The sequence below is a fragment of the Cavia porcellus genome, unplaced genomic scaffold (assembly GCF_034190915.1).
Source record: "Cavia porcellus strain 051 isolate PalLab524CR breed Dunkin Hartley unplaced genomic scaffold, mCavPor4.1 scaffold_1, whole genome shotgun sequence".
Classification (NCBI taxonomy): domain Eukaryota; kingdom Metazoa; phylum Chordata; class Mammalia; order Rodentia; family Caviidae; genus Cavia; species Cavia porcellus.
Window position 1 is genome coordinate 151,258,507 of NW_026947484.1, and position 72,089 is coordinate 151,330,595.

General features: G+C 34.2%; 1 non-coding gene across 1 annotated transcript; it reads left to right on the plus strand.

Annotated features, from left to right (window-relative positions):
- The first annotated feature begins 36,889 nt into the window (after positions 1-36,889).
- Positions 36,890-37,026, plus strand: LOC111754329 (small nucleolar RNA SNORA2/SNORA34 family). Its single transcript, XR_002789032.2, has one exon. It is a non-coding gene; the product is annotated as a small nucleolar RNA SNORA2/SNORA34 family (small nucleolar RNA).
- Positions 37,027-72,089: the final 35,063 nt, after the last annotated feature.

Genomic DNA, 72,089 nt, shown 5'->3' on the forward strand with positions numbered 1-72,089 from the left:
GTTAATTACAGGTTACAAGGTCAAAAGTGTTCTTAGAAGAACCCTGTTGCTGATTCCTATTTAAGCATTTATGGCAAATCATCAAATGCATGCTTATGTACATATATTTGCAAATTTATCTTTATGCATGAGAAAGGGCTACTTTTAAATGGTTGGTGGACAACAGAATCACCCCCCCCACTGTTGTTTTGGAAGTGAATCTGTGCTAAACTTTGCAATCCTGCCTCAGTTTCCCTCTAAGAGTGCTGGGATTATAGCTATGTGATACCACACTGGTCCAGACCATAGAATATTTATGGTAAATTGCATATGATAGTAAGTGTGACTGAAAGATTTGAACCATCTCTTCTTTTATCTTTTATTCATTGACTAGAGGAAGAGAACTTTGCCCAAATTAGATAGGGTGGAAAGGTTATTCTCTAATTACAGTGGCAAGGGAAAACAGTTTACTTACAAATATATTCTTCTCAAGACAATTAGGACATTGAATGAGATAAATAATATAAAGACCATTAATAAATTAAATAATGTAAACGATATAAAAGGCAGAGGCTTGATTTTTTCATTTGCAAGATAATGTGCACATACATAATAGGAAATATCTATGATATCCATTGGAAACCGAGTCAGATCTATGGACCTGCAAACGAAACTTTTCTAAGCCAAGATTAGGATCCTTGCCTGTAGTCCATATTTTTAACCTTATCATTAGTAGAGAGAAGAACTTGTTTTCTGCTTTTCTAATAATGTGTGCATAATCATTCAGTTTAATTGAAACAGTTCTATGATGTCTGATTGCATAAAAATCCAACCTATAGAAGTGAGATAAAATTATGAAAAAATAAAACATAATGCTCAGATAAGCTATGTTGTTTGTGCATGGAGGCACTTTTGGGAACATCAATCATTGCTTGTGATATTTGCTTAATTTTTATAAACATTATGCTTCAGTAATGCTCTCTGCTCAAATAGTTATTTCTTCAAAAAACATTTATCCTTAGGTAAGTAACTTGTTTGTACCAATCTCTTGGTGAACTCAATCAAATATACTGTATCGCATCAGGAAAAGGGAAACACATGAGTAGTAAAAAGGTTTACTTCTTTTAAAAATAAATGTTTCATGCCACATTGCAGAGGTTTGGCCAAAAATGTTTACTGTCAACCCTTGGCAATAATTCCTTAAGAAGAGATGTAGTCATGATTCAATTTGTTGTAAAACATGATTTCTCTTTACAGCAGTGTTTTTAGGTAGTAAAAAAAAAAAAAAAAAAATTGTTCCCTAAACCTAAAACCTTTGACCCACTCATTAAAGCAGAATAGGTAATGTCATGATTAGCATGCTCATAGATATAATGAAATCCATATTCACTTAGCCAAGGAATATTTCTCAGAAAATAAATTATCAAGCTGTTTCAAATTTCTCATTACTTGATTCATCCTGACTGTTCCTATGATAATACTTTAAAAGTCATGAAAGAAAAGCTGATTTATTCATGCTTTATTTCAAGGTGTTTCTCTAGTGCTAGAATCTTGATTTTAAATCGGTTTTTATAATTATATTTGTAATTGTCCTCACTTTGCCATAGTTGGCACTGACTACTTCCCTTTTGAACCAAGCCAGATTAAAAAATTGACACATGCGGTGTAAGAATATAAAGGGTCATGCTTAATTTCAAACCACGAGCTGTCAAAAGTCTTGTGCTCTCCTGGCCCAGTCATTTATACTTGATAAGTAAACCCACTTGAGGAATGTTTATATGCCCTGATGCTTTTGGACACATTCACTGACAGAACACATTCTTTGAAGAAATATATCAAAACTGTTTATCTCCCTGAGTGTTACCCTAAACCCTGTCAGTGCTAATGATATCAGGACATGGATTAAATAAATCCTTTTGAGAGTGACTATGGGTAATTCTGCATTCAAATCACAACTATAGGAATTTTTAGTTGCAGAAGTGGGCAACAGATACATCAATATGCACAGCAGTTAGCTTGTACGAAAAGCTTTAATAGAGAACTGCTCTTTAATAGAGGATTTTCTGTCACTCTGTGCTTGATATATGACACAGGCAGGAGAAAAGTACACTGGTCACCAACTGAATATATGAGGGCTGTTGTGTAAAATAAAGCAGAAAAATCAGCGCATTTAATTTTGAGTAAAGAATGCATAATACAGTTCTCTAAGAAGTGTGACTTGTGTGTCCCTCCCAGTTTCTGTCTTAATAAGCCACACACGAAGATGCTGATTATTTACCTTTCTATTAAAAGATTAAACCATTAATGTGTCCACGGAGGTGAATTCTGTGAATTCCATTTTTAAAGAAACATATTTTTCAACCTGGCTATTTTCTATACTGTTATATCTTAGTGTAAATTATTTTAAAAAATGAAATAATCCTCAGGATAGTTGATGAGTGGTTGCATGAGTAGATCAAGAGAAGTAGAAATGATATAAAAGACTTTAAAATATGTATCTTGGATGTAAGTGGAGAAATGTACCCAGCATTACAAGTGCAACTGTGAAATGCTGTTTCCCTCTCTTCCCAACAGTATCTATCAATATTTATAAAATGGACAGGAAAATCTCTCTACAGATAGCTGTCTAACAGCCCATTAAACCAGAGCTGCTCCATTTGCGATCACTGACTCTTTGAAACTGATGTGGCCTAGACTGTGGAGACCTTCAGTGGAGAAAGTTCAAAAGCAAACAGTATTTTTTATTTATTTATCTGCGCATTTTGCTATTCATGCTATTCCGAATGAGGTTCTGTGCAGAAGAAAAGAAATTTTAACAAAAAGTAGGTTTCTTTTTGATTACCGGCTTCAGCCCACACCACACTGGTTTTAGACAGTTAGGTTGAGAAGCCGCAGTTCATAGTGTGGGTTTACCTGGAGACTCTCTGATTCTCACTAGAGTTTAAATGTTTTACCTGAAATGTAAAGAAGTATTCTGTGTTGTTGAACTGAAAATCAGTAAACAAAGCCAGCTCTATTGGGTAAAAGTCAAATAGAAACACATGTAAAATATTTAAAAATATACATTTTAGTTGCGTAAATAATTCTGTTAAAATACAAAAACAGTATTTCAGTATCCCTTTGTTCTATTAGGGACTGATATCATTATGTTCAATTACAGACAGCTGTACTCTCTATTCTACTCTAATGACCAGCATACTCATATTTCATTGCTGTCACTTATTTTTGATTATAATATTTAAATCCATAGTGTATAATGTGCAATACATATAAACATATATAAAATAATAAATAAAATGCATATTTATGTAGCATCTTTATATAACCCTAATTTGGTTCTCATTTATATTTCATGGAATTACCATAATTTTTCATGTTCTATTCCTCTTTTATTCAGTACATTTAAAAAGAATGTACATTCTTTAGAATAAGATTTAAAGCCTATTGTAGGATATTATTTTTATCTTTACTGTATTTGTAATAATTCAGACAATTATAAACTTGTAAAGGAAAGATCTTACTAATTTATAAAAAGAATGTGGACTTCCTATATTTTGTCCTGATTTTTTGATGTGTAACTGTGTGCTGCTTTTGAAATTCTTTTCTGATATTATGATTTGCTAAAAAAGTTGGAAAATTGCATTACAATTCAAGTAAGAAATTAAAGCAAAAATAATTTAGCTTTAAAGTTTGGTTTTATTTGTGTTATTAAAATGAGATTGATGACGATTATTTTCTGATACTGCGGATTCAACCCAGGACTCACACTGAGCTGCACCCCAGCCTTTTTTATTTTTTTTTTAATGAGAGGTGGTCTTTCTAAATTGTTAAGTTGCCAAACTCAGCTGGAATTGGCAGTCCTCCTACCTCAACCTCCCAGAGTTCTAGGATTACAACTGTGTGCTGCCACATTCAGTGAAATTATTTTTGATGAATATATTTCTTACATTCTTCCACTGATTTACTATGCTAGGACAGCCACTGAAACAGGTGTGCGTATCTCATTTGTTGGAAATATCCTATTGATATTTTGCAAAACACTGAATTAGAAATAAATATTAGTTGGCTAAAACTACAAGTTTACATGATTTCTGATATACCATAAAGGCTATCATTAGTGAGACTAAATGTAAAATAGGATAATATAAAATTAGCAGGAGTAATTCATATAAAACAGTGTTTGATATTTGCCCAACGTGTTCCATGGGTTCAGCATTATTCCAAGGGACCGCTTTCCTCTCCATTCAACTTTCTTGGATAGTCGCCAGAAGATGGCAGGAGCAGTGCGATGCATGGGCTAGGGTCTGAGTTTCCACTGAAGGTGTGTGTACTTGTCTTTCTATAGACATATATTCATGTATATAAACTGCTGTTCTATGCAACCGAGTCACAAAAAGTGAAGATATTTCAGAAACTGCTGTCAGAAATATGGCATCTTAGGTTAAAATTAGTCAAAATGCCTCTTTGTGAAGGAAAAAATGTAATTTTAGCTTGAACATAAATCACCTAACACCTTGACGGTTAAATGTACTGTGACTCTCCCCCTCTTTCTATGTAATTTCGTTCTTATTCCCAACAGTTTCAGCTTTCTATGGTTTACATATACTTCCTGAAATCACTCTAGGAATCAAAATTTAAGATTAACCTGCTCTTAAATCCTACATTTAGAGTTTTACTCACAAATGTAAACAACAAACAAGCAAAAAGATTCTCACTGGTTTTGTTGCATATTTTATACTTAGCATTTATCTCTGCATGTATCTTTGGGTCTTTTAATATTTGCATTTCAGATAAGCCCAGGATAAATTATGAGACTTAAGACTTTAAATTATCAACACAATAGTTTAATGTTCCAGTTTTGAACTAATATATTCCTGATTAGATTACACGTTTGTTATGTTTAGAACACAAATCTACCAGAATATTATGATAATATATAATTTCCACCATTAAAAATTAGTGACCATGCATTGTAAACTTGTAAGTGGAGACTGATTGATTTTTTAATTTTTGTCACTGAGGTTCAAGTCTATCATGTCTTGGGTTCTAGGCATGAACGCTACCACTGAGCTATACCCTCAAGAACCATGGTAAAGATTCATAATAGCAGAACTGGTTAAGCATTTCCAGGTTTTTTTTATTCTTTATGTTTTATGCAATTGTAAATTCACAGTGAGGAGTCCTTATGAAATATTACTGAAATATTTAAACTAAAAGAATTTTTGGTAACCAATTTAGTTTACCTTTGGTATATCATATGTTATTCTCCAGGTAACATTGGCCTATTGATAGGCTAACTTATACCAAATCACTTCCTTGGAATTGGGCAGATTTTAAGGTATTCCAATACAAGGTCCCAGATCAAATGGGATAGAACTTTCCCACATTAAATCTAAATTGATACTATAGTGAAATAAAAGAATTTAAGATTTCCAACTCTTAATTTCAAGTTTTTTCCCTTTTCTAGCTCTGTAATTTATAATCATGGTTTTCCATGTCAATATTAGTATATGATGAAGTATTCTGATAGGAGTTATGCAGACATAAATTCCCTTTTCAGAAATGTGTCATAGTGATTTTTGCAATTTCCATGTTCCAATATCTTTAAATTTTCAAACCTTTAGATTAAATTTTGACTTAACAATTACTACAGGCTAGAGGTAACATTAGACTATCAGATGGGCATACATAAAAAAGTCTTGGCATTAAGAGCATATTTCTTCACTTACTTTAATGATTATTCATGGAAATCATAAGAGAATATTTAAATAAACAAAGCCAGTGCATTTGAGTTCTGTATCATCCATTCTAATGAATATGCATTGATTCAAAGGTTTGAACAATCACATCCTTTCTTTCTCATTTTTCATATGAAAAGCAAGGGCATTCTGTTTAAAAATAACATTAATAACAACGTCATGATTGAGTATTTAAATGAACAGAAGTTGGGAAAATCATTTCCTCTTTTGTCTGGGCTGTAGCTTGGCAATGTAGCATGTATCTTGAAGAACAAAAACTGCTAAAAACTCATCAAATTCTTCTATATAATAAATTCATTTTCATTGATGAAAATTTTAGAAGTGAGAAACAGGTAATCTCAAGTCATTGACAAGCTAATATTAACTGCAACAAATCAAATGAAAAAATCCTTAAACTGTTCAGTCCATTCAATAAAACTCTGCCTGCGGCATGTAAAAATACGGATGGTTACAAACTGAAATAAGTAAGCCACGTGAATATCAGGAGAATAATTATAATCTGATGACCCACTTGGTCTCTTAAAGTGAATTATTTGTGTTCGATAGTGAGTAAAGACTTCTTGGTACTTTCTCACCAATATTCAATATTTCTAAAATGAAGCTATACTTATTCAGAATTAATGCAAAGACTAAAGTGGAATCATTCTCCAAGTTTCACTGCTCAGTTAACTGAGACTTCTATATTTAATTTGAGGCAGCATACACAGAATATTGTACTTCTTTATGAGATACTTCTCTTTGTAACCTGATTGCTCTAGAATATTTTTTAAAAAGGAACTATAACATTATTTTAATGAATAGTATATTGTATGAATTTCTGTAAATAGTATATTTTATGAATTAAGAATTTAATGCCACATAGACTACTGTTTGAAAAATTATTGATACTAGCATTTTGAACCACTTTCCAAGAGCACTAACTTAGTGATGTACCATTAACCAGGCAGTACAAAAAAACATTGGTGAGCAGAAAAACTACCATAGGATTAACCCAAGATGATTTTGCTGAATTTTCATGATAAGTTGCCCTGGGTGCTACAGCCCAGTGAGGAGTTTCTGTATTGGAGGTAGAAAGATTTTATCACTGTTTTGAGAAAAATACAAAAGAGCTTATTGGAGATTTGGAGTTTGAAAAGATGGGTGAGTCTCGTAAATATTTTGTGCTTTGATGTTGCTGATACAGAAAAAAAATAATGGAGTTAAAAAAAAAAACAATATAAGCCAGAGGATGGCAAGTTTTTATCATTAAAGGCTAAGCAGTTAATATTTTAAGCTTCATTAGTCATATACTCTCTTGTCACTTGTGCCTCTTTATTGAGAAAACAATTATGAATGATACATATGAAAATTTTGAAAACTTTCATTCTAGATAGAGGAGTTTGAATTCTGTATTATTTTCTAATCCAGCTGCATCCAGACAGGAAGCCTCTGTTGGGTTTACAGTCCAAAATTGAGACAGTAATAACATTTTTTCTGAGGTTTTCCTAAATGTGACAGATTTCTCAATGCCTGAGATTTACCTCAAGGTAAAGATGAGAGCACTAGACAAATTACCAAAGGGCTGGGGATCTGGCTCAGTGGCATAAGCATCTGCTTTGCAAGTGTGTGGTTGTGAGTTCATTCCCCAGTACCAAAAAAGAAAAAAATTACCAGCCATGTTTAGTTTACTCTTAGTAGTTTCCTTCCAAATATCTTCCATCACCATGGAAAGCATTTATATTCGCTCTTTTGCTATCTGCCTCCCATGTTACTGCCTCATAGGGCTTTGAAGAACATGAAGTACTTTCTGTGTCACCAAGAAGTCTGAATTTTAAGATAAAGTCCTTGTATGTCTGGACTATTACCTCTGCTATGGATTTACAAATTTAATTTGAACCCCAAAGGTCTCTTCTATGTAAATATCACTCTGAAGATAAGTCTTTATTAAAAATATTGAGTATGTAACTTTTATGGGCTAAAAATAATGGTTACACAGAAGCCAAGGCAGATGTCCTCAGATTTCTCCTTGGTATCACTGTCATAAATGTTTTACCTGTAATTTACTTTATTTAATGTTATCAATAACTCATAATTTGGAATCTATTACATGGTTTCTAAATGCGGGGACTGGGACCCAGAGATGTTAATTAAGTTGAGGAAATGTGTGTAATTAATAAGTGGTGGAGACAAAGCTTGAATTCTTGCCCTTTAGGAGTCCTGGTCTCTGTGCTGGGTGTGTGCTTGTGTGGGAGACACAGAGAGAATGGAGGAGACAAGGACACTGAAATGACCAGGAAGACTGAAGAAAGACAATTTAATTTGGGATAAAAGGGTGGTTACTCCAAGATTATCACATACACAAAATAAAATCATGTACCTAGCATTTTCTAGCATATTTTTAATGGCTCCATAGTTATTTTAGTGCTGAAATGTTTGAGGATAGTGTGATTAATATCATAATTATTCTGAAAAATTACTTAGGTATGATAATAAAGTCACTGTTTGAATCCTTTGTTTCAAGATTTCCTGTATAGCACATGTCTCATGACAATGCATTGATAGTAGTGTTTTGTGAAAAAGAGCAGAAGAGGTATATGTATAAATTTGTAAAGAGGTATATGTATAAACAAGGGTGAGTATCCAAGAATATGTTTTTACTGACGATGTAGCATTTCTTTTGTTAATCTATATTACATGAGGTCTCCGTTTTTTTGTTTATGACCTTTCAAAAGTATTTTCTTTCATATATAAAGTTTAGTTACTTAGGAATAGAACCCAGACTTTCGTGCATGCTAATTAATTTCTTTATTTCTGAGATACACCTCTTATCCCTGAAGATAATTTTTAAAAATATTTCAGTTTTCTAGACATTTTAATGAGGGAGTTTTTGGAAACGCTTTGATAGTGAATGATATATCATAAGACTCTAGGCTGTATTTAAAGGAAATAAAATATTTCTACAGCAAATTTTTTTCCAATTTATAGGTTCTCGGTTATATAGTTTCAGAGAATATGTGAATAAAGAATTTTCCGAGTTTAAATAAATTATCTGTATCTCTTTATGTACCTACAAGTTTCATACAATTTGCAAGCCATAGATCATACAAATTATTTTTATAAATGTAGTCTTTAACAACGTGTAGAAATAAAAATTTTGAAAAAACAGTTAATACACTGATTGAAAAAAGAAAAATTTATTTTTCTAACACATTTATCAAATAACATGTTAAGTATTGTGAAAGTTTAGAACAGGATACTAGAATTGAAAAACAAAGTTTTGATGTCATAAAGAGGAGCCTACTAAGAAATTAAAAGCATAATCATTTATATTACTTTACTTTGATTTCTTATATTGATATGAGATATTTAAACATATTGATTATCAAAAAAATACCACTGTACGCTTTTTACAGAGATGCCATGAAAAATACTACAGGCTTGGTGGTTTAAAAGAACACAAATCTATTTTTTTATGGCTCTTAGGTATCAGTTCTAAAATGAGGATTTGGCAGAACCATGCACTTTGAATGCTCTGGGGTGTATCTTTATTTTCTAGATTCTTCGAGTGCATAGCAATCCTTGATGTTTCTAAGGTTGTAGGCGCATTCACCCATCTCTGTTCTTTTATCCTTTCACTGTCTTTTTGTGGCTGCCATGTCACTATGTCCAAGCTTCCTTCTTACAAAGCTACTGATCACTGGTGTCCATATGAGTCTCACACAAAACTCATGACAGTAATCTTGTATAACTCATCTTCATTGGTTACATATGCAAAGACTATTTCTGTATAGGTTCACATTCACAGAAACCACACATAAAGCCTTGCCTTATCTTTTTGGGAGACCCAGCACACTTAAATCCACAACAAAGAACCCTAAAAATTATACAATGTGATCACTATTAAAAAAATAATATTAAATATGCTATCTGAGTCACAAATACATTTACAACCAAGTTCATTAAAATTTTGTTATATTATTATTATTATTATTATTATTATTATTATTATTATTATTTTGATACCAGAAATAGAACTCAGAATCTCTCAATTGTTAGCCAACCACTGTGCTCCCCAGCCCCTTTTGAAATTCTCATTGAGATAATTTTTGGTAAAGTTTTTAATATGCTTTAGAAATAAAACTGCATTCTCAAAACCAAATATGGAGAGATATCAGTAATATTTTACAGATTGTAGTGAAATAGTCACAATGAAGATATTGACCGTAATGTAATTCAACAATATTAGATTTCCCAGTTTTGTTTGAACTTATGTGTGTATGGGTACATCTTAGTTCTGCACAGTGTCAACACATATACATGTCTGTGCGTCCTCCATCACAACAAGATTCAGAATACTTCTGTCACCAAAAGTATCTCCAGCTTTTTTAGTTTAGTTTATAATAACATATGCCCCATTTCCCACCCCAAACCCTCATCCCTAATCCCTGTCAATCATTCATCAGTTCTTTCTAAAATGTCTTCATTTTTAAAATGTTACATAGATACACCATTTAACCTTTTGAGATTGGCTTTTTTCATTCCCTGTAATGTCTTGCAGATCCATCCAAGTGTTGCTTATATAAATACTGCACTCTCTGGGGTTGCAGAGCAGCGTTTTGTGGCGTGTATCTGTTTTGTGGTATGTATGTATCACTTTGTTTCATCATTTCCAGCTGCCTTATTTCTCAGAGTAGAATTTTGTTATAATCACTGTTTAGAAAGAAATAACTTTTTCTGAGCTTGTTTCACTTATTTCTGTCTTTCTTTCAAAAAATTCTTAGGTAATTTTAGTTCCAAATTTAGTGTAGGATTTTTGTGTTGACATTTGGATTTTTTTTTTTTTTTTGGTATGTGCAGAGTGGTGGGTTTGGTGAGAATAGAAATCATAAATTTCAAAAACAGAGGGAAGTGCACAATTTTTAATATTGTCCAATTACCTTGTTTCCCTCGTTCAGTTTTTTTCAATAAATAATCATGCATAAAATGTACAGTGTTAAATCCTCTCCTCTTCAAAAAATTAGGCATGAGTTGTATGATACACAAAATAGTTTGAAATCATTTGATAAAGTCTGAGAAAATGACAGATGAAGTATTAGCTAATGTATGAAGAAACATTCACATTATATTAAACTTCTAAAATATGATATTTTTGTTTGTGTTTTTGTTTTGGTGTTCATCTTAGTTTCACCATCAAAAATAAATGAGTTCAAATAACTAAAACTGATAAAAGAACCAAAATATTTTGTGAAATTTGTTTTTTGTACAAGACAATATGTATGACAGCTCTTTTATTTTTCTCTTTCGCTGTATTTTTGGAACCAAATTCATTCTTCTCCAAGGGACTATTGTGCAGGGCCATTGTGACTTTTGAGTGAACTCTGTGTAAAGGACTTTAATCATATTATCATCGCATTTAGTCTATACAAAAATTACTATCAACACACAATTTTATATTTATTTGATATATATTAAAATGCATCTTTGAAATGTACTAGAATGCATGTATGACAGAGTAAATTTTAAGTCATAAATATGTGAATTCAAGTTCAGATCTCACTTATTTCAAAATAACTTTCTCAAATTATAATTTCCCTATTTTTATATGGGGCTGACAATTTCTAGTAATTTTTTTTCATAAATAAAATAATCTCTACATTATGAAACACTAAAGATAGTGCTTAGAGAAATTTCAGTTACTGGAATTCAAAATGATTATTTAAAAATATTAATGTCGTAATAAGTTAAATCATTTAACCATATTTAAATGATAACAGCTAGAAAAAACTATTGAGAAGAAATTTAAATGTAAATTTATTTCAGTTAGGTTGGGTTAGGTTTTGGTCTAATAGCATGCCATTCTCAATGTCAGTTTTTAAAGGATTATTAACTACTATTTCTACATGTCCATATTTCGTCAGGAAATAGTTTCTGCTCATTTACCCTCTATGGTAACAAGGTTGTTAGTGTCACATTTGAATTTTGCCTGTTACTATATCAGAAAGAAACTCCATTTTTATGACTCACTGTCTCTGAAAATTACGTGCAAGTAAACATTTTACATTTGTTCATCTTTTATTGATCAAAGCACATTACAGACCACATTTCAAGGGGGCAGAGAGCAGTCATTCACCATAAACCCAAGACTATAGTAGAGATGGGGTTCCCATTCAATGTTCTGATAGAATGTAGTATATGACTGGTCGCTACATGAGCCATTTTGCAAACATTAAAAGAAGATTATTTTTTTAAAAGGAAGAAATGATTTTTCCTCATCTCCACATGTAGGCATATTTTTACTCATTAACGTATAAAATGTAGCCGAGTGTGGGGATATTCCACTGTAATCTCAGCAGCCAGGAGACTGAAGCAGGAGGATCACCATGAGTTCCAAGGCAGAATGGGCTACAAAGTGTAATATCATCCTACTAAAAAAATACTGAAGAAATAAATAACCAAACAACAAAATAAAACAAAACATAAATTTCATTCATTGAGTTGTAAAATATGTTGGGCATCTAGTGAGTCACTTACAATTCCCACGTTATATAAGTTATTACAGACATTATTCAAGAAGTGTTTAGGTAGAAACTAAAAAGCAAAAACTATTTTTCAACTTGCTGCAAAACGTCTGACAAAATTAAACTACAAAACCAGAAAAGTCCAAAATTCATTATGCTTAGCTATCCAAAATAATGGGAAGTGAAAAAAACCTTAAATCATTCACTTGTTCAGCATTGTAAAATATTTTATACCTGTCAGGCTGCCTGACAATGAGGCAGAAAGATTGTTCATGGAATCTTTCTGAAAACTACAACAGAGAGCTAATTAGTGTGTTGGCAAAACTGTCAGCTAAGATTTTTTATCAGTGAAAAATAAATGAAGGTAGATTTTAGAGATATATGAATATAATTCACTGTCACAATACTCATAAATATCCTTTCTCTCACGCTTTTGAGAAACTAATAAAAGTTGTTGGTTTAATTTGCCACTTGTATTTGATAAATGGAGATAAAAAGTGCTCATATAAAGGGATTCATTCTTTTATTTAAATGTATAATATATACCTAGTTACAGCAAATAGCCTAAATGTTATATATAAAATATTTAATATCTATTCAGAGAACATAAACTGTGCTTGATTGCTCTACGTAGAAGGACTTAAGAGATTTAAATTTCTGATTGATAAAGCTGTTGAACAGGAAGAATAGAAGATTAAGCACATGTGTGAATCTGGGAATATCAATTGCAGGGAATTTCTCTTGCTAATCGAATGTTTTGCTTGGGCACATGGTGACTAACAAACATATGAAGACCCTGAGGACATACATAGCTAAAGCCATTCAACTCTGACCTTGTCAAAGCACTTTCAGTGATTACTGCTAGCCTTTCACTCTGGATAGATTCCTAAACATCTAAAGACTCTTTTAAATATGAATACTTCAGGTGTGAAAGAAGAAAAGTCTTATTGAGAGATGTGATAACTTACTTGTGTCTGAAGTGAGCAGCAATTTGAAATCAGGGTCTTGTGTATTCTTTGGTTTTCCTGACCTTCAGTTTCTGGAATGTTCTAAGCTTTTTGTTCTCTCAGGAGTCAGAAACTTTATTCATGTTATTCCCTTAGTCTTCTCAATCTGAGCTGTGATACCACTTTTATTTACTTTATGTTTAGTAATTTTCAGCTAACTTGTTGCATATTCTTATCCTCAGGATTTGTGGTGGCAGTTGGGGACATGGCGATGTAGTGGTACATAGAATGCATTCTAATGATGTCCGCATCAGACTCTCCAGAAACTGTGAATGCGTCACCTGTCAGGAAGGAGTGTTGGCAGATGTGACGGAATTGAGGATTTGGGGATGGAATGTTATCTTCATTTAACCTGTTTGGCTTGTACAAGGCACAGGGTATGCAGAGGAAGCTGGGAAGGTGAGGGTGACAGGACTTGAAATAGTGGTTGTGATGATTAGCACTGAATATGGAAGAGAGGTTATGAGTCAAGACATACCCATGAGTTCTAACAGTTGGAAAGATACTCTCCAGAAAGTCTCCAGTGAAAGATGTAGCTACATAGTGAGGTCAAGTTTCAGAAGCACAATCTCACAGAGAAAGAAAAGAAAGTTTTACTCGAATGAATGTTACCTACATTCCCTTGATTTTCCTTTTATTGAAGACACTACATGATAAGACTTAGCATTGTAACTGTGAATCCCAAATCTTCCACTTTGAGAACACTCCGAGGAAACCTAAATTCTCTGGAAGATGAGTGCTTTTAAAATATCATCTGATAGCGCCAGGGATTTAGTTCAGTTGTATAAATGCCTGCCTGGCAAGCACAACGTCATGGGTTTGATCCTTGGTACATAAAATAAAGTAAAAACATCATCTGGAAATTGAGTCAAAAGACAGAATATAGAATTTTTTTCTAAAGAAATGATAGAACAAAGATTCAATAGAGAAAACAGAAGATAAATATCAGAGTAACATGACAACACAGATTTCTTTTATACATCAGTAAGAGTGTATTTGAAATTCTAAGTGTTCTCAGTACTGTTTTGCATTGCTTTAACTTCAGTTTTTAATAAATAAACTTTACAGTGTTATTTGGTTAGTTAGGTGCTATTTGAACCAAAGTTATATTGTGATCCAATCGTATGTTTACATACCAGCTAGATGGTAGAAGTGAGATTTACATTCAAGATTGCCTAGATCCAAAATCCTTACTTGTAACCAGGAGTGGTAACTCCTGCCTGTAATCTCATACTCAGGAGGCTGAGGCAGGAGAATCAAAGGGAGTTCAAGGTCAGTCTAGAATGAGTGTCAAGCCTAGATATTTGACTATAATATCTATGAAGGAATACCTTTCTAATGTTTGAGGCCAAAACTGCCCAGTATTTATTGGACAAATTCAAGCACATTTCTTTGAGTAATTTTTGAATCTTATTCTAACTTGGTTTTGTGGGACATAATTATATACAAGGCCAGAGAACTTGAAGTTGTCATCTGGTTTATGAGACCGTCTTCAGATTTTAAATTCCCCTTTATCTCTGCTAATTTATGCATAGATTCTATTGGTACAGCATTGCAGTCAAGATCATTCTGTTCTACAGTGACTAACTGGTGGAAGAGAACAAGAAGTCAACAAGAAGCAAGCCCTCCCTGCGAACCAGCACCATGTGGGGGCCACTGCTTCCAGGAGACAGCCAGCCCCAGCCCCTTCCAGTGACACCCACCCCCTGCCCCGCCAACCTGCTGATACAGCTGTGACAATGGCTACTGAGGTGAAATGCAATTTGATGCTCGTGGTATCTGGTGTTTCACTGACCTTGCAGGTCTAAGGCCGGTGGTCTGGTCATCTATTCAGAGGATCACAGTGCGCAGTGGGGCACCTACAGGGAATCTCCTTCTGGAGGTAGTAGATCTATTATATTGTTTTGAAGGTCTGTATCATTTTCATTGTTCGGTTGGGTTGGGTTTTATTCTGCTTTGTTTTGTTTGATTTTGTTATATCAGATAGCATGGGCAGCTGTTTCAAAGACAGCAAGATTTAAATGGTAGCGTTAAGTCCTATATTATATTGATTATATTGTTTTTATTGGTTCTATTCTGTTCTGATTTGTTTGAATTTTACTGTATCTGAAGGTATCTACAGCTATTTGAAGACAAGAGACATTATGGTAATTATTGTTGATTTAGTATTGTTTTGAAGTCCTGTGTCTCTAACACTGGTTGTTTTGATTGGCTTTGTTCTGTTTTACTTTACTTGCTTTTATTCTCTTTAAAATAAAAAGAAAATAAGTACACAGAAAAATAACTAACCTGCTATTACATGTTATATAGGGTATTATCAAATACAATATAACTATTAGTATTATTTCTATTTCTGACATTTGGATTTCTTTATATTTATTCTGTGTCTCTAAATTACTTTTGAGCATATGGAAAATGGGTATAAAACTTTTTTTTAGTTAACTCTAATATATTATTTATAGTTTCCATTCATTTATTTATCTCTTCATTTTTTCTTTCTTGCTTGCTTTTTTTTTTTTTTTTGGCATGTATGATAACTTGATTTTTTTCAGATTCTCAATTTTACCTTGTTAAATTATGGATATTTTTGTTTCCTAAAAATATTAGTTTTGTTTTCAATATAGTTAAGTAAGTTAAAAACATTTTGATACATCAAGAGTTTGACCTTAATCTTGGTTATAGAAAGAAAGCAACATTTTGTGTGGATAAATTTTCTTCCACTGCTCAAAGCTATTCGATTACTGATAATGCTATGATGTGAATCAGGTGGTTTTCTGTTCTGGTTGGTAGGAGGAGGAATCTCCAGGTCTTCGAGAATTCTGAAGTTTTTTTCTCTCCAATCCAATCATTTGATTTTCTCCTTAGCTTTGATCTAGTTTTCCATCATACTCACATGCTTCTTCATTCAAAAAGCTGAAGAAAGAAGAGGTGGTTCTGCAGTGTGTGGGGCTCTATCTCAGAGCACTTTCCGCATCTCTCATGCTTTATCTTGAAAACTGCAGCCATTTCTTCCTGTGCGAAAAACAGGAGAGACAGAGAGAGAGAATGTGTGCATGACAGGTCTCCAAAGCCCCCTGGCTTGAGCCACAGATGAGAAACGCTTTCAGCAAGTTTTCTGGAGCTTTTATACAGTCACTCATTTTATTGATTCTCATTTCTCATTGATCACTATTCTTTCTTAGTTGCATCTAGTATTAACTATAATTGTCATTGGAAATTTGTTTATTCATGATTCTGTCCAGTCAGGAGGTTGTATCTGATCCATCTTATTCCACATTGGATGAAAGCAAAATTTCTACTGAGTATAATACCCAATCTTACCACTCTTCTTGTAGGAACTCTGTGTGTGTGTGTGTGTGTGTGTGTGTGTGTGTGTGTGTGTTATTCCACTATATTACATCAGATAAAAGAAAGGAAAATTTAACAAAACATTAAAATCTCTGTTACTCTTAGACATTGCAAAAATACAAAATTTACTTCAATAATCATATTTTAATATTTAAAGAGCAATTTAACTTCTTAAAAATCCATGAATAATTTTGAGCTAAATATATGGTATATATTTTTGCATCTGAGTTATCAAAGTTTTAAGCAAAAATTAGATAATAGCACAATTAATAACACCAATGTGCTCCCTTTTAAAAATCTTTAAAATGTAACAGATACAAGACACATAAACTTTAATGTCTGTTTTTAAGGTATGCGTTCTTTGTATATTATAAAGTTTATTAAATTTATGAAGATGACAAATAGAAAATGGCTATACTGGTGTATAGCCCAAAAATTTCAGGGAAAGAACATAATGGTTTCTATCCACATATATCTACTGAGCAATTGTAGTCAGGTTACAGTGATATGGAGAAGATTTTTAAACTTAAAATTTAAATTTGGTTAATTTAAATTTTATCACTAAAATCTAATCTTTCTTGTATAAATTTTAAACAAATATTAACTATTCCTGATGATAATTTAGTGTTCAAATAAACAAATTGAGAAATTTTTGCAAGAATTAAATATATACCATATTCGAAAAAATTTATAAGAAAAAGGGCTAAAATGCCTTAAAAATATTTATATTGATTCCATCCTTAAAAGAGAGTGTATTTTGTTATATCAAGTTCATGAAAGTGCATTATTCTCATTATTTTCATTTTTTACTTACTTGTAGTCTAGCTACTTGAAAATTCAAAATCTTTTAGTTGGCTTTTACTATACTGCAATTGAATTAATATTTATGTAAAGGATTATGTTTTGATACGTATACTCAATTAAGAATTGCTTGAAAAATCACCACAATTCTATGATTGGCAAATAAGGTAAAAGAATTTACATTATCATAGATTCTCCAACATATGAGCAGTTCTATACATTACGAATGTTAACAAGAATTACAAATCTGAAGCCTATCACTGAATTTTTCTAGTTAGGTGTGTATTTTAAAATGGTGTGTTAATCACCATAAATTAAAAAAATAAAACTGAATGTTCAACAATTTATTCAGATCTTGAGTCTTTGGAGAAGTTGAGTGGTTTGAAAGCCCCAACTCATCTTATACATCTGAAAGCAAATAAAACAGCAAAAGTATATGGAATACCACTACGTGAAGAATACGGTGAAAAATACGTGGCTGAGGAAGTAAGATTTAAGCAAAACAATGTGGAAACTAACACATTAATTATGATAGCAATTCTTTGGGACGTAGTGAAAGAATCTTGAATTTGACTTTTGTGAAATATTAGAGAACCTCTAAGCTGCCTTCATAAAGCAAATGAGACAGAAGTTTGTATCTCTTTGAACTATTGTTTAGCCCTCACATGTACATAGTGAAAGACTACTAGACACTGTCAGCTAGTGACCTGGCTAATTCTTTATTTCTTTTTGATCCTCTTCGGTGTTGATTTGTCAACAGCGTTAAATCTAGATTGCTGCCATATCCTTATGCTGCTTCACAGGAATGAGAGAAAATAGATCTAGGGTAAATTCTACAAAAATTGAATGTATTACTTCTGCTTATAGACCATGAACAAGAATTAAATGTCACAACCAAACAAATTAAAAGGAAAGGTAGAGAATATGTTGAACTAAAACAGCTAACTGGAGTTCATCTAGCTACTTTTAAACCTATAGATCCATTCAATGCAATGCACTCTTTGTTAAATACAAACTTTTAGTCTGGTCGTTACCCTCTTTAAAGGATTTGATAGTCTTTTAATGCTGCAAAGTTAAACTTCAAGATCCTTATAATGGCCTGCAAAGACATATGATGACTTTTTATATGAATTTTGTCATATACATACATACAAATATACATACTATGGCACACAACATAACTCAACTAGAATTCTTCATCCTTTAGATTGATTAATCTGCTCAAAAATGCTGAATATTTACATTGTTTTGGCATTATTACATTCAGTTTTCTACATAATCTCACAAAACTATTGAAAACTGCTGTTTAGTAATTGTTATGTAACTTTAGGGAAATTTGTACATTAAAAAAGGGAGATTCAGAGAAACTTGATGACTTAAGTGAAATCACTCTGAAATGATGTAGTAGAAATAAAAATTTCAGGGAAAGAAACAGAAACCCAAGCTCTCACCAGGAGGCAGCAGAAGTTGCAGGAGGTGGTGGGCAGAACCAGGAACTCAACCCCCTCACTTCCCCAGCCCCTTGAGCCAGTAAAAGTGGAGCCAGTTGGAGGCAGAACCAGGAAGCCACGCCTCTGCCATGAGTCAGCAGAAATCACCAACCAGGACCTCCACCCCAAGTAGCTTGGGCGGGGCACCCCGCCCCGCCCCCACCGTGGACCAGCAGATGTGACGCCTGTGGGGGTGGGGAAAGAAAGAAACATTTCAAATTGCCCTGTAGAATTCATTCTTGCTTTATTCCATAGGTCCCTGTAGAGATCTGATTTGGCATTACAGAGATGTGGTTTAGCTGACAAATGAAGATGTAAACAGATTAAAAAGGAATAAAACCAAGATATTGCATAGTGTTGAAGTTTTCCTTAGGTTTACCTTTTCCACACACATACAAATTACTTCTTTTTAAGTTGTCAAGAGGAGGTTGCACAATCAGCACAACCACACTTGCCTGTTAGATTGTGCCAGGTTTTGTGTCTGGCAAAGATTCACCTACCATTCCCGTAAGTATTACTGTACTGGATCAAAGCTACACGTTTCCACTTCAAGTAGGTTTCACTGTGTTCTGTTGAGTGATAATAGAATTTTGGCTGAACATATAACTGATAATATAAATGAACTAAATGACTGATTTTTTAGGTCCAAAACCAATGTATGCATAGGAAAATGGACCTTTTTTTTTTTTTTTTTTAAATTTCCAGGAAATGTGGAAAATGTTGTACCATGGGCACAATTAAAAGCACACATGATATTTCTTTTCCTAATCATATGCCCATTACAATAATTTTTATTGGTGACCATGGGCTTATATAATTTCTTTGGAAACTGATTATAATCATAATGACTGAAAATGGTGCTAGAATTTCTTTCAATGTGTGAACATTTAATATTGACCCCACAAAAATTTTAGTGGGGCTTCAAAATATTTGTAGGAATTTTAGGTGCAGTGATTTAGTAAAAACAAAATGGCTTTATTAGCAAGAGCTAAGTTTTCCTCATTTATACAACATATTTAATAGTGTTAACGTTCTTTCCCTAGGGCTAATGATTTTCATGAAAACTTGATAAAATATTGCATCATTTTCAATGTAATGCGGATGCTTACATAGATAAGTATAACTATATGCCTTCTATTAACTCGTTTTTCAGAAAATATTCTCTGAAACTCAATGGAGAAAGTACATATTCTGCTATGTTGGGAGACACAAATGTACAGAAGGCCTCTAATATTAAAGAGAAGGCAGAGAAGGGACCCCGTGACATTTCCCATCTTTGGACATGTTTATTTATTGTATGGCATTTTCTTGACAGAAGGTTATTACCATGCAATCTGAAAACTTGACAGAAAGCATAGATTTTAAGATCTTTTTTTGTATTGAACTTCACATTGTGTCAAACAGCTGGGGTCTTAATGAAACATAAGCAGCCTTAAAGAAGACTGGCTTTGTGGGAATCTGACTCTCAGTATCTATCAAGTAACAAACTAAAGAATTATCATAAACACTGATGCAGAGTAGCGGTTATTAAAAGAATAGAGTCTTTTAATCTGATCTTTAAAAGTCTCTCGTTCACGCAAGGACCTTCTCATTATTTTAATATTTAAATATTAAGATTTAGCCAGGAAAGAGTTTTATCAAAATTTACAATTTGCACTATAAAGGATATATTTCTTTTCTTTATCAAAACTTCATTTAAGTGCAAAAAAATTTTCTAAATACAACAGGAAATTCTGTGAAGAACAAAATCTCAGAACCTGTCATATTTGTTAAGGTTTAGTTCTGAGATCTATCCACGTGACCACACATACATACTCTAGATATGTTAAGAACCTCTTATTATTCGGCAGTTTGACCTTGCTTATAAAATTACTGGGATCCACTTCCAGCTCCCATGGAGAGCTAACAGTAATTGGCCACTTTGAACAAAGCCAGGTTCTCTGTGTGTAGGAAATCAGAAGCATTTGTTTTCACCAAATTCCCTTTTGAACTTTTATAATTGCTTACAATGTCTGCCTTTACTCACCATCGTTATTACCCCACCATTAATATCACTTTTCAGTCGTCATCTTAAACAATCTTTGAACAATTTAAAATGTACTCAAACTGGATTTTTAGCATGTTGATAAAAAAGCTAAAGATCACAAATTATATATTTAGATTACAGATGACACAATTGGAGAAAACTACTTGTAGCAAGGTTTCTGTGATTCCAGATTTTATATTTATCTACATTGTCTCACATGCCAAATTCCTTTGAAAAAACAAAAACAACTAGCCAAAAGGAAAAAAAAAATTACTATTAGTCAGTTAAAAAAGACATAAGTATTACCCTTTCTTTGTGACTATTGGCATCTATGTTGGAAAAGGTGAGTCTTAGCAGTATCATCCAACATGAGGCATAGGATAAACTAAGTACTTTTATTGGTCAAACATTCATTACAGAGCTCATGCATTAAAAAATAATTAGACCAGCCTTCAGAAACACTAAAACAAGACAGTTAGCATCATAAGCTTGGGAATAAAGGCCTCAGAAATTTATGATTGTTGAAAGAATCCAAGGAAAGCAGAAAGAAATAGAAGACATCACAGATATGTAGTCTAGAGGTTGATAAAGTCTTTCTACTGATAAGTAGACAGAGATGACCATTGTCCCTGTAATAACAAATAATGAATGCTGAATATATGCCTTAAAGTGGAATATATATTTAAATTCTCGGAAGCACACCCCTGTTGTAAGATTTATAACAAAAATTAAATGGAATTAGCTATTTTATTAGACACAAAATTCAGGAGCATAATAATTTTAACCAAGACTTCATAAAAGCACCGAAAGGACTCCAGTGCCTGATGACATCTAAAAAAAGAAAGAAATTCCTTCAGCCGTGTAAAGGATGTGTTACAAAAATGCAATGAGAATGTTAGCTTCCTATCCATGTAATTTAAGCAGTTTTTATTTTCTACAGAGATAAATTTGGATACGTTTTATAGACTGCACAATACTAGAAAAGAAGTTTCTATCAAAAGCTTTTTATATTAAAATGTTGTAAATACAATACTAACTTTTTCTCTAAATAAATTGGCTATAATAAAGGATTACAGCATAATCACTCTCTATGTAACTGAACTTCTAGAATCAGGAAAGTGTATTTAAATTGAGTCTCATCATGCCCATCTAAAGACCCATCACATAAGAATCTTGACGCCTGCATGGCCTTGGTCTCTGCCCCCTTTCTCTTCAGTTCTCCCTTCATGCCTTCCCTGATCCTTATAACAGCCCTCCAGCTGGGGTGGCTTATTAATGTAGAAGCGAAGGTGACACGTCACATCTTGTGAGACTATCACTGGCTGTATCATAGTGTTTCTTTTGGACCCATCGTGGCTTCTCCCTTCTTTCCTTCCTTCCTTCCTTTTACTCTTTTCTTTTCTCTTTCTTTCCTTCTTTATTTCTTTTTCTTTCTTTCTTTTTTTAAAGTTCCTTTTAAAGCAGCATGCTTTTCTCAATCTCTTCCTTTGTTCAATGCATAGATTGTAACCTTCCTGAATTTCTGTGTAATGGGGCTTCAGTGGAGAATTCAGAACTTTCCCTATATCTCTCCGCCCTCAACTTTATTTTTTTCTTTTTTACCAAGAATATTGTTTTCCCTTTCTACTGCTTTGTTCCCTGTTTATATGTCAGGAGGACACACCGCTTTTCATAGTGCTTCCCTGTGTTAGCTAGACACTATTAGGTAAGGATGGAAAGAGATTCTGAACTCTCCTATTCGGTTCTGGAATTGGATGTATTCCTGCCAGCCTGAGAAATGGACACTGGTTTGTTCTCTAAGAGTTCATGCATTGTAAGCTTGGTTCCCAGTGCAGTAATGTGAGAAGTAGTGAGATTTTTAAGTGGCGTGACCCAGTGCAAAATACAGAGGCCGATGGGGCATATCCTTAGATTAAAATTCTTCCCAAAGCACTCTGTGAGCTCTCAAGAAAGAGCTAATACAAAAATATTAAGACTGGCCGTTTCCTATCATTGTCACAACAGTGTCCATGAAGTTTTCCTGAGAATTGATGCAGGCCCAAACTGTGAGTGGATAAACTTCTTTTTATTTTTTATTAACTTAGATTTTTTTCATGGGAACAGAGGATGGACCAGTGCATCAAACCTGCCACCTTTCGCTATCATCATCAGCTGTCCACTCTTTAAGCTCAGGACTCAATTGTTAAAAACAGTAATGACCAGTATTACTTAGACTGACAGCTCTTGTAGTCCTTCATGGTTAAACTAAGGAGACATTTGTAAGCACATATATCTCTGAATGATTTCTTCTTATAATTACTTTGAATTACTGAGTAAATTTTCAGAAGCGGCCTTGTATTTGATCATTCTTGTCATCTGTCTAGGGCTACTTTGGCATCAGGCAGTTGAAACAGAAAGGGGCTGAAATGTGATGCATAATCAGGCAATTTTGCTATTGTTCTTACTCTGCACAGCACACATTAAAAAGACCTGTGTGTACACGGCAGACCGCTTAAGTAGGTAGGATAAAGTTCATGGCAAATTGCTAAATTTTCCCCTTTTCTGTGTGTGTATGGGGTACCAGGAATCAAACCCAGGACCTCACACTTCCAAACAGGCGCTGTGCTACTGAACTATTTTCCGAGTCCTCAATTATTTATCCAGTACCACCACACACTGAAAATATGGATAAATAGCAAAATAAGAGCAATTCCTTATATTCTAATATATTGAGGGATAGATATATACTTACACAGTAATTTTTCTAGACACAAGGAGAAATTGTTCTTTCAAGATCTCAAACTCTTAAGTATTATTTATTGAAAGATACTTGCCTATTTAAGCCTTAATTTTGAATGTTTCATACTAAATTTGACATAAAATTCAACATTCTTTTAGTTATTAATTCACTTACTAATGAATAAACACTTAACATTTAGTATTGTAGTATTTTAATATGTGCTGATTATTTACATGAATCCACAAGAAGTCCATGATTCTGCCTTTGCAGTGATTACAGTTTACTGACCAGGCTAAATCCCAACAAGCAGTTATATCACAGGATAATTAATATAGCAAAGGATCTTAAAAATAAAGTGAGAACTTATACTACAAACAATTAGCCCAAATTTAATGGAAAACATAGGAATTTAACCATAAACAAAATAGATGATTTCGTGAATTAGATACAATGATAGAAGGTGATATTTTCTTTGGAAGGGAAGAAAAAGGTTAGTGAAATAATGTAGATTGACTGTATTTTTCATAAATATGTGATTTGAGCAGTACAAAGTGAGCAAAGATCAGAAAAATAGAAGATGAAGTCAAGGAAGTCATAAAGAACCAGACACAGGCAGTTATAAGAATTTGGCCTTTACCCTACAATAGGAGGTTCTTGTAGGATCTTGATCAGAGGAATGACATGCAAAATTGAGAAAATGAAAGGCAGGGATGAGTTGAAGCAGAAAGGTCGGTGTTTTAGAACCTACCCCTGGTACACACGCTTCCTTATTCTAGGACAACAAGGCTTTCGCACCGCTATGACAGAATCAAAAGACTGCACAGTTTTTAAAAAACAGAAATTCATTTGTCATAATTTTGGAGGTGAGGAAATCCAAGATCTCAGGCCTAGTGACAGCATTCTTGTTCTGTACCCTCATGGTAGAAGACAGAAGGGCACAGAGACAAACGCTGTGTCCTCACATGGAAGATAAGCAGAAGAGAACCCATTCCCACAAGCTATCTTTAAAGTGGCATTGATTCATTCACGAAAGGAGAACTCTAGTTTCTTACGTAGCTCCCCAAAAGACGCTCCTATCCAAGCATCGCCCTGGGAATGAAGCTTCTAATAGAGGAACTAGTGGGGAGAATATTATGACTACAAAGCCAGCTGGAGAGTTATTTTTAGTAATTAGGAGCACAGATAATGGCCACCCTGTAGTGGCAGCAATGAAGACAGTTAAAGGTATGTGGATATGGCATACATATATATATTTATAGCTGGTTGTACATTGCTATTGGGTGCAGTATATAATTTAATACTTGCATACAATATGTGACGATCAAATCCAAGAAATTGCCATGGCTTTCACCTCAGACATTTATCATTTTTTTTTTGAGAACATTAAACATCATCTCTACACATTTGGATGTTTTAAATTGGGCTGAAGATGTTCACTGGTAGATCATGTTCTTAGCATGATCAAGGCTCTGGATTGAGCCACAGCAAGGAGAGAGAGAGGGAGAGAGAGAGAGAGAGAGAGAGAGAGAGAGAGAGATTGGCAGAGACAGAGAGAATGGAAGAAGAAAAGAAAGATGAAAAGAGAGGCAAAGGAAAGGAGGAGAGTCAGGGCAGGGCGGGGCGAGGTGAGGTGCAATCATTTGTGATTTTGTATGTTGATGACAGATAATCAAGTTGTCTGTTGTTTATGTGCCTTTAATACTTCTTCATATTTATCATTAATGTTGATAAAACAGTTGGCATTACTGGACTGTGTTACTGAAGTTGCTGGAGTATATTAAGGGGAACAAGTAAAAAATAGGAGAACATGACATTAATCATACAAAGAACTTATTTGTAATCTCTTCTGAAAGAAGAGGAAAATATTTTGAAGAATGTAGAGCTGCTACACTAGCAGATAACACAGGGAAAATGCTCTCTGATATCCATAGTCTAGTAAACTCTACTAAATAAATGTTGGCAGAATTAATAAGTGAATGAATGAAACAGTTTCTGCAACAATAAGAAAGAACTGCTACTATAGCCATGTATGAATGGTCAGGTCACTGTGAACACATATTTACATATCAATGTCAACATGTTTATTTTGTATAAGCTGATTTTATGAAACCATAGCTTTTTTTCTGTTCATTTTATTTAAAATATAACATGTTAAGATCATGTCCCTTTAAAATACTTTTGAGTTTTCTGTGTTGATATAAACTAAGACGTCTGATCATTTCTTCCTTAATATGATTATATTGCAATCAGGATTTAAAAGTCCAAAAGATGTCAGAACATACATTAGATAGGTTTTGAATGAATGATTAATGAATACATAAATTCATATTAACACACACACCTAGCAGTAGCAGGGCATTTAAATAGAATATGTAGTCCATGCAAGCTTTTTGCCAGGTATACAATTTCTATTAGTCATTTATTCTTAAATTTAGAAATCCTCTACTTAGTGTTTTATGTTTTTTTAAAACAGTTTTATCAGGTAGATAACTTTTGATTTTCAAAAAGTACATATACTAGTTAATTGATTTGGTATATAAGAATGGTTTCCTTTTTATTTTTAGCGTTCTTATTATACCAAAATATAATAATTCATTAATTTCATACCAAATGATATTCAACTATAAGACAATCCTCAGAGAACCTAGTATATGTCAGTGGATACATAAGATGCTTACAAATTTTATAGTTGTACGTAGGCAATGGTAACACAAAGGGATCATTGGAATTTTTAATATGATGTACAAGTAACTTTTCCATTTGAAAATATGAAAGAAATAGAAGGGTACTGAGGTTATTTCATGATTTTCTTTTTGCAATGTTCCAACTGCATCCTTGCCTGATGATACATCCAAAGGAAGCAATTTGTTCATTTTCCTTGCAAAGATCCAGGTGACTGTTGATAGGTAATTCAGAATTTATGTTTCAAAATGTTGTAGAAAGGAAATTAACTAAAATGTACACATGATCAAGCATATTATGAAAGTTCATGTTTCTGTGATGGTCCACATCAAATGTCTATGGCCAAATTGCTGGATGTGAGTGGTGTACATGCTTGTAATCCCAGCACTCAGGAGGCTGGGGCAGGAGAACTGCCAAGACTTTGAAGCAAGCCTGAGATACATAATGATTTCAAGACCAACATTAATTACATAGCAAGACCCTGTCTCAAACAAAAAAGATGTGGAGAAGATCAAAGTAGAAACAAACCATGAACATAGTTAAAGTTAGTAGCTGGCAAACTTATAGAAATTATTAATGTACAATATACTTTTGACAGTAAAATATAAGTACAATAATGATCATCACAACATGGTAGCAGTGTAACTCATGTTTACATAAACATTTACTTATTAGAATGCAAATACCATATTTGACAGTAAACATTCTAGTCATTTTTGGGACCAATATGAACTGATGCCACGAATGTTTCCATTTTTAAACATAACAAATTACTATGTCTTCAAATACTTCAACAAAGAATTAATGGATCACCCAAAAACAATATTCACTGTTTCTGGTATTTCCATAGAAATTCTAGAAACTGAAAAGCAGACATTGTTTAAAGCCTTGAACACAACTGAGATGAGAGAAAATGGTTGGTTTGGTGATCATGTCTCAAGCTGTCCCTAAAGTTGTAGAAAACGGAAACAGAATGAGTTGTGGGAATATACCCGAGACACTATAAATAAGTAATTGTATTTTTCACATTTTGATCTACAAAGTTTTATCGTTCCTTTTCTCAGCCAGAATGCACTTTACAGCTTATTGTATTTTACACTGACTTTGTGTACTTTGATCTGTTGAATTTACACTTAAAAACATATGTATGCTTTACCACTGGCTTTTCCAGACCAATTAATCAACAAAATCTGACCCAGAGAGGGACTTTTGGTCCTCTAAATAAGGCGACAAATTTTAAAACTGTGAAATAATGTGATATTCCTTAAGGAATTCTCCTTGAGAACATCTATCATTTCACAAATCCGTTCAGATAAGCGCACATGGAGACATTTGATGATCCTGACCATCAAACCCTCACAGTCTGCTGGGCTTTACTTTCTTGTCAGAACCAATCAATGGGCTTTGAAACAAAAACTCAGCAGTAGTGAGATTGAGAGAAAGGAAAAAGGGGATTTTTGTGGTCCAGGATGCATTTCAATGAGCCTAGACTCTAAGTGATAGATGAGGAATTAAAGCTGCTCAGTATAATTCTACAAATGAGGTGTGGGAGAGAGGTTTCATTCAAATGAGTCCCACTTCTCACAGGCTTGAGACTCTTCCTGATGAGATTCGCTGATTCTCATAAAAGGAATATACAGTGTAAAACTTCCCCAGTGCAGTTTTTCACACTCACTCTCTATATGTTTATGTATATGTGATATATGAATTCTATAAGGAAAACATCTTGAAAGAGTATTTGAACTGAAAAGTATATTCAGAACATGAATTAAACAAGAGTTCTGTTTGATCTTTCCTTGGGAGAAGTGCATTTACATTTTCAAATGTGATCATTTATTTAAGTGCCTTAGTTTGTGTTAGACATTGCAGAAAAGATTACACTTCCTTGCCAGGGTGCAGACTTTGGCCACAAGTGAATAGATTCTCAGACAGATTTTAGCACACAGTTTTTATTATTCAATGAAACTTCTAATTCCTTGTAAATGTTGTAATTATTAGAACATGGTTTTGATGAACATCTCCAGGACTTAAAGTGTAAATCAGTTTTACAAAGTGTGGGTTAATGCTATCATCAAATTGCTTCAATTATTTTAAATGAATATCCATGATCTGATTCTTTGTCATTTGTTTTATTTTTTTATGATCATCACACTTGAATTACTCTTTGTAAATAAGTGTGTGTATGCATGTGAACTATTTTTACAACAGAAAAATACATCTAATGACTGAGTATTTAAAGTTCAAAGAAGATAAGAAGCCTTACTAAGAGAAACTAAAATGTGAAGACTTAGAAAATTGGTTTTTATTTTTGGCAAATTAATAGACTGTTGTCTCATGTTTGCATAATGAAATAATTGCTCACTCTTGTTTAACTGCTGTGTGAATGAACTCTATACACTTTTCTAAAAATTCAATTTATATAACAGAAAACAAAATGATACTGAGGTTCTGTGACTTCTCTTGGTGACTTTTACAAGCTGAAAGTTGTGTCTTGTGATTTATGTTTAATAATTTAATATATTAATAATATTTTAGAAGTGGATTGTTGAACATAGCATGGAGATTATTTAAATAAATATTTAATTTTTATTCACCTTGCCAGAAGACAGAATGCATGTTTAATTGCCCGATAAGTGAAAAGATCAGTTAAAAATGGAGATGTTAAAAAAAAGTTTTAAAATAAAAGCGATACACAGATCTTAATTTTGGGGCTTCAAAATGAATAAAAATTTGATGAATATTTCATATTATAAAATACAGTTCAAGTTTATTTTTCATAAAGAAGTAATTGTATCTATCTGTGGTACATACTCTCAAAATAATCTGCACCTGTTTTTTATTTTGAATATCTAAGACAATATTATGAATATTTTATATAATGAGTCTAGTGTCCTACATAGAATGGATACCTGATGAATACTTCTTTTCACATGTTTTTCCACTAGTCACCTAAAATACACTCTAGAGAAACCTCCCAGGAAGACAGGATGTGATTCCTACCTGCTGATAGACAGTCAGAATGTTGCTCTGAGCAACATTCTTTGAAATTTCCCGAAATTCTGAATATTTTAATACTAATATGCAAAGAAGGTGAAATGCATGCAGGCACCAGAGTTTGAAATATTGGTTATTTCTAATATTCTTTGGTGCATAGGAGCAATGTAGAGAAGCAGGCATCTTATAGACGAGTACATACACATATCCACCAGGGGCTTGTGCGGACAGGAAGCCAGCTGTAGGAGTGCTAGAGACCCCTCGCACCCTCAGTTAAAATCATGCACTTTTGCAAGCTGGAATTCTTTGGTTCTTGCTCACATGCAGAATTGTATTCTCCAGAAAAGACCCTGTCATAGACCTACAGTGTCTCATGTACCCAAAAGATTGGTGAGAGTTGACAGGCAAGTGCTGCCTTTTGAGAAATTGCACATGAAGTTGTAGCGGGTCCTTTCCTGTCTGTTTCACCTGCCTTCTTTATTTCTTTATGCTTTTCCCCCATTCACATCTTCTTAGCTCTGAGAGCCAAACTTAAATTAAATGATGAGGGCCCAATTTGACTGAAGCATATTACTGTCTTTTTGGTGTCTTTGCCAGGCCTGTGATGCACTTTATCATGGCAATCTTGTCCTGCTTCCTTTTCATCATGTACATTATTTTGTACATATGACTTCATTTAGATGGTTTCAATTTTGAAGACATAAATTTCAAGAAGCCTATCCTAGTAGTAGGATATGATTTAACAAAAGAGAAGACCCTTCTGTCTGTAACTTTTGTATCTGGGTGCAAAAATGGGGAAAAATCGTTTTACCTTATTGGACTGAATTAATGATCTCTGTAGCCTCAAGTACAATTTTCTCTGATTGGGCAGAAATAATTTTATCTTATTCAGTTTAGTTGTACAAGATTTAGTCTCGAGCTATGCAAACCTTACGATTTTGTAGGTAATAATGTCATCTCTTTTACTCTTGTTAATTTACAGCTTTTTAAATTAAAATGAATAGATTTGTCTATACTCATGAAAACAAAGGGAATAGCTATCTTTAAGTAGTTTAAGTTATTCTAAGCATCTAGGTTTTTATTTTTTCTTTTCTAAAAACATAAATATCCTACTTAGGAGTGAAATACCGTTTTCTTAAATAAAATACACATTGCTCTATGGAAGAATTCATAAATAAAAACTCCATATACACTACTTTTAAACAGAGAGACTTAAGAGAATTTTTCTCCTGTCCCACCAAAGCTTCCAACTCCCTTGAAGCTTTCAAAGCAAGGAGTCATGTGATATTTGCATTCACTCTTTGAGGTGTTTACTGCCTAAGAACTTTCTCACTTAGCATTTATACACAAATGCACCAGACTCAGTCTCAATTCTCTCTTGAAAACAACGTAAAAGCATTGTTGCATTGTTTATTGGTCTGTCTTGTTCTAAAGGATAAAGAGAGAATTCAAGTGCTATGAAAAGAACGACTGAGATCAAAAGCTACATAACTGGGCAATATTTTTAGTTAAGCTTATATGTAAACTACTGGTAAGTGAGCCAGGTGTGTTTGAGTCTAAGGACAAAGTTGTCAGTAATTGTATCTGCCACAATGAATGTGTCATCTCAGTCTTATCCACCTCTATCCCTTATCAGTAATACCTGAGTAACACTGACCTCAGAGGGAAAATAACAACTATTTCAATGTGGCAAACATACATTTAAAATGTCTGAGGACAACTATCTACCCTTTTTAAAAAAATGCTAGAGAAATATAGTCGGTATATACATCATGTTCTAAAGAAAATGGCTTGTTTTAGTTTTCCCAAAAGACAAGGCATATATTTGTGAGTTTAAAAAAGAACTAAAATATTATCCTTCAGATTCTTGGCTTTCAACACAAAGATTTAGGCATAAACCTAACTCCCACATTGTTGAACAACTTCTGATCTTTGTGAGATTTGCATCCCATAAAATAACTTTGCTGCTATCATTCTCAAATGATTCCCTAAAACTGGAAGCTTTTGTGCATATATTGAAGAGTGAAAGCTCTTGTGATTAAAAATCTATTTAAATGCAAAGCAAGTAAATAATTCTAGCCATGTTAATATAAACAATGCAAAAGATAACACTTCAAGCCATTGATTGTGTGGAGGGGTCTCAAATTCATTAGGCTTTTGGTATTGGTCCTATAGAACTGTATCTATTCTAATATCTTCCACAATAATTCTTCCTAGGGAATAAAAGAATTCAAGCCATTTCTCCAGTGACATTTACTCCTTTATAGCTTAGAGCCAAAGTGAATTAATTCTTCCCACACACACACACACACAAAATCAAATTTCAAGGAACAGAAGTTTAGTGTTTATATATAGTATTAAAAAATACTTTTTGAGTTAAAGATATTTGTGGTGTTTAAATAATCTCTTGCTTAAATGAAAAATTTAACCCTTAAGAATTTCAAGTTTTAACCTAACGTATATATTTGATAAAAAAACTTTAATATTTATTTTCTCACTATAGCTTATATATTATAGGTGAAACAAATGTCTCTTGCAATTTTAGATTTGTTTATTAACTATAGTGAACTAAAACTTGAAAGACTCTTTCAAGAGAGGAGAATAAACATTACATACCAGATTGAGTATGTTTCAGATTTTCCGTACTTGTATTAATTCAATATTTTGAGATGATATAAAAATATATACATGAACTATACAAATTTTATTTTTGTATGTTTCTTAATATAAAATATCAATGTCTAAGAAATTATGTGATTAGGCACCTTGGGGTATTGACTGTTTATCTTAGTCCCATGTTATAATATGGTAGTATTATGCATCTATAATATTTTTGTTGAAGGAATGAATTTTTCATTTATATTATGTACATATATGAGTTAATATCGGAAGATTTAAACTTCATATGAACACAAAATGGCTTCCAAAAATAGAAAGTCATATTTATAATTCAAAATATTAAAATACATTAATAAATTCATATTTAGGAATAATTTCAAGCTCTTCAGAGATTAAACTTCCAAAGTGGAAAGTAGCTGCTTTTTAAAGAATAGAGTAAACTATAAAACATGAAGGAACAGAAAGTTTAAAAACTTAATCCATTACCTACAGTGTGGCCTTAGACAAGCAACTAATCCTCTATTTTTCTCAATTGTGGGATAATGATACTTACATCCTTTTTTCAGTTGTGAATATCAAATGGACAATGATTATAAGCTCTCTGAGGGATAAAGAATATAAATCAATACTGAGACAAATTCTCCCATTCAATGTCTTTCGTTGGGCTACAGACACAAAGAATTCTATATATATTGAAAAGGGCTATGAAAAAAACTAATAATGAGACTTTGGGAGAATGTTTTTGGACAGTAGGTTACCATGCAGTTGCAGAAGTGTTGATGGGCCCACATATCAGATCTCATGTTTCTCTGTCGCACAGGCAAACCAAAGAATTTAACATCACTGTGTTTAGGGAATCCAATTTAAATATTGTGCTTTATAGTAAAATACTGATATGTGCACAGTAAATTTAAAATATATTTAACAATTATCTTCATCACATGATTGATGAGCTAGGGTCAGATTCTACTTGAGTTTCGACTTCAAATAAGTTTACCTGAAATAAAAATGTATTCTTTATTCTGAATATCATGTAAATAATCAAATATTCCATTACTCTTAAAGGGGAAAATAGATATTGTGGTACGCTTTGTAAATTTCTTTCTTAACAAATATCTTTGTTAATAAAGATATTTGCAGGATTAATAAAGACATCAATGGTCAGAAATGTGCAGATTGTTAAGATACATAGCCATATCACAAAGGGAAAGAGAGCTACAAATTATCTATACACAGAAGGAAATTAAAGGTGGAGAATTCTCATCATAGTGCCAAATATTTGTCACAAAGTAAAAATATTATTAATAAAAGTAAATAAGGGAAAACAATTCCTTTATTCTTACTGCCTCACTTTCTCATAAGAGAGCAATGGTCCCGCCAAAATGAAGCTTGCGAATTGAGTCCATTAAGTGACTGAAAAGAAATCATAATTTAATTCCCTTAGTGTGAGTGTAAGTAGGTAGTTAGATGTGATGTTCCTGAAGATGTTAGATGTGCAACCCTTGCATCAGGGAAACAGCGTCAGTGGGTTCCCCTGGATCTGTACAGGACTCTAGAATTGATCAGCTTGTTTGTGAAATACATCGTGTATGGCCTCAAGAAGAAAAACTGATTAGAGACAATGAACAGTCTATTTCCATCTGTAGGAAACTGCTCAGTTTCACTGAAGTTATGTAGAACTAGGACAAGAGAAAAGCATTCTAACATTTATGGAGCAGTTACGAAGAGTCACACGTGTTGCTAACCTCTTTCCAAGTTGACCTATTGGGTCTGCGTAGCATTGGGAATTGAACCCATGGCCTTTTAAAACATTTTTAATTATTATTTTGAGACAGGCTCTCTCTAATCTCTAAATTGCCTAGATTGGCCTCAAACTTGCAAACCTCCTGCCTCAGTTCCTGTTGCTTCAGGCATGTGCCGCCACACTCAGATAAATGTTGATGATAAATGCATGTTCTAATGCTCATTTTCCTGCTAAACATTTGGAGACACAGAAACCTTAAACTATGTGATGAAAATTTGACAGAATACTGAATTATAAGCCCAGACTTAATTCTCCAGAGAATATTCTTTCCGTTGCCCTGGAGTTCTAGCTAAGTGGAAAATCTATTCACTCTATATTAAAAGGCAACTCAGAGATGTAAGAAAGAGCACATTTATTTTGCAAAAGGAAATTAAAGATGTTAAGTTTCTTGTTATAGTTATGCAAATATAATTGCATAATAAAGTGTTTTGATAATAATCTTTTTCTTTTACCAAAAGTATGTACAGTCTGCTTCATTTCTCTGTGGCGCTGTTGAACTCAGAAATGCAGTTTCATCATTGCTCAAAGACTAAAGTAGACACTTTCACAAACCAACACAGCTACAGTATCTCTTGCGGATGGGGTCTTGTGAGATCACACTTCTGTATGACCCCTCATCACTTAATGGGCACTTAGGCATTGCACGATAGTAATTAGTAACATTCACATTAGGCTTAGTTTGCAATGGCCCTCTAAAGGTGAAAGAAAAAGGAGGTATTCAAGCTCTATTAAGATATTAACTGTTGTATAAATATTTATCTTTAAAATTTTGTATTATCTATTTGAAAAAATATCTGTATTTATATTTGAGGAAAGGATTTCAAAGTAGACAATACATTGGGGAGAATACATTGATACAGTCTTTAAGAAAAAAAGAAGAAATGTTGAAAAAATGTTTATAATTTTTCCTACCCTTTGATTTACCCCTTTGAGTTATGTTGTAGGAGTCTACTATAAACAAATACTTAGATATTAGGACAGATTTGTATTCAAAGATATTCACTGAAACAATATTTAAATTGAATATCTAACAAAAGACGAATAACTCTACATAGTCATGAAATAAAACATCTTTATATTTTTATTATGTAAAATTATGATGAACTCTTACACAGTGAACTAAAGAAAAAGTCTTAGTTTTTTAAATAATTTGGGACTCTTCATAAACCCAACAATTCATTAAGATATTTCACCTGAAATATAATTCCCAGATTATTGAACTATACTTTTACCAAAGACAGAGGAATTAAGATGTATTCCTGTTTCTCTCCCTAATATTGTTAGCTGTGTCATCTTACAAGGGTTTAAAAAATAGCACTAATGATTTCTTCACCTGAAGATGACTTGGCCACTGCATTATTTTATTCTGGGTGAAACTAATGTTTTCATAAGGTTTGTGCGAAGAGTTTAGAAGTTTGAAAAATGTGATTTTCAGTCTTTTGTGGTTACAATGATTTTGGATTAACTTCTCTAAATAATTTCTTCTTATCTATGCCTTGTTTATCACAGTACAAGTCAAAGATGTCAGCGATAAATCCCATCCTAGGAATGTTTCTGAGCATTAGTTAATGTTTGTAAAGCCTCCACCTCCATCCGCTAGCAGGGAATGAAGAATGAAATAGAATCTCAAGTTTGTATTATCACTCTAGTTTCCTCCAGTACTTTCTGAGAGGCTTTATGCCAAAAGTTAGTGTTTCAGCTGCCAGAATGAGGGGCCGTTTCAATTTTGCCTAGAAGAGTGAGCATTCCATAAACATCTGGGGTTCACAGAGGCACAATTCCAAGACAGCTTCTATGGAACAGATATGTGAGAGTGTAATGACTGGTCCCACCAAGGAATTCATATCTAACTTTAGGCCTGCTGTTTCAATTCATAAAATACTTCTCATTTTAGACCTATTAGGAAAAGCAAGCTCAAAATGATGTATATACGATTTATTTGGAGTTTTTAATGAGGAAAACTTTTACTTAAAATTAAACACATTAAATGTTCATGAAGATTGGGCAAACATGGAAAAGGAAGGCTGGGATTAGTATTTTGTCCAGTAAATTTTACCTTGTTTTGCCATATGTATATTATATCATGGATAAGGAATACACAAATATGTACAAATTTGGGGGGGGTTCTAAATTCATTCTTTCCAAAATGTTTCTTAGAGGTGTTTATTATGTGCCAAGAGCTGCTGAGGATACAACAAGGTACAAAACCAGTGAAAATCATATCCCATGTATTGTACATTCTGGGAACACCTAGGAGATCTAATGTGATGGAATGATTTTTTTCTTTTGGTCCTGGGGCTTGAATCCAGCCAGTGTTTACACTCAGTGACACCCCCACTAGCCTTTTGCTTCTTATTTCATGACAGTGTCTTACTAAACTGCCAAGGATAGGCTCAATTTTTTTTTTTATTTTTATGCCTCAGTTTCTCAAAGTACTGGTATTATAAGCATTACCACCTTTCCTGGCTAATTTGATGACATTTTTATGTAGTCCCTGTTTCTGACACACTCTCTGTATCTAGTATTTACCAATGCAAGTTTGATAAAAGAATGAATGAGTGACCTACATCAAGGTAGTATAGATATAGCCCAGACCTTCATTAGTATTAATCATATTTCGATGGCTTATTGGCATTGGCCATTGCAGGACAATCAGAATTAAATAAATATTTAATCAACTCTAGAAAGCAATTTTCTTTTCAAGATTAAACTGCCTCCAATATTGGAATGCATATTAGACACATATATAGAAATTTATAAGAGTAGTTGAAGTATTTTTCACACTCAAGAAATTAATGTTCAAGTTAACTAAGAAAGTTGAGAGGGAATAAAACAGAATAAAATCACATTAAATTGATCCAGAGAGTAGAGATAATTATCAGTGTCTGTAATTCAGACTGCTCTCATAAATGCTATAGAAATATTTTCTGTAGTCATATTATAGCTGCAAGCTGTATGTAGCTACTGAACGCTTGAAGTGTAACTAGTTCAAATGAGAAAATGAATTCTCAATTTTACTTAATTACTCTTAATAACCACAGCTACTACTTTTAGGATAATGAAGCCCTGAAAGAAAAATATAAATAAAAACTAAAATCTGTTTTTCCAAACTTTTATGTGGCAGTTGGAGCACATGTGCTTGATTGTGGTCAAAACAGTTTGGTCTGGCCCTGAATCAAGGCCGGCAACTTCTTGATGCTCTTGGTTTCAAGCAGGAGCCTAAAGAGATGTCTTTCTATGGTCTGTTGGCCATTTCAGAACTTAGGCAGTGAAATGGTCAATTCATTAGAAAGAAACAGCTTGAAGCAACAAGCCATGAAGGGTTGTGAGTGTGGCAGGTTTCAGTGGCCCAGGACGGGAGCCACTGGTGTTTACTGGGACCCCCGCCATGCTAGGACCTACCTGGAGCACCTGGAAACCAAGCAACTCTTCTCCCCTTGATGAGCAGCTGTGAGCATGGCAGACTATGGTGGCCCAGAATGGGAGCCTCTAGTGTTTACTGGGACCTGTGCCATGCCTTATCCATGATATAATATACATACGACAAAATAAGGTAAAGCACCAGGAAAACAAGCAACCCCTCCCTGGCCTTGTGAGTGGCTGTGAGTGTGGCAAGTTATGGTGGCCCAGGACTTGTGCCATGCTGCGACCTGGAGCGCTGGGAAACCAAGCAACCCCTCTCCCCTGCCTGTTTTGTTTTGTTGAACTTAATATACATGGAAGTATAAACAACTGTTTTGAAGAGAATGAGAGACTCTATGACAGCCATTAGTGACTTCCCTATTACCTGGTTCTGAAAACCTAAAACATCCTCCTCATTCTGTTCAGATCAGTTTTATACTTTGTTGTTTTGTATGAATTCTCTATATGTGAAGAAATGGAAAACTATTTGGAAGAAAACGAAGTAATATGATAGACAATGAAGAGCTCAGATCATCTAGTTTGAAATTTATATCTCTTACATTGCTTTCTTGTGACCTATTTTGTTCGGTTTTGTTGTGTTTAATTTTACCCCCTTTAAAACAAAAAATTTAAAAAAGCAGTTTGGTAAGTAATGGCCCTCAGTATAGTCACCACGTGCTGGACAGGCAGGATCTGGGAGCAATGAGACCTGTGATTAAAACTTTGATTAACAAATTAGACAGACATGGGTTGACAGCCTAACTTCAGAACTTTAAGCAATGCAATCTGAAGCATATTAGCATTCCCAAACTAAACTGTATAACAATGACAACAACAATCTATACCTACATCAAAAGGTTGTCCTGAGAATTAAATGAAATACAGCAAGTGAAGTGCTTTACATAGTGTTATACTATTATTATCTATCATCTGAATTTCCATCATATATGTATTTAGAAGAAAAAATTGATGCAGAAAAATGAAAGTAACTCTTGAAAGAGCTGATTTTTACAAACTCATGTAATAATACATGTTATTTGCACTGATCACTCTGCCTGGAACGACATTTGGTCACTCTCTCCTCTGTGGAAATCTGACTGCATCCAGCCCTGACTGAACTAATTTATGCTCACGACTTATTTGAAAACAATTAAGGAACAGTAACCAATCCTTCCTGGAGGTTATGAGGTAAACATATTGTATGTTATGCTTTTTGTTTTTATTATTGCTGATGGTCTTAAAGATACACCAGTTGGAAGTTTTATATAATTATCTTCTGTTGGAAAGAAGACTTAAAATCATTTTTATACCTACATATAGACAAGCAAACAAAGGTACAAAAGGCACTTCACTCCAAGGTTGTTAGTATTTTGGCTATAATCATGAATCTTTTGTGGATAGAAATAACCAAATAATGTCACATGTCAATTCTTGAAGACAGAAATCATTGGCTAAGAAATTGTTGCTCGAGGACTTCCGGGAGAACATGGCAGATAGATAACAGCAGCTATGGAGGCTCTCTGAGTTAGCCAGCTTAGAATCCAGGAATGGTGTGGTGTGAGGAGTCCTAAGCAAGGGGAGATATACCCTGCCAACCCAGGAACGAACTAAGCTGAGAGAAACCAACTGGAAATGCAGCCCTAGTGCTATAACCAGAACAGATAAAATCTCAGTGCTGAAGCTGGAACCCATGCCTCTGGAAACTGTGATTTGAATTTTCTGCCACTGCTTCTGCATCTGAATCGGCACAGCAGGGAGAGATACGCAAAAGCTCTGAGAGCGGGAATCAGTGAATGGACTTGAGAGTGAGACTGGTGGGGAGCCCTGCATCCACCTCTGTGGTGAGTGAGAGGAACGGGGACTCTTCTCCATAGAGCAGGAGGCTCCAACAGAGTACATTCTGGGACTGGGCAGACTAGCTGGAACAGGACACTGCAGTGACTTTAGTCACATACTCCTCTCTCTTGCGGAATTGATGAGAATTGCTTGGCCTGGGTGATGCTGCAAACTAAGACCCAGTAGGCTTGCCCAAATCAGGTCCCAGCACCTGGCAGTGCACCCTAGCAGTGAAGACTTCAGTAGGTTGACTGATCTGGAAGGGAGGGCCCAGCAGAGGCTGCCCAGGTCTGTGTCTCCCTAGTACACTGCAGTGGGCAGGAACACATAGCCAGTACATTTCAAACAAACTGTAACAGACAAAGAAAGAAACTGGGCCTCTTATATACGCTTGTATGGAAGTAACAAAAAGTATGGGAAGAGTGAGCAACAAGAAAGTGTCCTCCACCCCCAATCCTGAGAACACTGATCCTGGAAAGGGAAATGCAAAGGAGAATGAGGACAGAAAACATGCAGTATCAGACAGCACCAATAGACATTAAGCGATATCTCTGGAGCCTCATAGATGAGTTCAAAAGTGAAGTATTTAATGAAATAAAGCAAGATATAAGTAGAATAGTTAGAGAAATGCTAAGCACCACCCAAGAAAAAACAGATGGTGGAATGAAAGAACAGAAAAAAAGGGGAGAATTGTTTGATGGAGAAAATAGAGAAAACATAGAATATGTGAAGCAGGTTCAAAGAGATTACCAAGAAACTAAAAACTCTATTGAAAGCTGGCGTAACAGCTTGAAAGAAACTAAGGATAGATTATCTGAACTGGAGGAAAGATTTGTAATGTGGGAGCATGAAATGAAAAACTTCTTAAAAATAACAAGAAAGCAAACAGTAATAATACAAAGGCTTGAAGATGAAAAGAGGATCTATAACTTAAGAATTAAGAATGTAAAAGAAGAAGTAGGGACACAACAAATGAATTACAAGGCTATTCACAGAAGTAATCCAGGAGAATTTCCCTAATTTAGCAAAAGGCAAAGATACTCAGATGTATGAGGCATACAGGACCCCAGCCACCTACAACCCAAACAGAACAATACCCAGGCATATAATAATCAAAATTCCAGAAATTCAATATAAAAACAGAATATTAAAAGCCATCAGAGACAAGAAACAGATCACTTATAAGGGAACACCCATCAGAATTACAGCAGACTTCTCAGCACAAACCATCAAATCACAAAGAGCATGGGGGAAATAATTCAAGCTTTGAAAGATAACAACCTCTAGCCAAGATTGATATATCCTGCACAACTGTCCCTAGAAATTGATGGAAAAACAAGGTGCTTCCAGGATAAAGAGGAACTAGGGGAATTTGCAACCACCAATTCAACTCTACAGAGAATACTGCAGGACATTCTAAAAAAAGAAAAATACCAAGATTCCAGACACAGTGGCAGAGAGGCCCCAATGAATGGGCAGAAAGCAAAATGAAGAAGACAAACTGACAACTAATGACAGAAAAAGAGCTCAACAGAAATGAAGCAGAGAAGCTATTTTGGAGAAAACAAGACATCCTAATAGGTAGTGCTGATTCAATATCATCTCGTTTTGAAGTCCCATCAAGTTTTTGTTCTTCTGTCTCCATCGGTCTTAACATGTTGTATCTTATTGGATTTTATTATATGTGATAATATAAACACAAACTTTTATAGACAAGGAGATTATACAGAAACCATTGTTCATTTTCTGTTAGTTAGTTCTAAATACCCTGTAATACTGTCATTCTCTTGAATGGTTTTACATTGTCTTGATATGTTTGATGCTACAGTATACGAAGTTACACTCAAAGATTTCAAGGAAAGAGACACTACGGTAACTGCTTTTATGTCGGGATATCTGGTGGTGAAACACTATTTTGCTTAAATGGTTGTTTTGACCTGTGCTGTTTTGTTTTTATGTCCTTTTTTATCTCAATCTCCTTTTTTTGTTATTTACTTTTTTATTTTTATCTTTTTAATTAAGGGAAAAATAAAAAAGCAGGATATATTATAGTAACGCACTTTGATTTCTTATTAACTTGATTTGAAACCCTGTATTGCTCTCACCATTTTGTTTTGACTGATTTTCCTCTATCCTGTTTTGCTTTATACTACCAAGTTTGAGAGTATAGGCAACAACTGTGAAGACAATAAGATTCATCATGACGCCCATTCTGGTTTGACTATTATCTTCCTTTGAATTCCTGTAATGTCTCCAATGTTTTGGTTTTATTGGTTTTGTTCTTTACTGTTTTGTTCAATTTTATTATAACTGATGATGTAGGCAATTCTTTTTAAGATAGCAAGAGGCATTATGGTAACTAATGTTGATCACCTTGTATTTTTTTTTTGACAGTATGTATTATGTCCATCCTTTTTATTTGACTAACTCCATTTTGTTATGTCACATTTGGTTTTATACTCTTCAAAAAAAGTAATAAGAACTGTGGGAGCAATAAAACCCAAAATGTGTAATTGTCATTGCACAAAGAGAGGAAAAGGAAGTGCTCTAACGGATATAACTGCATGTATATTTAAGTGTATAAGATAGATAACCATATTACTGAGTTTTGTTGGATCATTGAACAGAACTGTTTGCAGTCTCACTGTTTGAGTGTCCACTTTATATGCGTTAATTTTGTAACTTGAACAACTATTTCTAAGATGACAATATGTAATCTATTAACCAGTGATTTCCTACCGTTTATTTTTTCTGAAATTCTGTATAACTTGTATCCTTTTTCTCTTCTTTTTCTCCTTAAATAAATTTAAAAAAAAATAAAAGAAATTGTTGCTCCATGATATATATCCAAAAAGGAGTGGGCCACATGATGTGAGGTATGCATGGCTAGCAATAACTCTGGAGTTAGGTTACCTTGGCTGATGTTCTCCATATAGTTTAAATGCTCAGATGCCAGAGAGACAAAGCGAACTAACACAGAGCAGAGAGTTGTGAAATAAGTTCAGGTGTTTGTGATCAAAAATGTACAAATCAAACAAAGATGTTATTATAAAAATAAGCATCTTAAACAAAACTTTTAGTATGTAAATACACACATATATGAATGTACATATATGAATCTATACTATATACAATTATATATACAACATGAGTCTACATGAAAATATACTGTATAAAATGCATGTTATGTGGTCACAGTAAAAAAATCTTCAAAGACCCACCCATGAGGAAATGTTTTAGGAGAGAATTCAGCCTTGGATAATAATGCCAGGGATACTGTCTGATAGTATGTAAAACCAGTAAAATATGTGTTTCTTGGACCTTCAGAGACATTAAAGGAATAATTTAAGAATGGGAAAATAAAAATAGAAGTAAACAATAGCAAAAAGGAAGGGGAAAGAAAATGGGAAATAAAGTCACCAATCAGTCTGGTAACAAACAGCAGGTTCTCAGATTTGCAGTATGAAAACTGGATTAGAAATTGCTGAAGGAATCCAAGAGATTCTGCAGATGTAGACATGTTCTTGTGCCTCTGAATACTACTCCTCATTTCTGCAAATACCAGCCCCACTGCCCCAATTTTGCCTTATTGCTATCTCATCACTTCTGGAAATCATCCCACATACACAAGTATCTCAGTCCCAACATAGCTGCCACTGAACTGCGTGACCTTCCTCCCAGAAACACTAGATTGATCCAGAGTGGGGCATATGACTAAACCAAGTGGAATTTTTTAATTGAAATGAGAAAAGCAACTCCAGTGCAGGATTTCTTAAGATGTAAAAACAACATTTGCTAACATATTTGGCCAGCTGTTCTGTACAGATAGAGTGAACTGACAAAAGAAAAGATGAGATTTAGAGACAAACCCTGGAGGGTTTAGAGTCTTGGATTTCATTGATTTTTGAGCCTCATCCATAACTCTACCCTTTCCAGTGTTTTGGTATTGAATCTTTTTTTTTTTTTTTCTTTTTGTGAGCTCTAATAAATTTTTTAATCTAAAAAGTAAGATGAGGTAACATCTCTCAACTAATACAGATGCTATGAAAAAAAACCACAATCAAGGGCAACTAGGAAAGGTAAGGCATAAGATGCAGGGGAAAAGAGGGGAAGATCAGCCCAGAATAAGATACAACAGGAACGACCTGCAGAAACATGACTGCATTAATTTCACTAATAAAACTGAAATAGAAAAGACTAGTGATCAAATGAGAAAAATGTATGAAGAGACTTCTTAAAGTGCTTGGTTTTATATACACAAAATAGATTTCTATGTATGTCACATTTGCCTAAATTAAAAATGAAATAAGTGTTGCTCCTCACACTTGTGACTGAGAACGCTGTGTATTTACCCAACTCATTTTCCTCTCAGTCTCAGGACTAAACTTTGTTTCAAAGCCTCCTTGCCGTTTGTAGCTGCATGAGCTGGCATTCTGACATACAGAATATGTAAATCACACTGTGATGTGTGCAACTGTAGAGTCACAGACCTTAGGAATATCTCCAAAGATTTTATCTTCTTTTTTCTAGCCATTAGTTAAGTGTAAAGAAAATGAATAATTTAGAAGAGAGGGCACCATCACATGAAAAGAGCATTAGTGATTTACCAGAAATCCTGTCCGTTATGAACAACAGTTTAGAACAGAAGAGGAGTTGAAAACTCCTGATGTCAAACTACTGATTTTAGAGAAGGAAGTTATTGCTCCCGAATCCAATGTAATATTGATGAATACAGTGTTGTTATTTGAAAATAGTCCACTTACACATTATAGTTAATTAAAGTATTACACATTAGGATGTTGATGAGGTGGGCATAGGTGAGTGAATGAATCTTGCCTATTAGCAAGAATGTAATAATTTACATGAATTTGAAAACCATGTTTACAACCCTGTTTAAGTGTACTGAACCTGAGTGGACTAGAAAGGACAGTGTTGATTCTAGGACAGACACAGAAAAACTTAACTCTGATACATTTCCACATGTGCCAGGAAAGTGTGAATGTATTCCACATTTGTAACACGATTCCATTGGTTTTCGTACATCATGTTGTTGGCAAACAAGGGCACCTAAGGGATAAACTCAGCCTGCTTATGAATATGTGAGAACTGCTGAGAATTTCAAGGTTATACTTAAACAGATATGACACGTCCTGAGAGCTTTGTGCTTCTTATTGAAATGATCTGCAGTGTGATTTTTGAAGAATGTAAGAATATTAATGAATTTGCAAATGCACCTATAAAGTACTATTTAGTTTCTGCTTGTTCAAAAAGAATCACTCTACTACTCTCAAATTTATTTTATTCATTACAATCTCTAAGATTTAAAACAATCTGCTAAAGAAGATGAGTAATATAGAAAGTATATCTGGGCTTCCGTATATTTTATAATAGAGGTAAAATCTTGCAGAGAATGAATAAAGATAAGAAAGCCAGACTTTTGTCTCATAATTATACTTTCTATGTTTGCATAGTCAACCAAAGTGAGTTTGTATTTGTGTACGTATTTGCTTTGCTGTGTGTTTTTTTGGCTAACAGTAGGCTTTCCTGTGAATTTAAGAAATTTCTCAATTTTCCAATTTTCTTCAGATACCTGGCAACTGAGGGGGAGACTTATGCCTCCTGCTATGGGCTCGGCCTCAAGACAAAAGACCATACAAATGCACCCATATACTGAGGATTGGTACCCTAAATATTTCCCATCCTCCTAGGAAAGAGTCAGGACTCCATAAAAATGCCCTCTTTCTACGTGACTCACTTCCCCATTTGTTCCTAATGTAATCAATTTTACCTCAACCACTGATCTTATTGGCTAATTGTAGTTATGTCCCACCTCATGCCCATCTGCCTTGTGAGTTCCCAGTCTTCCCCCACTTTGAGCCCCTGATTTTACTCTATAAAAGTCCCTGGAAAAAACAGAGTCCTTGGCAACCTGCTCGGGACCCCTTCTGTCTCTCTTCAGACAGGAGCTTCCTTTCTCTCAATAAATATTTCTGTTCTTAACCTCCATTGTTCCTAAAATTCATTCTTCGATTTTAGAGAACAAGAGCTCGTACGGGGCATAATAGCTCAGGAGTTTCATTTCCCTATATCAAGACTGGCTGTGATGAAACTGACTATGCTTTACCTGTGTACATTTAGACAAGCTACTTAGCTTCTTTAAGCCTCACTTTATTTGTACAATAAAAATAATAAGAGGGCATTTCTCATTGTGGCATGGTGACAATATGAACCAACAAGCTCTATGGGCTTAGAAGTTCCTTTGTAAATCAGAAGCACTTGCAATTAGTTTTGTGGTTGTTACTGTCAGTGTCACTACGTAGTGTACTAGACAATATAGATGGAAAACATGGATTATTCATTTTAACCCATTCAGTACTTTATTAATGAGGAGAATTTATGCTTACACAATGATTGTTATGAAATATGGCAAAGGTATAGATATAAACTTCTTTAAGCATACTAAAAAGAAAGTGACAATATTCAGGGTTGTCAGAAATTTCACAAGAAGTTACATTTGTTTCGGGCTGAATGAATAGTGTACTAGAGAAAGAGAAAAAAGCACAGGAAGCAATAAGTAAAGCACAAAGAAGCAAATCATCATTTTTGTTCAGGACACAGTTCTGAAAATAGTTCAGAAGTAATTCAGTAGTTCAATGAGCTTAGACAAAAGAGCAGGAGTTTGGCCTCCTTGCAGGGAACACTTGGCTATGCCTAAAGATTTTTTTTTTTTTTTTTAATTTTCATGACAATAAGGTGCTGCTGAGTTAGTGGGTAGAAGCCAGGAGCACTGCTAAACATCGCTATGCACAGGGCAGCCCCTCAGAACAAAGAAAGACTTGGGCTAACATATTGGCAGGGATAAAAGAAGGGATACCAGGTTAGATAAGCCAACTAAATGATGAGAAGGGTGGTACACCATGCACATAGGAAGACTGTTGGATTCTACTTGAAAAAGACTGAATATTTAATGGTGACCACGGTATGAGGGCTTTATAGAAGTCTGATCTATGTATTCTCTGTGGTTCCAGGACTTTTATCATTTGATAATTGATACATTAACAATCTACAATCAAATTTTTTTAGAGTGATTTCTGTGGAGTGAGGTAAATTACACATTTGTCTCTGCTTTTCTTAGTTATTGCAATCAGCCTCATGGTCATTTAAGATAAGAATTCTATCCTCATTGGGTGTCAGTGGATACCCTCCTCAGGCCTTAGGACATATTTCAAATCACTTTCACCATTCAACAGGTCCCTCCCTAGCAATCCTTTCCACCTGCCTGTTCAGCAGCTCTTGTCTGTACCCCTGTCTCCCAGCAGGTGCTCCCTGCACCCTGTCGTATTCTACTTCCTTGATTCCTGCTAGTCCTGGAAAGACAAAAGAAGCAGAGTCTGTGTCATGCACATTTGTTTGTCTTTTTAAGTAATCAAAAGCACAAAAAAGCAGATAGAGAAGAAGGAAGAGACGTGAAGGGATCACAGCAAACAATCACTTTGAAGACTTGAGCTTTTTAGTAAAAAAATGTTTCTCTAACAACACATTGCTGTATGACTAAAGGAATTCAGGAGCATTTAGATAACAAGAACAACAAAACAACACCCTTTGCTGCTTTTCCAAAAGAAAATCAAAGTAGTGCTGAGGGTCTTCTACTTCCTGCTGATTTTGTTTTTCTAAAACGTGTATTGATTTCTTCCACCTCAGAGATTCATAAATGTTATTAAAAATGAATGGCAGGTCTGATTTAAATTAAATGTCAGGTGGTTGATACGTTTCATAATACTTTTTTAAAATTTTAATGACACTCTTACTTGATTTCGTATTAGAGGCATGCAAAACACAGAACACCAAAATCCACAATAGTTTGTGCTAAATGAATGCATGAATAATGAATCTCTTGCTTTTTAAAAATAAAAAGGAACAGTATATCATATTTGCCATAGCTTATTCCAAAGCCACAGAGGCTAAATAACCCCTAGTTTCTACTTATTAGCCAGGACAGAAATCCTACCTTTGACTTATTGACTCCTATTTTCATCCTTAAACAGGATAATTATGTGAGTCATATCAAATTCCTTGATGATTTGGAAGGCATTCCTGGCATCAGGATGGAAAAAGTAGGATGAGGAGTTGCATTTTGCAGCTGAAAGTAAACCTTTCAAATTATAAAGGAGTGCTTTTATTGTGTGAAATGAGGCATCATGTATTTTAAAGATCCAGAAGAGGGGACTATGATTTGTATGTATTTAAAGACACGCAGTGTTCTTCCAACTCTTTTTTCTTTGCCCAGGTGAGCATTCACTGGCTGCAGCCACTCACTTTACATTTCAAAATGTTTCATCATGACACTTGATTACTCTAAATACAGCCCCTGGTCCCAGTCACCGCCACTGAAAAGCATTCAATTGACCACAAGGAAGAAGCAAAGATGAAACCCTGACTTTAGGAACTTGACTAGTGTATCACAGGTAGACAATTTTTGTTATTTTCTCTCTTTGAGGAGTTCACCCCATGCTGCTTCTTACAATCCAAAGTAGCACTTTCATTTTTTTCTGATGTGGCTCCCTGTGTAGGAAGGAACACTCTGCCACCTCCACTTTAGTGATGTGTGCATTTCACCCCCCTGTGAATTACTTCTGTCGAACTTTTCTCTTCTCCTTTTTTTTTTATTTCTTTTCAGACTCCTGCTGACAAAACTTGCAAAAGCATTGTGCATCCATAACAGCCAAGAGCCCTGTTCCCAGCAGGGCAACCCAGGAGTTCGCAGCTCACACATGTGGTTGATCAAGTGATCCACTCAGAAAGCTGTCTTGTGCCACAGGCCAAAGGTGAATAATCTTTGCTGTTTCTTGGATGTACACACTCACCCCTGCCATGTTTTGGTTTACAAAATAAGAAAGACAGCACCAAATCCATGCTATTGTATACAAAACTGTTTTCAGATTCCTTCCTTCCTTGCTCTCAAACCATTTCTGTTCCAGGGTCTGACCTTGATAAAGGAAAGGCTTAGCAGAGTGTAAATGTCACTGTATCCTTAGAGCTGCTCACAGGGTCCCGATCATTCATCTAACAAATTATACTGATTCCTTACTGCCATCTTTCAGGTGCTGTCATGGAATTAAATTTGTCTTTAAAATGCATCGTGGTAACTTTGATTTTAAACATGTTGATTTTTCCCCTTGGTATTTTTAACATTTCAAGGACAGTTGATCAGATGTGACATTTGTTGTGTATAGGGTGTCAATTGGAGTAACAATGAACATTTCCAGGTTTTCAGCAGAAGCTGGAAAATCAAGAGTTGTGAATAGGATTGTGATTCTGAGTGCATTATTATAAATAGGTCATACACTGTTATTTTATTTTAATATCACTGAAATCAAAAAGTCATTATAAATGTTGCAGAAATTACATAATGAGCAACACAAACGACTTATTCTGTGATATGCAAAAATTATTTATATAGACTTATTTAATGATTCTGTTTTAAGCAAATCATAACATATTCTTATGCAGAAAAATCATGACTCAGCTACTGATTCATTACTTGCTTTCTAATATGTAGTTCAAATCCAATAATTGATTTCCTCATAATTTTTAGTATGCTTTGTGTTTATTATAATGATAGTTTACTTAACCAAAAATATCCTCTAGTTATTTTTGGGGGGGATAAAAGAAACTAATGTAAATCAAACTCAAATATAAAACTGTTATTGCTTTTTTAAAATGAGCTAGTTAAACACTTTAATTTCAAATTGTAAGTTCAAAATGCCACATGAAGAACAATGAACCAGGTTGCAAGCACAAGTTAAAGTGAATAATCTTTCAATATGGCATAAATAACTTAAATTTTGAAATCAAAAAGAACTGCTGGAGAACAAGTTGCACTAGTAGAAATTAGTAAGTTATTGAGCTCTTTAAATCATTAGTAATCTTATTATTATTAGATCGAAAAATCATGACATTTGTAATTCAGAGTATCAGTTTCCTTGGATTTTTGTGCATTTGCCATGTCTCCTACATGGGGGAATTTAATGGAGATACCACAGAAGAAATAAACAAATTACAGTCTCAGTCATACGATAGGAATATTTTTTTATGATACTAAAGTATACCAGTGTCATCTATAACTATACTTTATAAAAATTTTTCTCTTGTTTTATTGTTCCCCTTTCCCAATAGATTGAGTTTTAGAATATTGTCAAGGTCTACATTCTCATTTAGTTATGTGTGTGTGTATGCTTGTGTGCGTGTGTGTGTGTGTGTGTGTGTGTGTGTGTGTGTGTGTGCTCAATATTGTCGGGGTGGGGAATTGAACATCAGTCTTCACACATCCCAGGCAATTGCTCTAACACTGACCTATACCTCCACCTTAACAATTTCTACTACTGTATAAGAATTATTACTCAATATCTTGCAGAATATCTGGCATGGTTGTTTTCTAGCTCAAAAAATAGATACTACTTGATTATCATCATTAATGAATTGACCTTTGATCAAATGTATAAAAATGCAAACTCCTTAGTTGGGTCTATGGGTAAAGACTGTATGTGTTTGTTTATTTATTTGTTTGTTTTATTTTTCTGCAGAAAGATGATGACTCCTCATAACAAATGAGAAAGAACTACTCTGTTTTGTTTGCCATCTAATTTTATCATTACTGTCAATCTCTGAGACTAAACTGACAGTTATATTTTACATTCATTAAGAACAAATAAGGAAATAAAGCAATTAGACATGTATTCAGTCATCTTTGAATGAATAGCCTCAAAATACTTAGAATTAATAAAATTTGGAGGGTAAGTAAAAGTGCAAACTACAATTCCATTTCACAAACAGGTAATTCAGAAATAGTGGAGATGATAGTTATTTAGCAATTTAAATGTGACTTCCTATTCAGGCTACACAATCTTGAACAGGTCATATTTTTACATTTTATTTTCATCTCATTTTTGAAAATGAAAATTATAAGAAATTTCTCTCACCACTACATAAGACTGTTTTGAGAGAGATAATGCTCTCCAGCAGTTTATAAACTCTTATGCATTATTCAAGTAATTGTATGTATCATGTTATTATATTAAAAACTCAAAAAACAGTCTATTATGCATGACATAATCTTTACCAACAAAGTGTGACATAGTTAGGATCTAAACAGCCCTCCCAAAATTTCATGTGCTCAGAAGTGGGTTTCTGAAGATGAGTTGGTCACATGAGTGGTATGGTCATCAGCAGTTAAACCCACTGATGCTCCAAGGCCCAAATTCACCTCAATGGAAAGCTTAGGTCAGCACTGAGGTCACTGGCAAACACAGGATGTCATAAAAGAGAGAGAGATCAAGGTCCTGGGGCTCCTGGAGACACCCAACGGTTTATACTGGACACCTTAAGGACTTCGCACAGTGAGACGCAAGATTGTCAAAAAATTTTGATCACAGATGTTCATTAAAATCTTCCTACCTATACTGTCCTTTGCCTTCTCTAAATATCTATAAAAGGGGCCCCACTTATCTTTTTTCCCTATAGACAGTGTTTTCACTCTTTGTCTGCCTGTATCAGGAGCAATAAGCTCCATATTATCTTGCATTTACCCAAGCCTGGTGGTCTCAGCTACTCACTGAACCTTGCATTCCTTGCAGATGAGCTTATAATTAAATGACTTGTCAGGAAGTTGGGCCATTTGGGGGACATGGTTCCCTGAACACGTAACCTGCAAGGACACATTCTTGTCCCCAGCTCCTTGGCTCCCCTGTGTCTCTTTGTATCTCTGTGTTTCCTCCCTCCCCATATCTGTCTCTGTCTCTATCTCTGTCTCTCTGTCTCTGTCTCTGTCTCTCTCTCTCTCTCTCTCTCTCTCTCTCTCTGTCTGTCTCTCTCTCTCTTTATCTGTTTCCAGTCACCATGAAATGAGCAGTTTTGCTCCATCACACCCTTCCACTCTAATGTTCCTGCTCTGGAACCAGCTTACTGTGGACCAAACCTCCTGAAACTCTAAGCTGAAACAGTTCTTTCTTTAATTTGTAGTTGGCAAATATTTCGTTCCTGCAGTTTGAGAGCTGACTAATCCAGAAAATTACTACCAGATGTTGCAGACTGTATCTGGTCATATGATCCACAATCCTTTGGAAGCTCTGCAGAACATTTTGGGAAAGATTTGGGAATGCTGGATAAAGATCTAGAATACTGCAAGCAGACATTGATGGGTAATTCAGATGAGAATGGAGATAGTAAACATCAAACTTACCAGGATTCCAGGAACAAGAAACACACTGGGAATTGGACTAGAGGCAATTTATGTCACTTTCTGGCAAATAATTCATCTACATTATATTTAAGACTTCATGTCAAGCTAAATTTAAAGATGGTGGACTAAATGATCTAGTGGAGGAAATTTCAGAGTTTCAAATTAAATTTCAAAATTTCAATAGCAGAAAATCTTCAGACCATGGGATATACAAGTCCTGGCTCTTTTTTAGCCAGATTTATGGTAACAACTGAGAGAAAAAAGCAGAGTCAAAGATAAAATTTTTGCAGCTTAGTCCTAAAGGAAGCATCCAGGTAGTTGGGACTGAGAAGAATGATTGCTGAAAAGGTTAGTGTCATTGCCACGAGCTAACTACATTACATCTGGACAATAGGAATGATGGTTTGATGTTTGTTCCGAAATTGACCTGAGCCCTCCTCTACCACCATAATAGTCAAGGTTATAAAATTGTAGACTCTTTAAAATACTTTGCCTGAGGGTACCCTGCTCCCTAAGGTACCATGGAGGCCAGGCGCTGTAACTGTGAGAGTGAAGCCAAAGGTGCAGTGGAGACACCAGGAAATTAGAGATTATGAGAACTCTGAAAGTCTCCCAAGGAAAGCTATGGGCATTGAGCAGAATCAGCCTAGGAAAGACACCCTGCAACTAGCAAGGAAATAGAGGCTCATGCAAGCCCTTTAGAACTCACATCTTGCCACCATATACCTCAGATAATGTAAATGGAGTTGTGAAATTTCATGTTTGCTCAGATGGGCTTCATTTTTCACTTTGGTCCAATTCCTTTCTTTTTCTCCTTCCTCCCTTTTGGAATGGAAATGTTTATCCTGTGCCATCACATATTGGAGGTATTTAAATTTTTGTTTTTGACATGGGCTCATAGTTAAGTTTGCCTTGTGTCTCAAAGGAGGTTTTGAAATAGGACTTCTGAGTAGTGCTGGAACAACTAGGATTTTTGGCAGCTCTTGGAAATAGACTAAATATATTTTCCATAAGAAGATGGACATGGGACTTTTGTGACATAGAGGAAGAATTATGTAGTTTATACCTAAAATATCCTCCAAATGTCTCAGGTATTCACAAATAGAATTTCAGGAAGGTTATTGAATCATGAGACTGCTGCATTTATCAGTGGATTAATGAATTAGTGGTTTTACATGTGAATATGCTGTTAAAGGTGGGGCTTAGATGGAGAATGTAATTTACAGTTGAATAGTGGATTCTCTGTCAGCAGTCCTCCCCCAACCCTGCTTCTGGCCATCATAAGAAGAATACCTTTCCTCCACTATGCACCCACAACATGTTTGTCCATTGGAGACAACTAAACTTGGACCATACCCTGTTAAATTGTAAGCCCAAATCAAACTCTTGTGCTTAATCTGTGAGTACAAGATATTTCATCCATGCAATGAGTGGTGACTATTAATATAAGATAACTAGTAACCTCTTCATAGCCTAAGAAGTTTCTAGATTCTTTAAAAATCTCCATTGGAGATTTTTAGAATCTCCAAATGGAGATTCTAGATTCTTTAAAAAGTTAGCATCTAGGCACAGTACAGCTGCCCCGCCTAGAGTAGGCTACCAGGTAGCCTTCTTTCCATCAGGGGGGTTTTGTTGCCAAAGGGGGAACTGTGTAGCTTGAGGAGGTTTTAGGTCTACCTGAGAGGAGCCTGGAAACCTTCTAGCTGCCCTGCCTAGAGGAGGGAGCTGGGCCGAGCTATGGGAACTTGCTCCAGCCTTGCTGACCACCTTCTCTCACCCAGAGGGCACACCTCAGCTGTCCCGCCTGGAGGAGGTAGCTGGGCCAAGCCACGGGACCCTGCTCCGGCCTTGCTGACTGCATTGTCTCCACCTTCTCTCACCCGGAGGGCACACTGCAACTGCCTCACCTAGAGGAGGGAGCTGGGCTGAGGCATGGGACCCAGCTCTGGCCTTGCTGACGGCCCTCTTTCACCAGGAAGACACATCGCAGCTGCCCCACCTGGAGGAGGGAGCTGGGCCAAGCTGCAGGAACCTGTTTCGGGCTCGCTGACCGCCTTACCTCACCCAGAGGGCACATGGCAGCTGCCCTGCCTGGAAGAGAGAGCTAGGCTACACCTCGGGAACCTGCTCTGGCCTTGCCTGCGACCTTCTTTCAGCCTGAAGAGCACCAGCACTACTGCCAACTACTGGAGGAGGGAACAGACCTGCTAAGGAGGTTTGAGGCCTACCTAGGCCATAGGAGGACCTTCTATCAGCTTGGGGAGCTTTGCCATCCAGGGAGGTGGATGGCTACACAACATCCAATCCCCGGGAGAATATGAGATCCTTGTTTTAGGGGGTTGGGGGTCTGCTGGGCTTGCAGCCACACTAGATTGGGCTTAGAGGGATATGGGCCTGCCTGGACCACACCAGGTAACCTTCTTTCCATGGGGGGGGGGTTTGTTGCCAAAGGGGGAACTGTGTAGCTTGAGGAGATTTTAGGTCTACCTGAGAGGAGCCTGGAAACTTTCTTTTAATTCAGGGGCCTTGCTTCCTAAGGAGGGAGCTACATTACTAGAGGAGTAAGAGGAGCCAAGAACATAGGAGAGAATTTCCAACATGCCCAGGGGAAGCTTTGGAACAACACTTGAAACACAAAAATATAGGAAAATGACAAAACAAAAGCCCAAAATGCAATCTCAAGCATCCAGCCCATCCCAAGAAAGAATAGGAGCCATATACATAGAAGAAAATACATGCCATGTGCCTGAAATACCTGAAATAATAGTAACCGAAATAAAGAAGCAACTCTGGGATGCTCTAAAGGAATTCAAACTAGAAATAATTTCCCAGGTGAAAGAAGAAATGAAGGAGATGCTAAACATATCTAAAGAAGACACAGTTAAAAATTGAAGGAACTAAACAAAAAGATAGAATCCCTGGATGAACAATATAAGAAACAAAGAGAATACATAAAGCAGATGCAAAGAGATATACAGGAAATCAAAAATTCCACTGAAAACTTTAAAAACCGCCTCAATGAATGTGAAGATAGAATTTCAGACCTCAAAGACAAGATTGCAACCAGTGAACAGGAAAGGAAAGATCTTTTAAAAATAACAAGAAATCAGGAAATAACAATTTAACACCTGCAAGATCACACAAAGAAAAACAACATAAGGTTGATAGGGATAAATTAAAAAAAAAGGGGACAATATAAAGGATGTCAAGAGGATATTTAGAGAAGTAATAGCTGCAAATTTCCCAAACATGACATTGGAAACTTATGTTAGGATCAATGAAGCATACAGAACTCCAAATAGCCATACTCAAAATAAAACTATACCCAGACATATAATAATCACCATCCCAGAAATTGAACAAACGAATAGAATATTAAAAACTGTCAAAGAGAATAGACAGATCACTTATAAAGGAAAACCTATCAGAATCACAGCAGACTTCTCAGCACAAACAATAATGTCAAGAAGAACATAAAGTGAAGTATTTCAGATCCTAAAGGAAAATAATTTTCAACCTAGACTAATGTACCCAAAAAACCTGTCCTTCAAAATTGATGGAGAAATAAGATACTTCCATGACTGAAGAACTTCATGATCATCAGCCCTGCAAAGAATACTGAAAGTTTAGATACATTTAGGAAAAAAAAAAAAAACACTAAACAAAGCAGACAATTAAACAGAACAGAAACATAAAGATGCAACAGCAGAATGATAACGTCAACAATAATAGAACAGTTATAGCCATTAATGTAAATGGTCTCAATGCACCAATTAAAAGAAACAGACTGGCAGAATGGATCAAGAAACAAAATCCAACCATATGCTGTCTATAAGAAACCCATCTAACCCAAAAGGATACTCACAGACTGAAAGTCAAAGGATGGAAAACAATATTTTGTGCAACAAGAACTCCCCAAAAAGTGGGGGTAGCTATTCTGTTTTCAGACAATGTGAACTTCAAACCAATAACGATCAGAAGAGATAAAGAAGGTGACTACATACTGGTTAGGGGAAAACTTCAAGAGGAAGCGATAACTATCTTAAATATATATGCACCAAATTCCAGAGCACCCAGTTATATAAAACAAGTATTAACAGAAATGAAAAACCAAATTAGCAGTAATACAATTATAACAGGAGATCTTAACACATCATTGACACCAATGGGCAGATCAATGAGACAGAAAAACAGCAAAGAAATAAAATAACTGAATCACACCTGTGAACAAATGGACTTGATAGACACACAGAGTATTCCACCAAACAACAGTAGAATGCACATTCTTCTCAGCCGTACATAGGTTATTCTCTAAAATAGACCATATATTAACTCACAGGACATATTTAAATAAATGCAAAAGAGTTGAAATTATCCCATGTTTGTTATTGGATCATAGTGCTATGAAATTAGAAATTAATGATAAAAGATACTGCAAAAATCCCACAAACACATGGAAACTGAATAACACACTCTTGAGTAATCAGTGGGTCACAGAGGAAATTAAAGAAGAAATTAAACAACACTTACAAACAAATGAAAACATAAATACAACTTAACAGAATCTGTGGGATGCAATGAAAGCTGTCCTCAAAGGAAAATTTATTGCATTGAGTTCCTACATCAGGAAAACAGAACGAATACAAATAAATAACCTGATGTTACACCTCAAACCCCTAGTAAAAGAAGAGCAAGTCAAGCTCAAAGCCAGAAGAAGAGAAAAAATTATAAAAATCAGAGCAGAAATCAATGCAATAGAGACTAAGAAAACAATCCAAAGAATTAAAGAATCAAAGAATTGGTTCTTTGAAAGAATTAATAAAATCGACAAATCCCCAGCCAATCTTATTTAAAAAGGGGAAAAAAAGCTCAAATTCATGCAATAAGGAATGAAAAAGGCGAAATCACTGCAGACACTATAGAAATACAGAAAATCATCAACACCTATTTTGAAAACCTCTTGCTCAAAGGTTTGAATACACATAAGAAATAGATTCCTAGAAACATAGGGAATAACAAAGCTAGGTCATGTAAAACGGCTGAATAACTCATTTCTATTAACCAAATTGAAAATGTAAGTAAGTCCTTAACCTACAAAGAAGAGCCCAGGTCAAGAAGGATTCACTGCAGAATTCTACAAGAAATACAAAGATCTAATGCTGATACTCCTCAGACTCTTCAATGAAATTAAAAGGGAAGCAGCCCTTCCTAAGTCATTCCTGGAAGCAAATATTACTCTAATACCAAAACCTGAGAAGGACCCAACTGAAAAAAAGAACTACAGACCAATCTCCCTAATGAACACAGTTGCAAAAATCCTCAATAAAATATTGGCAAATAGGATGCAGCAAATCATCAAGAAGATTATACACCATGATCAAGTGGGAGTCATCCCAGGGATGTTCAACAAACGTAAATCAATAAATGTAATCCATCACATCAATAAAGCCAAAAGTAAAAATCACATGATCATTTCTATAGATGCATAAAAAGCTTTTGATAAGGTCCAACATTCATTTATGATAAGAACCATGCAGAAAATTGGAATAAATGTTCTTTACCTCAATATAATAAAGGCCATCTATGACAAACCAATAGCCAGTATCATACTAGATGGCCAAAAATTGAAGGCCTTACTTTAAAATCAGGCACAGGACAAGGATGTCCCTTATCACAGCTCCTATTTAATACAGTACTGGAAATACTAGCCAGAGCAATTAGACAAGAGAGAAAAATAAAAGGGGTATAGATAGGGGAAAAAAAGTTAAATAATCATTATTTGCAGATGACATGATACTCTACATAGAAGACCCCCAAAACTCCATTGAAAGAATTTTAGATGTTATAAGGAAACTCAGAAATGTAGCTGGATACAAATTCAATACTCAAAAATCAATAGCATTCCTCTCAACTAACAAGAAAATCACAGAGAGAAATAAGAGAAGTGACAACTTTCACACTAGCAACCAAAAAAATGAAATATTTAGGAATTACTCTCACAAAAGAAGTGAAAGACCTATAGAGGGAAATTATAATACACTGAAAAAAGAAATTGAAAATCATCTCAGAAAATGGAAAGACATCCCTGTTCATGGATAGGAAGAATAAATATTGTGAAAATGGCCATTCTCCCAATACTGTAATACAGATTCAACGCAATCCTGATAAAAATACCATCAACATACCTCATAGAACTCGAGAAATCACTCCTAAAATTCATCTGGAGTAAGAAGAGACCTCGAATAACAAAGACAGTTCTAAGCAGCAAAAGCCAGGCAGGAGGCATCACAATCCCTGACTTGAAGTTATACTACAAAGCAACTGTAGTAAAATCAACATGGTACTGGAACCAAGACAGAAGTGAAGATCAGTGGAATAGATAAGAAGATACAATCACAATTAAAAACACACTCAACCACCTTATCTTTGATATAGAGGCCAAATAGGTTAACTGGAAAAATGACAGTCTCTTTAATAAATGGTGTTGGAAAAACTGGCTCTCCCTATGCCAAAAACTAAAACTAGACTGATGCCTATCACCATGTACTAAAATAAAATCTAAATGGATCAAAGATCTGAATATTAAAACAGAAACACTAAATCTATTGGAAGACACATTGGGTAAAAACCCTGACGACATAAGGGTAGGTAGAGAATTAATGAATAGGACTCAAACTGCATAGGAAATACTTCCCAGAATCAATAACTGGGATCACCTCTTATTAAAAAGTTTCTGCATGTCAAAAGAAATCTCCAGAATAGTGAAAAGAAAACCCACAAACTGGGAAAAAAATCTTAGTGAACTGTCCCTTAGACAAAGGACTTCTGTCTAAAACATATAAAGAATTTAAAAAAATCAGACCCCCAAAATTCAAAGATGCAATCCAAAAAATGGGCATCTGACATGAATACACACTTCTCAGATAAAGAAATACAAATGTCAAATAAATACAAGAAAAAATGTTCATCATCATTAGTCATTAGAAAAATGCAAATTAAAATCACACTGAGATTTCATCTCACCCCTGAAAAAAAGGCCAGGATCAAGAAAATCACCAACAACAAATGCTGGAGAGGTAGTGGGGAAAAAGGAACTCTCCTGCACTGTTGGTGGGAGTGTAGACTGTGCAACCACTATAGAGGTCTGTCTGGAGATTTCTCAAAAAGCTGGGATTGGAAGTCCCATTTGACCCATCTATTCCACTTCTAGGCATATTTCCAGAAGAACTGAAAGCATCATACCACAGTGATATATGTGCATCCATGTTTATAGCAGCACAATTTGTAATAGCCAGATTTTGGAAACCTAAGTGTCCATCAACTGAGGAATGAATAAAAAGATGTGGTATTTTAATACAATGGAGTACTACTCAGCTATAAAGAAGGATCACATTGAGATATTTATAAATAAATGGGCACAGCTTGAAACCATACTCATAAGTGAAAAAGGCAAACTCACATGTGTAAATATCGAATAGTTTCCCTAGTGTAAGACATGATAAGAGTATGTAAAAGTATGTGGCAATCATGATTCCCCATTATACTGGTTTGAAGCTATAAAATGTTTTCATTCACTAATTGGAATGGTTTTATTCTGGGTTGCTTGATTTTATTGCCTGTGATAGTATGAACAGCTATTTTGAAGAAAACAAGACATCACAACAGCTAGTTCTAATTTAATATCATCTTGTTTTGAAATCCCATCAAGCTATTGTTTTTCTGTCTCCACTGGTTTTATCATGTTGTATCTTATTTGATTTTAGTATATGTGATAGTATAAAAATTTTTTATAGGCAAAGAGATAATATAGAAGCCATTGTTCATTTTCTGTTAGCTAGTTATAAATATCCTGTAATACTTTCTTCTCTTGAATGTTTCACACTGTCTTGATATGTTTGATGCTATAGTATATGAAGTTATACTCAAATATTTCAAGGAAAGAGATACTATGGTAACTACTATTACATCAGGTTGTCTGGTGGTGAAATACTATGATGCTTAAATTGTTCTGTTCTGACCTGTGTCTTTTTGTTGCTATGTCCTCTTTTAGCTCAATCTCCCCTTTTTAAAAAAAAATTAAATTTTTAATTATTTTTTTATTAAGGAACAAAATAAATTAAAAAATAGTAGGATATATTAGAGTAAGTTTTTTGTTTTCCTGTTAACCTGATTTTAACCCCTGTAATGCTCTCACCATCTTGTTTTGACTGATTTTACTCTTTTCTTTTTTTGTTTGATAGTATCAAGTTTGAGGGTATAGGCAACTACTTTGAAGGCAATAAGATTCACTGTGATGCCCATTATGGTTTGACTATTATCTTCTTTTGAAGTACTTTAAGGTCTCCAATGTTTATGTTTTATTGGTTTTGTTCTGTACTGTTTTGTTCAATTCTATTATACCTGGTGATATAGGCAACTCTTTTTAAGGTAGCAAGAGGCATTATGGTAACCATTGTTGATCACCTGGTATTCTGTTTTTACATCATGTAGTATGTCCATCCTTCTGTTCTAACTGACTCTGTTTTGTTTTGCCACATTTGGTTTTATTCTCTTCAAAAAAAAAAAAAAGTAATAAGAACTGTGGGAGTAATAAAACCCAAAATGTGTAATTGTTATTGTAAAAGAGAGAGGAAAAGAAAGTGCTCTGAAGGATATAACTGCATTTGTATTTAAGTGTATAAGATAGATAACCATATTACCGAGTTTTGTTGGATCATTGACAGAACTTTTTGCAGTCTCATTGTTTGAATGTCCACTTTGTATGCTTTAATTTTGTAATTTGAACTACTATTTCTAAGATGACAATATGTAGTCTATTAACTAATGATTTCTTACTGTTTATTTATTTATTTATTTATTTTGGAATTCTGTATTACTTGTACCCTTTTACTGTTTTATTTTGTTTTCTCTTTAAATAAAAAAAATTTAAAAGTTAGCATCTAGCTTGGAGTGTTATTTACACAAATAATTTTATTTCCTACTCATTCTGAAATTTTATCATTTATAGTGTCTTTATCCAGTTTGAAAATCAATTTTTAAAGAAATTTGAATACTAATTCAGTTTTCATTTAATATAACTAAAGAATATTTTCATACTTTAAAATTTTTTTCTCTAATTTCTATCTATGCATTGTTTCCTTTTCACTCCATCATTTTGTCCTTTGATTAACTAGTTTTGATTGTTCAACATTTTACTCAGGATATAAAAGTTTTTCTTTATTTTTTATTTAGGTCCCAGGGATCAAACTCATGACCTCACACTTCTCAGGCAGGCAATTATGCTGCTGCGCTAAATCTCCAGCTGCAGTTCTAAATCAACCACCTTTATTTTACGATGTCAAATATGTTATGATTTTTCTCTTTTCCCCACTTAGCAATGATACTTTTGACTATTATTTTGTGATTTTATTCATTCTTGCATTGTTATTCTATTTGCATTCATTTTAATCATAACATAAAATATACTCTATAAGATATTATAAATATTATTGTATTGAGGTATATGTAATGTGAACTATGCAAATAGTTATATATTCCTGGTTCTTTATCTCTTTTCTTCCTTAGAACCTCTACTACATTCAATGTGTTTATGATATTTTTATATTTGTTTTTATTTTTCCATAGTCTCACGTCGGTATTTTCTGCAAACTAATATTCAAGTTCAGTAATCCACCATTCAAATTTGTTCAATCTTTTATTAAACAAATTCACTTTTTTCCTGAAACATTTTCCAATTTATAATGGTTCAACTTATTTATTGAACTTAATGATGTATAAAATTAATGTGGGTTTGGTAGAAACTTCAGTTTGCATTTTGGTGTTTTCCAGGTTCAGGAGATGCAGAATAATACTTTCCCGTGATGCTGGGGAGTGGCGACAAGCCAGAGCTCCCAGTGAGCCACCCAGTCACAAGAGTTAGCAAATGACACCCTGGTGCATGCTGCCAGAATTATTTGGACATTATTAAATGAATTACATGAGTGGTCAACACTTTACTATGGCTCTGTTAGGTCATTTTATCTAACTATAGATTAATTAAGGGTTCTGAGCATATTTTAAACTCACAAGCTATGATTCTCAGGAAGTTAGGTGTATTAAATGGAGACTTCTTTATAATTTCAGCTTATGATTGATGTATCTGGACATAACTGCACTGGTAGATGAAGAGAACCTGTATTATGTGGACAGTGCTTTATTGTGCTACATTTTTAAAGAGTGTCCTTCCATTGTTTCCTGGCTTTCATTGTCACTATGAGAAGTTAGGCAATACTAGATTTTAAACAGAGTGAAAATAATCTATTATTTTACTGGGTTCTCCAGTAAAACACACAGTGTTTATTTATCTATCTACCTATCTTTGAGAGAGTGGAGAGAGAGAGAGAGAGAGAGAGAGAGAGAGAGAGAGAGAGAGAGAGAGACTTTATGGTTTTTATGTCTGTGAGGGATCCTGAGAAATTGGCAAAATTATCAAGTTGAAATTTCTGATAAAAGTTGAGGCTTCAGATTTGAATCCATAACCTGTGTGGTGGACTAGCAAGTAGGAAATTCAAGCAGAGTTTTCAAATTAGAGCCTTGCAACTTAACTGCTTTTTTGTAAGAAACATCAGCCATTTTCTTGAGATCTTTAATTCATTGGATAAGGACCATCTTTTTACAAAGTTAATCTGCTTTAGTTTAAGTAGTTTTATGAAAAATCTTTAGTCTTCTCTACAAATATCTTCATAACAATATACATGATGGGGCTGGGGATTTAGCTCAGTGGCATAAGCACCTGTCTTGCAAGCAGGCGGTCGTGAGTTCGATCCCCGGTACCGATAAAAATGAAAAAGACCAAAAAAAAAAAAAAAATATATATATATATATATATATATATATATATATATATATATATACATGATAATATTTGGCTACACAAATGGGTGACATAGCTTAGCTAATAACCTCATATAGAATTAACTGTAGTGATAGACAAACAAAATTATGAAACTCTAAGTTCCATAAGCAATAGCATACATGATAGTCTCTAGGCTAATTACTAGCAACATCATGAAAAGGGCTTAATTCTCAAGGTAATGAGAGAAAGGTGATGATAAAAGAAAATAGTAAAGCAGAAAATATTAAAATATGCTAGAAAATTAATAAACACATTGCTAAAAATAGATCAGAAATTATGCTAAGATACGTAATGATGGAAATCAAGAAACTAGAAGTAAAAACAAACCAAATCCAAAATGAAAAGAATAAAAAAAAATCAGAACATAAGTGAAGGTATTACAAATACAAAAATCAACAAAAAGTCTTTTTCGTTTTTATCGGTACCAGGGATCGAACTCAGGACTGCCTGCTGGCAAGGTAGGCGCTTATGTGCCTGAGCTAAATCCCAAAACAAAAAGATAAAGATAAGACTTGACAAAAAGATAAGACTTGACAAAACTTTAGTTAATATAAAAATAAAAAACAAGAAGGGAAGATTCAATTGCATAAAATCAGATACAAAAAAAAATGTTACAATGGACACAGCAAAGTTACAATCTTTAGGGGAATTACGAACAATTACCTTCCAACAAATTGGAAAATTTAGAACAATAAAGTTTTGGACATGAATAACTACCGAACTGAGCCATAAGGACATAGAAGACCTAAACAGACCAATAAAAGTGACAACTTTAGTAAATAACAGAATATTTCTCCAAAATAATAATAATAATTTAGAATAAACAAATTAGATGTCTTCTCTGATACATTTTAACAAAGCACTGAAGGAAATACCAATTCTACACTAACTGTTTCAAAGAACTGAAAAAGAACCCTGTCAAACTCTTTCTATGAGGCCAACATTATACTGCTACCAAACCCAGACCAGGATATTAAAACAAAAAGGAAAGGTACACCCCAATCCCAGGTGCACACACTGCAAAATTCTTAACAAAATATATCGAATACATTGTAACATCTAAATACAAGCACATCTTAAGAGGTTTTATATCCTTGTGAAATATATTTATCTCAACAATGAAAAGTCAGTATTATAAGCAAGTCAATAAACTTAACACCTCATATTAACAGGATGAAGAATATCACCTATATTATACCCACAATATACGCATAACTAGTATTTATTAAAATTCAACATTATGGGAAGTACTTCAACACAATCAATTGCAAATATTTCAAACTAAAAGCTTCCATCTTAACTGAAAAATGAAATACTGAAAGCATTTGTTTTAAGATGCAGACCAAGACATGGATCTCTATTCTCACAAGTCTTATTCAGTGTGGTACTGAATGTGTTTCCTAGAGCAGTTAGTAGGCAAGAGGAGAGAGAGAGAAAAGAAAAAGATACCCCAATAGGAAAAGAAGAGAGGAAATCATCCCTGGACATAGACCGGGAAAGGAAAGCCTCAAGACTCCACTAAAAACATGTTAGAATTACTAAGCAATTTAATAAAGTTGTAGGACACTAAGTCAACATATAAATATCAGTCACCTTTCTATATGCCAAAAATGAAATTGCTGAGAAAGAAATCAGAAACAACACACAATGGGAAAGACATCGCATGTTTATGGATTGGAAGAAACAGCATTAACATTGTTAAAATGTACACTTTGGCCAGAACACAGAACTACAAATAACATAGAAATTACTTTGCTAAGAGAATATATTGTTTGAAATACATCGTTGGTTTGAAGAAAATTATATAATCAGAGTAAGGGTTTTTTCCTTTGATCATTCATTCATGTTTTTATTCCCTTTTTGGTGTGTTTTATTGAGATGAGGAGATGGCATTACTTTTACTAATCTAACCAAGTCAGAAATTTTGAAGTTTTAAAAGGTTATTGTGATTATTCTATCTGGCTTCAAAATTTCAAGAATAATAACTGAGGCAAAACTTGCTGTCACATTTTTAATATAAAATATGTCTTTGTAAAATCATTAAATTACCTGACAGAATGAAGTGTTACAATGATAGCTAAGATAAGAAAGTTCCTTCCCTTCAGTAGTTTGTAATTTAGTAGAGAAAACCTTGTATGAAGTAAATATTAAACCACAATACTTAGAAAGTATTCTTAATAAGGACAAATTAATCAGTTTTTAAGTGTACATTGCACTTCATACTGATGGATCAAAAGTGAATGGAAGACTGTATACCTTCATATTTCACTTTTTGTCAGATTTTTTTTACTTTTATTAGTACATAATTGAAATCATTCTCAGAAATTGGTATATGTATCTAACATATTTGAATGTTTTCCCTTTCTCTCCACACTCTTTTATTTTTCCAACATTAGATTTGCTTATTTATCTTATAAGACCTTATAAAGTTAACTATCATATATATATAGATTGAAAGCCAGACTTGTGGGCCAAAGAACATGTAAAATATAAACATACAAGAAATATGTAATATAAATACAAATAAAAATATAAAATATATAAGAAAATCCTACTAAGTCAAGGAATAGTTTTCAATACATTGTCCACGTTGGATTACAATACTTCCCTTTTTCCTATTATGTCTCTCTTATTTCTCTTACTTTACACATATATTGAGTTTTTCATATAAGAGAAGTCATGTGATATTTAATCTTGTGTTTCATCTAAAATCCATCAAATTTCATTTTATTTGTTTGTTTATTTATTTGTCTTTCATTCTTGGCTGATTGTGTTTCTAAATCTAACTTTAAGTGCCAAAATACAACACATATACGTCAAATTTCCAAATGAATTTTGAATGCCCTTTTCTCTATTTAGCTGCCACAAGAATTATTATGATTATAAAATGTCATTAATTTGCTCAAGTGTTTAATCAGCATCATTGAACTAGTGGTAACTAAAATATATCCTGGGGTAAACTGGAGATAGTAAAAAAGTTAATTTTAATTTAAATTTGTGAATTTAATGTAATTTTATTTTAATGAACTGTATTCCTCAGCTATTCTCATTGTAAAATGAATAATTTCTGCATTAATCCTACTCTAAAGAAATTGGTTGGGCTGGCGTTTAAGCATGAGAAAACCTTTGTTTAACTGATTATACAGAAGCATTGAAGAATGTTTCAAAACAAAGCTATAGCTAGCCAACATCAAGTGATCTAGAGACAGGTCCATTCCTCAAAAATTACCTAATAAAAGTGGACATTGCAAGGTTTAATGCTACAGTAATATAAAATTATCTAACACTAGGACAAATTTTTGCATGTATTGCTTCTCTAGTTACATATTTTTAATACTAACCTGGAACTACCTTGAAGAGAAACAGTAACTGTCCGTGGTAATGTCATTGATAGTATTAGTCAGTTGGTAGGAAGTATCATAAAATTTGAGTGACATGTACAGTACTGCACTAACATTTGTTGAGCTTATATACAGTAGTATGAGAAGCATACTGTAAAACTAGAATTCACAGAGCTAGTAAAAACCTATGACAAGGGAAATTAAGAGATCAAAATTATTGGACTCTGCATGAGAAAAAAGACTTTGATCACATATGAAAGCTTAAGTGAAATATTTAAAGACTAGTATGGGAAAGTATTCTGGTATTTTCAAAAGTTCATGGGTAAACATTTTTAAAAAGGCAAATTTAGAGTCAACCTAAGATCAGGTATTAATTAATTTATCTAGTTATGGTGTGTGATAGGTTGATGTAAAGGTTGATGGTGACACACTTCACTCTTCCTTAATTCACCAGCCTATTCAAAAATCCTTATTTAATTTTGCACTTCAAGTTTTACATGTTTTTAATTATTTGTTGTTTGCTCTTTTCTTTTTTTTTTTTTTTTTTTTTTGAGAAATAAGAGTTATGCTATGTAGTTCAGCCTGGCCTTGAGCACAATGTGTAGCCTAAGCTGGCCTCAAACTTGAGGGGACCCTCTTGCTTCAGCCTCCTGAATGGTGGAATTACAAACAAGTGCCACCACACCTAAATTTTACATTTCTTAAAAGTGACTTTCAGGCTCAAAAAACAAACCTTGAACATTACTCTGTTCTGTTGGCAGTGAGACCATCATAATCTGTGTCACCTTTTCCCACCTTTTGCATTTAAGGTTTTAAAATTATACTATTACTCATTTTTCCTTGAGTTGTTTTATTCTTGATAGTTTGATAATCAATTGATTAGGTAACTTCTGTTATGAATGAATTAGTGAGAATTACACCACAATGTAATGTGCTTCCCTTAAAATGCATGCATATTGGCAAAGGGCATTGGAGAATAGACCAAAGAGGAATAGAATATTGAAGCTTGCCAGCTGCTGTCACTTTAAGGATAGCTGAATAATACAGGCATCACAGGTTATTTAAACATTTAGTTGAATCAAGAATCTTAGGCAACTATAAAAACTGACACTAAAACTGTTCTGATCATTGAGGATAATCACGTGTGCATTTGTGTAATTTTCATATAGATATGAAAGAACAAACTAATGCTCTGTGTATGTTACCAATAATTTTAGCACATTTGTCAGTTTTCTTTTGTGCAAATATATTTTGTTAAAATTTTAAAGGAAAATTATTGACAACTGTTGTAAACACAAATGTTATTCTCGTCTAAGTATCAAATCATCCTAATGTTAATTTTAAAAAGCACAAACATACTCAGTGGGGTGCTGTTAATGAGTATCTAAGTAGATCCAGAGATGACTTATATATTGATAAATAACAGGATGAGTATACTACGATATAATTTATAGAGCAAAGCAAAAGTAATAATGTGAAGCTTATTAGAAAGAAAAGCTTGATATTGTGGTGAATACTGTGAAAAGGAAAGAAGTGTTATTGTAAAGAATACTATTTGAATAGTGCTTTATAGTGGATGGTACACTTATCAACACTAATGACAACAATAATGACAAGTGTACAGGAAATGATATCTAGTTAAAGGAGATTCAAATTGTGAACCCAGTTTTTAAGGTTTTCTTATTATAAACTTCCACATAGTAAACCAATGTTCTATGCATATGCAAAATGTGAGTTTTTAAAATCTCTGAGCTATAAGAAATAGAATTCTGGGTCAAATCAATTAGTTTAGATGAATGTAATAATCAGCACTAATAAGAAACATGTTAGTTGATTCATAAGGCAGAAAATTTTAGTTTTTATTTATGCATTATTAGAAAAACTGGAGAAATATGAATCTGAGAAGCAAGATTTTAAACAAGAGATGCAATAAGTATGAAAAAATGCTTCTAGAGAATAAAGCAGTGCAACTCATTTAGAAATATAACTGTGTAGCACCACGGAACTTAATGCACTAACGATGCACCCAACCCTCAAAAACTATTTTAAAATTAGAATCTTCATATGACTATTTGTGACTTTTGGATCCACCTCCCATAAGTTGTGAGGATATTGACTAATAATTTACTGTTAATGGAACCTGTTTAGTGTTTGTTGTTTTGTTTTTGGCTATCATCCGGGCCCACAAGTAGAAATTCCTTCTCAACAACAAGGTACAAACAGGATTTAAAACATCAATTTGGGTTGGGGATGTAGCTAAGTGACAGAGCACCTACTTGGCATATGCAAGTCCCTGAGCTGAGTTTCCCCCATATCATAAAAGCAAGCAAGCAAAAAAACAAACCAAACATCAGTTTTAGAAATTTTAATATGTGAAATTCATTTTCAGTTATAAAATTTCAATTAGTACCACTGTGTGTACACAAAGTAAGATTTCAGTTTATTTTAGAATCTGTGACCATTTTATAGAAACTAGTAAGATTGTAGCTCATAGGACGTATTTTATAAATGGATATACTGAGATACAGTTCAGATACAAGGAACTAATAATAAATTGTGAGAAAAGAACAAAGATCACACTTCAGAGTTTTCTCTTCTATCATAGTCAATTGCTGGAGGAACACAAAGATCTAAATATAAGAATCCATTTCTGACAATAATCTATTTTCAAACATGTATTTCAGGCAAGCTCAGACACATTCAGGGTGTCTGGTCATAGACTCAAATATATATTTCACCATTTTCTTTTTCAGTAAAATTCTCCTTTGAATCCTAATAGTATTTACATCTGGTTTTCCCCTGCAATCCTAGAAACTGAATCTGAGGCGTTAGGCATGCCAGGCAAACACTCTTCCCCTGAGCTACTACCCTAACGAGTTTTCTCAGTATTATTAATGTCAAAGTCAATTGGAGATTCATAGAGTCAAGAAGACCTAAAACATTTTTTTTCCTTAGGAAAATTAAAAAAAAACCTTGAGATAACAGCTTTGTCATCTGTCAGTCATAGCTGATATTTTATCACTGATATTTTTACTAATATTCAATCAGTATGTAAACAAGAAAGTAACTTTCTAGTATGCATAGTTTTTAATCCTAATTTTGTTTACATGATCATTAAATATTAAGCACTTTTAGAATTTAAAATAGCATTTTGTAGAAAAATAGAAATAAAGCCTCTCATCAAGACCAAAAAGAAAAAGAAGAAAAAATATATAAGGAAAGCAGAGTATATTATGTACTTCAACTCTAAACCAAAGTTTTCAAATATACTTCTTTCCAAATGAAACATTTTGTTTCTTGGCTCCTTTAGTATTGATGTTTATCTACATTGTGAAAGTGAGGACAGGAAGAATAATTAAGAAAACAGTGAGCAATTAAGCAAAACTTGATCTTTTACTTCTTTTCAAATATGTCTTTACACCTGGACAACATCACTGATGGTTGTAAGTGCACATCTCTCTGAAATGGCATATTTTCTTCTGGATACCAGTGAGTGTTTTGATTCTGAGAAAATCAAAATCATCATACAGTCTCTTGTTCTGGTATATAATAATGTCTTAAAAGATTTATATTTATCAGTTTAAAGCTAACGTATCTTCATGACCAAATAGTTGTCAGTATTTAATTATTTATGCCCAGTCACCCTGGACACCAGGTCTAAGTTTGAGGGGTACAGGTTATGAGTGATGCTCCTGTTGGCGGGGCTTGCCACAGAGTAGATTCATAAATATTACATTAGCCCTAGTCTCTTTATAGCTATGATACGTGACTTCCGATATCTGTTCTAAATAATATTTAAATATTATTATATCTGTTTAAACACTTTAAATATTTTGAATTTTGCCTGAAACTATTATTGAAGACATTTCCAAGGTAGTAGTAGATGTTTGCCCCTTAATTGTCCATTTGCCTATGTATTGAATTGAATGCAGTGGGGTTATCTGTAGGGAATCTTATGGCTTGTATCTAGATGTCCCCAAAGCCTCATGTGGTAATGGAGTATTTTTTCAGAGGTAGCTGAATCTAGAACATGTGATTGATTTGTTGTACAATACTAGGACTAAGGATGCCGGGATAAAGGCTGTGCACCTGCCCTAGGACAGGTTACCCGTATACAGTGTAAGGGGCAGAAAGAGGCTTTCTCACTCTCCAGCTTGTTGCATTTGCTGTCTTCTGCCTCCTGTGAATTACTCTCTTCTGTGAAACGGTTACTTGGAGCCAGCCAATTATGGACTGGAACCTCTACAAACTGTGAGCTAAATAAATCTTTCTTCCTTTAACTTTGGGTCAGGTCTTTTGTCATCAATGAGACAAGTAACTGAGACAGATTCTTTGTACCAGCCTGTGCAGATGTCAGATGGCTTTCCAGTTAGGCAACTAAGCTAGCAGGCTCTTGCCAACCACTGAAGAACACTTCTTCTGCTTGGCAGAAATAAAGGCTTCTCAGCCTTTATTTGTAACATAGAAAATGTGAACTTTAGGTACCTAACTAATAAAATCTTGCTTCTATATGTTTTCAAACTTTTTTGGCTCAAAAGTATTGGTGTAAGTAGTAACACGCATGGAGTTTTTCCTATGTCATGTACAGTTTATCCACTCTTATGTCATAATATTTATTTGCAAGTCACGTAAATTCATCAGAGATTTTATGTATTTGGAATATATTATTCTGAATTTTTAACAGGGATTCCTTAATGAGCTTTACCATGTAATTCAATAATGATCATGTGCTTTTAAAACTGAAATGTTTGCATAGTACAATGGTAAACTCTAAGTGAAAGTTTAGTATTTTTAAAGTTTGTTTAATTTTTTGTAACTTCATACACATCTCTCACATTTGCTTATATTATAGCTATCCATAGAAATATGTTCTGGGCATGTTTTCCTGATTCTGTTTACTGGGTCCTGCAACTCATTTCCCTTCCTTATGAGATCTTCTGTGTCTTACATTGGTTATGATGTAACCTAGCTGTGGAGGACCAACTGGACAAATTTCTTTGAAAGAAGAGCAATTATCTCCATTTTGGCTAACTTTGGCCCTGTCTCTGTGCATTGATATGTACAGAATTGGCTATCCCATTTCCTTATACTTTCAATTGGCCATCTTAGGTCCCCTGGACTCCCCATAACAATAACTGCCTTAGTGTCTTTATTCTTGCTGTGGGTTGCAGTGGAAGTCGTAGGTTGGAATTGACTTATTGGAATTCCAATAACTTTTCATTGGATTACAAATATAAATTTCCTGGACTTCAGTGAGGAACAGGAAAGACTCTCTATACTTTACTGGTGGAATGCTGGGTAAGGAGATGGGGCAACTTTAAGAAGAGTAACGTGATCATAAGGGAAGGACGAATACTGCAACTGCTTTCATGGCTGCTAAACTTTTACCAAATAGAATGGATGACTTCTATCAACTCAGAGATTTCTGGATAATCTGAGGATTAAGTATTTTGGGGTTTTTTAATGAGTATGCTCATATTCTATAATTCATGGTCTCATTCTTTCTCAGTTAGAGCCTTAACCTCAATCCTGCAGATCTGTGTATGTTGAGAAGAAGGAGAAGGAAAACAAAGATGAAAACGAAAATGAAGAATGTATATGCATAAAATACATACTAAAATATGTACATCTTATGGAGATTTTCATCTTGTACAGTTAAATTACACCCTTGGTCTTCATAATTCTCAACCATTGAAATACAGAATATGAGATAGGATCTTTACATGGAACTGTAAAGGAATTTTGGCTTTCAAACTTAGTTTTTAGTTGTGGAATAATTACTCTCAATTTCAGTTATCTTTTCTACAGCACACTTCAGTTTAGAAATACTAACCCAAGTCCACTATCTTTATAGTTGGTATTTGGCACATCCTCATGGCCTATCATTGCACAAGCTGGTCCATTCTTTCTGTTAGTTTTTGACCCAAGCTCACAATACAAAAGGTGCTTCAAGAATTGCATGGTTATTGTATGTATGGCATCGCCACTGGTGGAGGGTTTTTCTTAGCAGAAAGATGACTAGTAATGTCATCCTCATTTTCTATCCCCTTTCTCTCATCTACATCCTCTTTTCCAGCATCTACGTTCTCCTGAGCACATGGCATTTACTGTTACATGCTTGCTTTCCCTGAAGCAGTTGGAAATAAGGAAGATGAATTCTTGCTACCATTAATCCATGTAAGGTAAGGCAAGGATATGGGATTCAAGAAGAGTTGTCACGCAGATTGAACAGAGGCTTTATAGCTGACTAGGAGATCTGAAGCTGTCCTGGACCTTGGAAGAAAGGTTTCCAAACCTGACTTAGGATGAGGCAACTCTTCAGCTGATTATGCCCTCACTTTCCCTGAGGGCAGCAGTCTGCTCAGTTTCAGAAGGCAGCATTTGCCGTAACACAGAATGAAGTGCTTCATTCCAGGGGGAATCTGGGTAGTACATCACTTTTCCCTCTAGAAAGATTCTTAAATGTTCGCCTGTATCCTACTGAGACCTAGGAGAAATTCACTGTATCTTATTATGTTACAATCCTCTTTATTTTTATTAGCCATTCAGAGTTTGTATCCTATGAACTGTACTTTGTATTTTCTACACATTTTAAATAACATATTTTTTGTTCTTGTGCTGAATTATAAGAACATTTACTATCTATACTTCCT